Here is a 72,089-nt window from a genome sequence, read left to right on the forward strand (position 1 = left end):
ACGAATGTCACCAGGCATTAAACCTCATGCTCCCCCTCCGATGATCACTGAACTCGGTGATTGCACCCCCTTTTAATGGGCCTCCAAAACGATTCGCTACTTGGTCTTCAACATCACAGCCACATTAGTCTCTTGGACTCAGGAGAATTGGCCTGACTGCAGGAATTCAGTTAGGGAGGACCTCAGGAAATGGAGATCATTTCCTATATCATGGCTAGGCCGCCTCAATGCGGTTAAGATGTCCATCCTTCCTAAACTATTATACGTTTTTCAAGCCCTTCTAAACCCTATCCCCCAGCAAGACATCCTAAGTCTCCAAAGGGAAGTTACTCCTTTTATCCGGGCCAAGGGGAAGCTAAGATTATCTACTAAACTCCTAATGTTGCAGAGGTAACGGGTTGGGGGGGCTGGGCATGTCCAAAGATCCGGCAATGGCTGCATAAACCCGCGCACACAGAGGGAACTACACGTAAGCTCACCCCATTTGAGTCCCTAGTTCACTGCTTTGATGGCTCCAGGGGCCTGTTCTCTCGGACCTACAAGGTCCTCCAACATTCAAAAGTGCTACCCTTCCACACATGCCAATAGAGATGGCATGCAGATATCGCAGAAGAAACACCCCCTGAACACTAGGAACAACTATAGAAAGACATCCCCTGCACTTTCAAAAGTATTGCGCAACAGGAGACAGCCTACAAGGTTATGACCAGATGGACTATACTCTCGTCAGACTCCAGAAGATGTTTCCCACTTCCACGGCTATATGTTGGCGCTGTAAGGCAGACATAGTTTCGAACATTCATATCTGGTGGTCATGCCAACTCCTGACAATTTTCTGGAAAGAAGTGCTGAGCCACATCAGGGAGGTACTGGGATTTCCCATTCCAAATACTCCAGAGACAACAGTTCTTGGACTTCGACCCCGGTCTCTTGAAGCACTTAAACACTACGAATGCCGCTTGACTCTTCATATGCTAGGCGCAGCAAAACAGGTCATTGCATTGCACTGGAAAAAGGCCGACTCCCTCGTCCATGGTGTGGTTCACCCGTCCCTGGCATGTAATGGCAATGGAGCTTTTCTCTAGCCGTCTAGAACACAGTAACACGCGTGTCTGGCAACCGCTCTAAACTGGAGTCAAACCCCCCCCCCCCCACCGCTTGAGGGCTCTTCAGCTATTTGAGGATGTTATACTCCCTCGAGGGGAGACTTATTAGGCCGGAGTCCCTCCTGCCCTCTCTTTCAGAGGCTATCGGCAGGATGGGCATGACGGGAACACACACCAGATGCATCATGGAGAAGTGTGGCTCAATGATTAGAGCGGCAGACCCTGATGCAGAGGTCTAGCCCGGGACCAGGGTTCAATTCCCCGCCTCGGCGGGTCTTGGGCTCAAAAATTCCACGGACCTGATCATTCTCGCCTCGGTGCCTATTCCAATCATGGAGTCCCACTCTGCAACTCTGGGCAATAGCTTGCTTAATCTCCACAACGGCCCCCACAACGCTAAGGATGCCTGGCCTCCACCTTGGGGGTGCCCAGGAGTAGACGCCTCACAGGGAAAGCCAGGATGGGTTCCACAGCGGTATTTGTACAAGCGCCTTGAGACCCTTGCGGGTGAGTAGTGAGCTATACAAGTATCAATTTACATATCAATTTACATCATGTGCGAGGCCCCCTCCGCCCCACTCCCCCATCATACGTGATACCTCTCACCCCCCTTCTTTCATATCTCCTGCTTTCTTCCTTTTCAGATTTCTCTTCCATTTCTATAAATTGACAGAATATTATTCTTGATTGGAGATGGTTGATTTGTAATCTACACCAACTGTTCACTGTAAAATCCAATTTTCTCTCTACCCCACATATTTTATTAAATATAAGACATACAAATTTGCTGGTTATTCCATAGCATCCCTGGAGCTCTGCAAGGGAACGGCACAGTTGCAACCCTCCTCATAGTGTCTTATTGCTTTACTGTCAAATGTTGTTGATGTAATGTGATGGTTTGATTATGATATAATACAAACACTTTTGAAACAAAGGAGAAGTGGATGCAGTGGTGGTTGGCCCAATGTAGCTTGGAGATGTGGTTGACGGAGATGTTGTTGCCTGTGGAGAAGATGGGGTTGAGCGTGTTTTCTGCTGAGGGAGTTGGAGAGGTGACCAGTTGCTAGAGTCCAGTGGTAGAGAAGTTCTCCAGTAGGAAGAGGTGTTGTGGTTGACGAGGTTGTCCAGGTGGAAATTGAGGTCACTGAGGAGGATGTAGTCCATTGAGGCAAGAGTGTGGTGAGCGATGAAGTCAGCTAAAGCACATAAAAGAGAAATACAGTACAGAAATACAAAAAATCCAGAAAACAGAAAGAAATACAGAGAACAGAAAGACAGACGGACAATACTCACCACTGGACCACCAGGGATGAGGTGCAGGCGGGAGCCTGGGGGTGGAAGAGGGCCTCGAACTCAGTAACCTAGGCACAGGAGGGTAGACTACTATTAGATGAAGCTGCGTGGTGGGGGAGCAACGCACGCTGACCAGGTCAGTGAGGTTTATGATCCCTTCTTAGAGCACGTGTCTCTGGCGGCAGCAAGCTTTTTAAATTCTTTTGTTACCCACCCCTTCTGCATAGAATTATACCGGGACCTTTAACAAACAGACACTTGGGATAAGCAGACAAACAACAATGTGGACAAAAGCCTTGAACCATATACTTTCATTCAAGACAGATGGACTGTCCATAATATCGCACGCTGTTACTCTTTCATAGGTAGGAAGAAGACTGGAGTAACCGGTAGAAATCCCTAGGAGCTTAGTGCCTGTGAAAGACTTGAGTTAGCTTCATGTAACCCCAGGCGAGAATGAACATATATGAAATGACTACAACACCTTCTGGTTCAGTCCAGAATTATTCCAAATGCCTGATCATATGCCAGCAGGAGATAATTCAGCCATAAGTTTTCAATCCAACCTAAGAATGGAAACATATATTATTTTTGAAGAAAATATCACAAACTATCATTTAATTTAGAAAATCTGCTGCTTAGATTGTATGCCATGAGTATCCTTCAAAAACGTAATAAGTAAACTTATACTGTTTTTGACATAATGAAGGTACCAAATAAAAGCAGAACAGGGAGACATTTTGCAATCCACATATAAAATCAGGTGAGGATGTGGGGACTCACACAGTTAATAGGACGGACACCACCAGTGCTAAAGGAATATCATTAACTCCTAGCTTAACAGAATTTTTTTTTGCAGTAAAATTAGTATTTCAACCTTGATTACTACTTAATTCTGACTGTATAACACATGTTTCCAACGCAAGTCCAGGAGGGCCAGTTCTATTTGTAATATTCAGAAAAGATAAACGTCTCACTACCCATCTCAGCCACCACCAGCTCCTCAATGTCACCCAGTTGGGCTTCAGATCCTACTATAGCACAAAACTGCCCTTAAGGTCACCACAGATTACATTCAGATGATCCTGGACAGAGGAGACATGGCTGCCCTTATGCTCTTGTACCTCTCTGTGACATTCAACAATGTCTCGCCCCATCCTCATCCATCGCTTGTATAAGACTGAAATCCGTCAGACCAACACTCCGCTGGATCTGCTCCTTCCTGATTGGTCAAACACAGGAAATCAGCCTTGCCCCTTACACCCCGGACGCCCGCAACCTAATCTGTGGAGTACCGCAGGGATCATTACTTTGCTTGATCTTTTTCGACGTATACATGGTCCCTCTGATAAACATAATCCACACCCATGATTTCGACGTCCTCTCCTAGACGACAGCTCATACTCTCCTTATCAAACAAGAACACTAACACCCAGGTCTATTGGGGAAGCTTCTGACTGTCCTTGAACTTCTGTCTGTACTTCTCTGGGGTCAGGCCAACCTTCCTGGTTAGGGCTTTCTTCATGGGGATACCTCATTCTGTCATCTCCCTCAAGAGCCAGTAGAGTGTCCCTTACATCACTAGGGATATGCCTCCACAAACTAGCTCCTCATTCTTCTCAGGGACCTTGTGTATCAGTAAAGCGCTTTCATAGGCCTCAAACCATATGTATATATTGTTTCCCACCACAAAGTCAGACATGAAACCCTTTGGTATGTGGATCCGCCTGTCAGAGGGCACTGAAGAATTGCTGTCACTACCAGACTCTACTTTCATAGCCTTTATGTCCAGTTCTTTCAGAATCTTCTCACGAGCCACATGCTGCAGAGCAATTCTCTCATTCATTGCCATTTTATGTTACTCTGTTCAAATGCCCCACCTTTTCTCTTCCAAGGCCATCTCCTTCTCCAATTTGCGTTTAGACAGCTAAAATTTCAATTTCCTCTCCTCCTTCCTACCCTGTAGCTCTTCTGGGGACAGGCCTGTGGATGGCACACTGCTCCCTGCCCTGGGGGAAACACTACTCTAGGCACAACATTGGCCTGTGTTCCCCAGGCAGTCCCATATTCTCCAGTGAATCCTGAATCAGCACCCCATCATCATTGTTCTTTTTGCATTTGTCAGCCCGAGTGGGACGGGTATACCCAGACGTGGGTCCCGTGCTCTCTATGCCACTGGAGTCAAGCTATCCAGGCTGATGAGGAGTGAAACCCCGAAACCGGTCCTAGGATGTTTGTTTCCAGTCCAGGGAGGACCTGGCCTGGCAGTTCAGGCTGGACTGTTCCCATTGGGTGCAGGGTCAGACTGATTTGCATATGGCTGGGTTCAAACTGGAATGGCATGGGGAGCAAAAAAACAATGGATTTAGCCCCGGATCTCTGTGCTGGGGTTAATGTATGACATTGTTCTGCATTATGTCTATCAATTGTTCTTTTTGCCCTGTTAGAAGGTGGTTCTGACACTATGGGCCGCCCGGATGTTTCGCTTTTTGAGCACCTAATTGTTGAGCTTTTATTGTGGGGGAGCCTCATAAGTTGGGACACACCCACAGTGAACTCATAATGAAAGAGACTGCATGGGGATTTTACTGGTGTCTCCCTGGCTTGACCAGGCCACCGTGCAGCAGCTGGAGTAAGGGACACCGGGCTGGTTACATGCAGACACATGTGTACATGCGTGTGCACACGTGTAGGAGCTGCGCAGGGAAGATTCCTAGCATGCGCAGCCAAGGAGCAGGTGCAGATAGACTGGTGTGGCTGGACTTATGTAGAATGAGGTGATGACATGGAATAGGCTTTATACACTGGGAAGAAACATGCCAGGGAAAGTCAGTGTGTTTTACTGTGTTTTTCACTTCATTATTCCCGTATGGGTATGTGGAGCCCTAAAGTCCACTGTAACGGGTGTGAGAAGAAGTATTTTGCAGAGTCCAAAGTCATATCTGTACTGCTATTGGGTCATCCAGAACTTTCATATTTCTGTGAGTCAGCCATAACCAGGCCCTAGCTGGGGGCTGACCTCAGTAACCTGGATTGATGTCCTTTCTTCCCAGAGCAAAAACCTCCTCTCCACGAAGAGAAGATGAGTGGGGCTACAGGCTCATCCCTCAGCAGCTATCACTGGGTGCCAGGCACCAGGCTGCACCAGGGAGGGAAGGCAGCGAGGGGGGAAGGGGCTTTCAGAGAACATGTGGTGGGAGACCCTGGACGACGCTATCTTGAACCACTGATCACCAATGTACATAGAGACATAAGTAAACAAGGCTTGAAAAAGCACCAGGCCTGCATGCCACAGACTTGTGTGTTCAGATGTGTATACTTTTATATTGTAAACAATAAATGCAAATGTCTTGTTCACAAATAAGAAATACATTGTGTATAGTTGTGATCAGTGAAAGAAATTAGACTGACGGTTCACTAATCTGAAAACAATTGAATGCAATGAACTAGGGTTGACTGCCTAGTTGAGCATTGGGCCTAACTCCTCCAAGTGTGCCTCTTTCCCTATTTACTAGATTAAGCAAGGAGGGTACCTATGGCATAGCATATGACGCAAGACCTGCTGGGTCTCAACAGCACTTAATCTTCATTATTCAGCATACTTGAATGAGCAAGCTACATTGTCAATTAGAAAAAAGGCTTTCCTCAGGTTATTTATTCCTTGTGTGTGCAGGATATATTCTGTTTGATAAGGGTCTATTCATCGTGGAATTTGCTGGTGGCATGTGCAGATCTTAACATCCAGGTGAAGCAATGAGACTGGTCTGAATGAGCTATAGGAGACTAGTATTTCCCTAACCAGGCATCTGACCATGATGTAGGAAGTTCGGTTTCTGTTGCAGTAACCCCCCCACATTTTGCCAAACTACTGATGCACTTTTACTTGATGTGCCCTGTGTCCTTGCCAATCAGGTTCCCAGGGCCTGTGTTCTTTCCCAAAAACTGAACCTTGTTCCCCCAATTGGCACTCTCTGGCCACAGGTCAGCCCCTGGTAAATGGTACCACAGGTACCCAGGGCACATTGACCAGCGAAGGCCTCTAAGGGCTGCAGCACTTATTGTGCCACCCTTAAAGGTCCTGTACCTTTACATTTACACACTGCCTTTGCAGGCACTGTGTTTTGGTGCAGAACAAAGTGAAGAGTCGACATGGCACACATCCCTGTGTACCATGCCCGTGGGAAGGTGGAATCTGACTGCATGGTTGCCCCCACTTTTTTTCCTGGTGTTCTGATGGTGTTTCACTTAGTTTAGCTGGGAACCTGCTATTCAGGTCCCCAGCCTATCTGCTTTCTCTTATACATTGATTCCATGTACTTTAGGTACACTACAGATTGGATCCTGAAGTACCCTTGTGAGTCCCTAGTATACGGTATACTATGTACCCAGGGCATAGGTGCCCTAGAGGCCTACCAGGGGCTGGAAAATGTATTGTGCCACCCCTGAAAAGCCCTTCAAAATGACACCACAGGTCTGCTACTGCAGCCTGGATAAAGTGGTGCATACACCCCTTACTGAGGTGTAGGTTCACTATACCTCACCTATTACTGCACATAGTAACCTATCAGTCACCCCTATGGCAGGCCCTATGAATCCTGAAGGCAGGCTGCTTGGTTATATGTGAGAGGGTGCCCAGGCATGAGCTGAGCCCCTCTGCAGCCTTCGGAATCTCTTCCCCGGGGTAGTCAGTGGTGCAGCCTGACCATATACTCTTAGTTGCATTATATCTTAAACGGTTAATGCTAACTCTGAACTGGCTGCATGGAAACATGTCGTGTTTGGTGTCAAACACCTTGGAATCATACCCCACATCAATTCCTGATGTGAGAATATGATCCCACCCTTCTAGAGTGAGAGACATTGCAGTACTGGTATACCCGGTAGAAACTTAACAGAGCCCTGGCATCACAAAATGGATGCTGCAGCCACAGACACGGGTCTGGCCTCCTACTGCTGACCGAAACTCCGGCAGGGGAGGCCTGGAAAATAGGTTTCCTGTCACAGGGAGGTGTAACCACCTCCCAGATAGTCTGATGGGTATTGGGGCTGGGTGGGAGCACTCTCAGAGTGCTTTGAAGTCCTGCATTGGGGGCACATTTGGTGTCCCTGTGCATAGTCCAGCTCAAACCAGTTCAGGGTCTTCCAGCCTCTGCTCTGGCGCGGAACTGGACAAAGGAAATGGGTGTAGCCATCTCTGTTTCCAAACCCTCCCATAGGTGGGTGCCCTGAGTTAGTCCAACCCCTTCTTAGGTATAAGTAAGGAACCCCTGGAAACAGGACTTTAGATATCCCTGGAAAAAACTCTGAAGCTGAATCCTGGAACTTCGACGCTCTACTAAAGACTACGGGACTGAAGAAATCTCCCTTGGGATCAAGGAGTGACTCCCCTGCTTGGCAGGCACCAACAAACCATTTTGCAGGTCTGCATTTCTGAAGCTCCCGCCGGACTCCGAAGTATTTGCAGCCCAGGAAGAGGATTTCCAGACATCTCAGACGCCGACCCGAGTCCCCAGCAAAGCTGAGACCCGCAGCCCTCGTGAGTAGCGTGGAACTGGAATTCCTAACCACCGTGCACTTTTGCAAGTGCATTGACTTCTCGACGTCTCTTGAAGTCGAAGATTGTCGGCCTAGTCACCTCGAGTGACCCGTGGGCCGCCATTTTGTGTTTCCTCTCATGGCTCCTTCGCGATCCCTGGTCTGTCAACTGGTGGGTCCCTGAGAAGGCAACTTTGATTTTCCTTGGGCTTCCCTGGTCGCTCCAGACGTGCCCTGACTCCCAACCAAGTGGTGAGTCCATCAGACCTTGCTGATCTGCACCGAAGCATCTTTCTCCTTTCTGCGTGGGTTGCTGTTGCCAAGGCTTGTTGTGTCCAATCTGGGCACTGACACTGCAGCACTCGACATCCTTCATGGGACAGCTCAAATCCAGCTCCTGTACATCCTCGACGCCTCCTGGTCCTAGTGGCTGAAGAGTCAAGCTTCACCTTCTTCACCTGAAACACCCAACATCGGTGGGCATTCGCCTACGTCCTCCTGGTCACTGGCAAGTGACCCAGACTCTGTCCCCTTTGCTTTCAGGTTCTTCTCAACTTCAATCCAGGCTTGGATCTCTTCGGACACTTCTCATCTTCCCGGCAGAAGCACTTCTTTGCCAGCTCCCATTGAAAACGACAACGCGACCCGACACCATTTGACACCTATGCACCCGGATTCCCTGGGTGAGATAACACGAGTACTTCAGTGCTCCCGTGGGTGTTGACCAAAGAATTCCTAAGTCCCAAAGGGTTTGGTCCTGACTCATTTCTAAGCGTCCCTAATCTTCAAAAATCTAACCGTGACTTTCCCCATAGAAGCTAACTAGAGCTCGCGGCTTTGTTCTCACACTGCACACGGCCCCCGTGGGTCCCCTGTGTGGGTGGTTCCTTGGGGTCCCAGCAATTCTACAGGCTCTAGGCCTTGTGTCTAGTTAAGTCGCAGTCCTTATACCACTATTTTAGTATATGGTTTGGCTTGCCCCTAGGGCCTGACGTGTATTTGTGCTGTTTTACTGTCATATTTGAAGTGTAACTTATGTGTTTTGACCTCTAGTCTCAAAGAGACTAGGAGGGTGTTTTTAGAAATAAATACATATATTTTATATATACATACCTAGTGTGGTTGTCTTTCATTTAGCTATTGAAGAGATTATAGACTGGTAAAACAAGCTGCTTTACATTCCTTCAAGACTTAGCCTGAAGGCTGCTCTCCATAGTGCAAAAAAGGGGGAGAATGGACCACTTGTCCTGTGTAGCCAGGGTCTTAAATCGCGTGGAGACCGTCTTAAAAAACCCTCATATATGTACACAGGCAAAAGGGCAGTATATCTTGGTTCTCCGCCAAGGTGTACTGTAACAGCATGATCATTGGGTCTTTTCTTAGTCAATATGCTGACCTCCGCCAGGAGGAAGACCAACTGGTTTGTCAGTAGTGGTCAGAAATGAAAAGAGGGTGTGTTTTGGACTCTGATAAAGTGAAATAAGGTGAAATAAAATTCCTTGTGTCACTACTCATATGGGTTTTATTAAAAAGGAGTAACGTGGGAAATTAAAAACGCAGTTGTGCGTGTGTAGACCAAGTTACTGGTCTGACGCTCTAGTGTTGGTCAACATGTTTCAGCCTCTTGGTTCCTCTAGAGGCTTTCGTCAGGACCGTGGTTTCGAAGAGTGCTTTATGACTCTTAGTAGTTAGGTGGGTACTCACCACCTTGATAGTTTTGAGGTCAAATCCGAAGTATCTGTGCCTAGAAGAAAAGAGTGTACATTATCACAACCTCTCGCTGTGCTCATTGGAAGAAAAGGTTGCTGATGCTGGTACAGTGATAAGGTATTTCACGGTTCAATTTTAGAGGCAAAATACCTAAAAACGTTGTCTGCACGTTATGGGTGTAGGGTACATTGAGCAATATTCAGGTGTGTGAGTTAGAGAGGATAAAGTTAGGTGTTAGTTAAAAACTATGATGCTAAGCAGTCAGTGACTCAATTTTTCAGTCTGCGTTTGGAAAAAAATGTTATCTTTCAATTGAGAAATGAGGAGCGCCATAAAATAGTACACAGATAGGCTGTTGTTCAAGAATTAAGTTGGTACGATTGGGGTCTTAATTGTCGGTGGTGGTGTCTCAAACGCGCATTAAAGAATTGCCGTGGTCATTCAGTAAGTTTGGTAGTTTCTTCGGATATGTTAAAGGTTATACAAGGAAGCGTATAACCTTTAACATTTCCAAAGCAACCACCGACAATTAAGACCCGCATAACATGCAGACAACGTTTCTAGGTATTTTGCAGCTAAAATTGAACTGCGAAATACCTGCATTGTCTCAAAACTGACATAGAGAGTTTAAATACCATCCCGTGGCACTCTCTAGCATGATCATCTTGACCTTTTTGGCCACCATTCTCATATATACCCGCTACTATGAATGGCCCATGCTTACACAAGTTGCACCTCAAAAATTACCGAAGCTTTGAATGAACACGCGCGTAATGCACACACCCGTTTCATAGATTTAGCATGAGGAACACTTAACTTAAGAAACACCATGAAACTTATTTACCAGTACTATTTAGGGTGAGGGTTAAGTCATTTTTGATTTGCTCCATACACCTTAGTATTACCAACTATGGCCAAAAAAAACCTTTTAACTCAAATATGATGGTCGTACTTTTCACCCCTAGACGATTGTTAATTTACTCTGATCTGCTCCACAGACCATAGCAATACCAACCATGGCCAACACAACTCTCAATCTGAAACATTTTGTTGACAGATATGGCCGTACCTTTCAGCCATAGACGACATAGCCCGTATCTTCAATTATGAAGGTCTCCCATAACTAATGTATAAGTAAACTCATAAGCACAAGTGATGTAAACCATTTGATTCGTATACACTGCTTTACCACAGTATGCCAACCAACCGATGCCAACCAAGCGAACCGGGAGTAGTCCTCCAACTATGTTTACCGACACTGGAGTTGAAGAGCATCTCTGAATGAACCCACGTCACCCGGGTTACCGTTCACAGAGCTAGAGCAAGCAGCGTACTTGTTCAAACCGGTAAGCCCCCACGAGGGACTCGCATTGACGCCAGACACCAAGAAGTAAGCGATGACTAATCTGATATTTATTTTTACAGCAACTGAGTTTGATAGAGCTCTCCGGTACTCCGAAGCAGTTCACATTCAGAACAAGAGAGGTAAAGAAGATCTTTCGTTATGTTTCTTACCGTTTACCCTAAAAGTCCATTTGCATATTCTACCGAAGAACAGCCGCTCGATTGTTAGAATAGCGAGTTTTCGGTACAGCGGGGATCCGCACATGTTTGATAGGATACAAGTCGGTTCCTTGTATAACCTTTAACATTTCCGAAGCAACTACCAAACTTACTGAATGACCATGGCAATTCTTTAATGCGCGTTTGAGACACCACCACCGACAATTAAGACCCCAAACGTACCAACTTAATTCTTGAACTACAGCCTATCTGTGTACTATTTTGTGGATCTCCTCATTTCTCAATTGAAAGTTAACATTATTTTCCTAATGCAGACTGAAAAATTGAGTCACTGACTGCTTAGCATCATAGTTTTTAACTAACACCTAACTCTATCCTCTCTAACTCACACACCTGAATATTGCTCAATGTACCCTACACCCACAACGTGCAGACAACGTTTTTAGGTATTTTGCCACTAAAAGTGAACCGCGAAATACCTTATCACTGTACCAGCAACCTTTTCTCCCAATGAGCACAGCGAGAGGTTGTGATAATGTACACTCTTTTCTTCTAGGTACAGATACTTCGGATTTGACCTCAAAACTATCAAGGTGGTGAGTACCCACCAAACTACTAAGAGTCATAAAGCACTCTTCGAAACCCCGGTCCTGACGAAAGCCTCTAGAGGATCCAAGAGGCTGAAACATGTTGACCAACACTAGTGCGTCAGACCAGTAACTTGGTCTACACATGCACAACTGCGTTTTTAATTTTCCACCTTACTCCTTTTTAATAAAACCCATATGAGTAGTGACACGAGGAATTTTATTTCACCTTATTTCACTTTATCAGAGTCCAAAACACACCCTCTTTTCATTTCTGACCACTACTGACAAACCAGTTGGTCTTCCTCCTGGCGTAGGTCAGCATATTGACTAAGAAAAGACCCAATGATCATGCTGTTACAGTACACCTTGGCGGAGAACCAAGATATACCGCCCTTTTGCCTGTGTACGCATATGAGGGTTTTTTAAGACGGTCACGCGATTTAAGACCCTGGCTACACAGGACAAGTGGCCCATTCTCCCCCTTTTTTGATTTTTTGTTCTAACCATTGGAAGCCGAATGGATCACAGCTTCTCCTTCCCTTCCCATTGATATTTGAATGCTCTCCATAGCTACCACTAGGATAGCTTTCAATAAAGGTTGTCTTTAACCTATCATCAATAAGGGGTTGTTGGGACTATAGTTAGTGGACAGCATATATCAGGCCAACTTCTCACAATGCCTACAACCCACTGCCCTGGCATAGATCAGCCACCCGTCTAGCTGGGTGCACTATACTAGTGGTGAGGGTACAGGTGAATGAGAACTGCACCCCTACAGTGTCTAAGTCAATTCTTAGACGTTGTAAGTGCAGTACTGCCATTAAGAGTGTGTGGTGCTGGGAGTTTGTCATTACGGACTCCACAGTACCATAATGGCTTTACTGAAAACTGAGAAGTTTGGTCTCAAACTTCTCAGCATATTAAATCCACACTGATGGCAGTGTGGGATTTAATGAAAAATGCACTCAGAGGGCATCTTACAATGCCCCCTGAAAAACGACCAGCCTCTGGTGGGTTTCGTGACTGGTACACACCAGCCTGCCACCACAAGACATGTTGCTGGTCCCTTGTGGTGGGAGTCTCCGCTCCCTGAGTCCAGAAACAAAGCCTTTCCTGGGCAGAGGTTTTCACACCTCCCCTAGGCATGGAAGAGCCATCTGTGGCAGGGGAGCTTCAAAGGCCTTGCACCTTCGTAATGCGACCCCCAGCCTCCACTGCTATCCTATCCTTTTTGGCGTGAAGCCAGGCTGGAAAAATTAGCACAGCTCAGAAGGTATTCCCACCTCTGCCAACCCCACCCCTGGGGGGAGGAGAGGTGAAGCCCACTCTTCAGTACCTTCCATCTTGCAGATGGCAGGCACTCTCCAATCGGGACTAGGGATTGTGCCCACACCCCCACGTGGGGTGAGCACACAAAGGGTGCTAGCAGCCTCAAGAACCCAGAGGACCTGCCCTGGCTATAAAAGAAAAGACTCTCTCCTGTGAACACCGAATTTGTTCACCAACAGACTCCAGGCCTGGCAAAGTCCACAAGTCTGCACCACTCTGCACCCGACACCCACAGCCCGAGTTCAAGTGGCCTAACACCAACAGGAGGTCCCCCCGGCAATCCCGACCCAAGATCCCGTGCCCCCTGATCTGCCACAAGCCTCCAGCCAGCTCCTGCAGCCTCAAACCGGAAGGTTCCCCAAACCGCGACCATGAGCCGGTAAGAAGATTCGATCCTAAAAGGCAACCCTGCGCCCGACGCCCCACGGCCTTGGGTGGCCCAACCGACATTGCCTAACCAACCCCCAGCATCCCAACTTACCTCTCAAAATGGTGGTCGCACCCAGAAGACCTTCGTCCTTGATCCTGCAGTGTGTTTGCAAACCGGAGACTCCCCACTGAGAGCTATAGAGGGTCCGATGCCGAAACAGCATTCTGCACCTGGCCGCCAAAGTGCCGCTGAGGGTGCACCTTTTAGGCTGGCTTGAACCTCCATTTGCCCTGAGCTTAAGTCCTGGAGCTCTGCTCGCACAACCTAGTGGCCAGCTAGTCAGCAGTCACAACCGGAGGCCCCCTATCTCCCATTGAATAACATTGGGCCTCAGCACTCTGAACCCGGCCGCCCTAGTGCAGCTGAAGGTGTAACAAGAGTGCATCCTTGACCCCAGGGGCACCTGAGTCTACCCCCAAAATACCAACTCCCACAACCGAATACGTACCTTTGAACAGATAACCCTGTTTTTGTCCATAGGATAACATGGACTGTTTTTCTGTGAAAAGTTTCCAAGAGTGGAGTTGGAAAATCTACGAAGCCCTTTAAAACTGAAACTAAATAACGAAAACGCTTTTACTTACCTGTTTATAGGAAATAATCTTGCTTAAGAAAAGTAATCTGTAAAGTAATCTACTTGACTTTTACTAAAAAGCCAATACAAAGTATATGTACAGTATATCAAAAGCATTGCATTACTAGTAGCTCTACTGTAATCAAATCAAAGTGCATATACAATTGCAATTCAAACTGTTTACTAACCGCATTACTACTGTAAAGTATTTATTGCTTACCTGTGCCAGGCTTCCTTGGTTCTAGAAAATAAAATAACTAAAAGAATATATTTTTATACAAAACCAATTGGTCTGAAGTTGAGTCTGAGTGTGTGAAATCATTTGCTGATTGAGTGTGTACAAAAAATGCTTAACACTACCCTCTGATACAACCTTACTGCTCGACCACACTACCACAAATAAAGAGGTGCTATTTAGTTTTACCTCTTCCTACCTTTGGGGCTCCACTGGACTCTGTGCACATTATACCTCACTTTGGAATAGTAAATACAGAGCCAGCTTCCTACACATGATAATGTGTCTTATATGGTGCCAGACCTGAGAAGTTATACAGGTTTCCAAGAACTGATGCGAATATCTCACACAGCTTTTTTTAAAAAAAAAAATCTATTGATTACTCCATAGCATCTGATTGAGTCGATGGCAGTGTTAGTACCCCTGAAGATTCAAAGTAATATTTGTGGCAGGGATGTCTCAGGCATCTGGGCATCCGAGTTGGGCATTACCCTGTGTTGCTCAGGAGTCCTGCATATCATAAAACACCACAAGAATTGTGCAGTCCTGGGCTGTGAGCCTCACTCACCTAGAGCTGCCTTCTCCTATGCTCCTGGTCTCCTTGTTGCTTCTCCTTGTCTTTGGCAGCTGCCTTTTAAAGCTACTCTGCAGCTAATACAGTTCAGGTTTTAGTTTCCTTTTCTTTTTCTCTTCCACCATGGCTGTCTCTCCCTTTGTTTCCTGATTTTCCAACTCCATTATTATTGGCGCCTGACATATCATGTTTAATGTTATTTCCATTTCCTCTTCTCCGCTATAAAAGGACTTCAATCTTGTTAGAGGATATGTCACAACAAAGCTGTGTTCATTCAGTTGTTTCCTCACTACTTATCCTGCCTCTTTGCTGCAGAAGAATTCCATTCTTGGGCTCCTGCTTACTGGTTGTCTTATGTCCTTTGAAGTCTCCTCCTAGCAAGGAGGTTGTCTATGCCTTTGGCTTTTTTCTCCTGATTGTGGGTAAGCATCATGAATAGAACAGCAATTAGAAATCATCTGCTGACCCGCCTCCATCTTCTCATGAAGCCTTTGGTGGGCTGACAGAAATATCCGACACGTCTCCATCAGAGTGTTTCTCTCTGCCCTTCTCATCATTCAGCATATGAACTCAGGAACTTGAATACCTAGCCATAATTTGGGAGTATGCCCACTGGCCTTGCCTTTCCTTCGTCCACATATTAGTTCTATTTAAACCAAACGAGGACAAACTCTGCTTTATCTAAGTTTTGGGATCCAACGTGTGCCTGGAAGTCCTTTCATACCTTCTGTGACAAAGTATGTTTGTTTTTCACCTCCAGAGACATCAGTTTATCTGTTAGTTTAGGCCTGTACCTCCTCAGGCACACTGCAACCAGTCACCCTTGTACTACGATTTCAGGGCAACCCATAGGTTATCGTTACTTATGCCTTCCTCTTTCTTTTCCCAATTGTATTCTGTTACTTTGTTGCAAGATCTGCAGTAGCCAGCCTATCTGCTAGTAATTACCCTTTTACCTCCACAGATTCTACTGGGACTCAGGGCTTCAAAGAATATTCAACATCAGAGTAATGTTGCTGTGATCAGTGTAAGCAGTGTGGCATCAAGAAATCTGTATTGTCTGTATCACTGAGATGTTTGTCAAAGTCTTGGCGCAATCTGGCCCATTCGCAGTCACGAAATACCCAGAACTTCAGGATTTCACCTTTCTACTCAATAGGAGCTCACCTGATACAAGCCAAAGGTTCAGAACCTGGAGGGCATCTCTTGAGGATGATAAACTAAATCCAGCAAGGCCAGCAGGGATCAGGCAGGCCCAGTGCACCAGGTCAGCTATGCAGCTGCAGGGAGGCTTCAGAAGCTTGCTGTGACCCTGTAGCTCAGACAGGTCAGCCAATGAACCCTTGGAGTCACTCAGGTTAGCCTGGGATGAAGGAAGCAGGTCTAGTCTTCTTTGCCACAGAGCAATGCAGTCCTCAACCAGCAGGACTATCCTTCTTCTGTAATGTCCCCATTTTCTGAAGTGTACTGAAGAGTTGTCCAATATTTATACCAGGCACCCGCCTTTGTGTGTGGGAAGAACACCCTGTCCTACCCACACACCTGGTTCTAGAAAGTACTCCCCCCCCCCTTTTGAGGCTTCAAGAAGTCTGGGGTGACAAAAGGCTGGGTCCATTGAGTGGCTGGAGGCAAGCCATTTCAACTGTAAGCGAGGCTGGGTTCAGCTTCTCCTGCCCATACCTACTACCCTAAGACCCATATTTATCAGGATATTGTGTCGCCTTTATTCCACTGTTCCACACAAGGGGTCATAAGGGTAATGCGCAACTTACTTGAGATTTATCACGTCAGGTAAGGCCACCTTGGGTGGCCCTGCATGGCTTGATAAATCTAGAGTAAGTCAAGGTAGCGCAGATTGCTGCCTTGCGCTACTCTGCCCCAGGGAGGCATTCCAAGGGTGGAACATGGGTGTACCCACATATGCACCCATGCATTTTGACGCTTTGCCATTAGTGGTAGACCTGGGAATGCGCTAAAACTATACTTATCCTCAGGTGAGGAGTACCGAGGTGAAATATCTTTATTTCTTCTTCTTGTTTTCTATTTCTACCTTTGATGCAGAAGGAAAATGCCTACAATCCTGCCTACAACGCAGTCACCATTACAACATGATGCAAGGGTGCCTACGTTGGGGCTTGGATGCCAAAAAGTGCGCCAGGTCAAGGAAAGGAAAGGAATTCGTCATATAATGGTAAATAGGATGCATTCTACCCTTTCCCTTTCGCGCAACGCTGCAAGGTAGCTTGCTGCATTGCACTACATGAAATAATGATAAATCTGCCCACAAGTGTCACTGCCTGGGAGAAACACATACGCCCCAACAGCAGAGCCACAGCAGACATTGCCAAAAAGTACTAATGGTTAGGACAACCTTATAAAATTGGCATTTTCAGAATGGTGAATTGGAATTACTCTTTAACATGAAAGAGGATTTTAAATTACAATTCATTAGTCTAAAAAGTTTATCCCTATCTGCTTCTAATGCAAAGTTAGCACTTATTTAAAGTAATAAAGTAACCAAACGTTAGTCAATGGGAGAGACAGGCCTTACAGCAGTGAAAAAGGACTTCAAGATTTTTTTTACTACCAGGACATGTAAAACTTAAACCTACATGTTCTAATTTTTATATACCATGCATCCTGCCCTATGTGCTTTGAGGGCCTCCTCTAGAGGTGACTCATATGTATTAGGAGGAAGGTTTAGAACTTGCAATAGGTTTATTTTGCCAGGTTTAAATGGCAGTTAAAAACTGCACTGCAGACCGCAATGGCAGGTATGAGGTATGTGTTAAAGTGCTACTTTAGTGGGTGGCAAAATATGTGCTGCAAGTCCACTAATAGCTCTGGTAGTAACTGGTGTGTGTTTGTGTGTGTGTGTGCACTCAATTTTTTGTGTGGCTGCTCATGTGTGCGCGGGTTGTAAGTCGTGTGTTAGTTTGCAAGGAGAAAGCCAATGTGGAGAAAGCCACCGGAAGCGAGCGGCCGTCTGCTCAATTAGAGATTTAAAATGGCATTTTGTGAATTTAAAGTTTCGATAGTCTGGAGAGATGGTGTGCTTTTTACCTCGCAATGTGCTCACTGCACTTGGCGCTTTATTGCAGAGTAGGTCCGATCATAGCAGCTGTTGGATTCCTCTTTCCGTTGCAGTCGCCTCTTTGATGTCAATGCACCACTTGTCAACCAGGAGGGCGCAGCGAGCGCTGTAGGAACTTTTATCAAGTTTTCTATGGCATTGGACAAGACAGAGCAACGGTAGAACCATTACTGGAGTCATGTACCGCTTAAAAGCCGCCGGAGTCAATGCACGGAATGGATGTTAAACCCGCCGTGCACAGACCTGGCACAGTCGTGCATGTATGATAGTAAAAGAGTGATCATGCTTGTCTTCATCATACTATTTGCCCTGCCTCACTCAGAGCACTCACTCCCTTCGCTGCCGACTACCCTTGTCCACTGGAGCCAATGGAGCTGCCCTGTGGATCACATAACAGTGCACAAATAAAGTGTTGTTTGTGACTTAAGAAGTCTTTTTTCACAAACATTTTGTGGACTCTCTCAAACCCTGGTGGGTACAAGCTCACAGGAGGGAAGCAATACCTATACGGTGTAAAGGACCTTAGCAACGCAATAAACATATGAGTACGCCAATAAAGTAGGTGTGTGTTCTACTAACGCATTGTTACAATAATTTGTGCAGAATTTCACCACTCCCAGAAACAGGGGGATTTAATGAGCCATCTGTAAAAGGAGAGGATACCTCATAGCAGACGAAAGTGGCAAAACCCCCTTTTTCTAAATGTGTTCTTATGGAGCAAAGGAGAATTTGCAGTCGAGCTACACCCCCAGATTGTGCACCTTCTGGAGGGAACTAGAAGATGGCTCAGGCTTACTGGGCAGCCAGAAAGGAAAGCCTTTTGGTCAGCAAGGCCTCTGAGTAGGATTTCTGTCTTGGAAGCATTAAGGCAGAAAAGATGTAGGTGGATTCAGTTCTGGACATGTCTGAGCAGTGGCACTCGGCGGTGGTCCTCAGATCCCTTCTGTGGGTTGAAGTGAAGCTGGTAAGCGCCTGCACACAGGAGACAGTCGATGCTGTGGCCTGTAATAATGTGAGCATGTTGGGTCACCTCTTGCATCTGTTGCAAAGGGGAAGGAAAGTGGACCAAACTCTGAGAAACTTTACAGATGGTGCTGGTGGTTTGGGGTAGGAAAATGCCAGAATGAACTTGGTATATTTAGTTCCCAAGAAGTAGTTAAAAGTCAGCCCTGTTAACTAGGAAAAGTTTTGTGAATTAGACTAGTTTTTATATAGTAATCCTATTATAATCTCAATTACATGTGGTCCTGGTTGGCAACTGAATGTACATGTGTCACGTCAATGTATTTTCTGAGTGAATCCAGCACTAAGGTGAACACAGCATTTTCACATGCAGCATGTAAACAGATGTTGCAAGACACAAACATTTAATTTTTCTGGAAAGTTTCTCTTAGGCAGACTTTATGAAAAATGACGTCACAAGTTATATATTCCCTCATTATTTTTTTCGCTTTAATGGAGCACCATCACGCTGCTGTTCTACTTCAGTGTTTGGAGATACTATTGTGAGAAGACGATGGTGGTAGGACACGCATCAAAAAGAAGAGTGGAGGGGAAAAAGTCCATGGAAGCCTGCAGGGTATAAACATGAAGAGTGGAAGTAGTAAGATTGGGGGAACTCGGGCGGATGCTGAAGTGAGAAACCAGGGCCTGACAGTGAATTTAGAATTTAGAAGTAAAGTATCAGGGGAGATGAACTAGGCCTGGTAGAGGTTCAAAAGAGGCAGTTTATGATCTCTACCCGTTCCCCATGCAATGTGTGCAGACCGGTCCTTTACATGCCTGCTAGTTAATCATAACATTTTTATACAGAACTCAGAGTTGGGGAGAGAGACTGAGGAAAGGGACATAGGGGCTCCAGATAATCACAGCCTCATTTCTGTTGGTTTCTAGGGCAGGTGTGAAGACCATAAAAAGTGCTTAATTTGCGTCAGCAGCTGCAGGTGGTGGGCACTGGCACTCATTTTTGGAGACCAGGACTTATGTTTCATCATTAGACTTTGACCAAGAGCAAGGCAGAAAAGGTAAACAGGAGGAGCAAAAAAATAGGAAAATGGCGACAATGGGATAAAGAAGGGATACAAAAGAACCTGCAAGAGTGACAAAACGATATAGGAAGTGTGGCGTAGTGGAAGAAAAACGCATGAGGTGGAATCAAGATTATGCAGTCTTGGTATTTTGCGGTCCCAGCATTTAGCATTGGGCCCCTAAAAAACAACTTTGGGCCCCTCAACTTGTTTTCTTCCAATTAAGAATAATTCTCTTGATGCTAGGCGACCGGACTGGCACTTTCCTAGCATAGTGCATCTTGGACTATGCATCTAGGGCCCGTTGCTCTCTGCTTGCCTGTTGTCCATTTATACGTCTGACGAATGTATATGCAGCAGGGTCTGTTTCATGCCCATTGGGTACCCAATGGGGATTGAGGGGCACAAATATTTCCCCATTCCAGGATTTCTGACACAAAAAGATGAAAGATGCTAAGGGATATAGGTAGAGGCTACAAATGCACAAGTATTGGGCAACAAACGTAGATAGTTACGTAAGCATGTGTGGTACATAGACAATCATGCAAAACCCCACCTAGTCTTTCGTAATCCTTGCTGATTGGTCGCAGGGAATCACCTCTGTCTTAGCTTCTTGTAATCCAAATGTCAAAGGCTGATGTGCTATAGGGTCAGATTTGGACAGAAAATAGGCCAGGGCACCAAAAGAAACGTCTTCCCATTAGCGCATCACATAGGTAAAAAATTGGGCCACATTTGCAAATCCGGGTAGTTTTAAACTTGTACAGACATGCTATATAGATGTTTTGTAAAGTATGGGAGACAGCATGCATGTCAGGGAAATCAACAGCACAATCAGACAATAAAACGGCCCCAAAAACACACACTGACCTGTCAGACCAGCCCAGTCAGGTTGCCCTATAGGACAGTCCGACCCTGTGTCCTGATCTAGGAAGCAGTGGAGCTACAGATAGGAGCAAAAGAACACAGACATAGAGTGAGTCCGGTGGCAATTCAAGGAAGAGGGCAAGAAAGGATATTAACCTGTCAGGACAACGGGTTCAACAACCAAGGTTCAAACTTCACATTGTCAAGCAGGAGTGTAGCCTAACAAACCACAGACTTATGGAGAAGCACTATTTGAATGTAGGCTCAATAAAGTAATCTACTAATTAATGGTTAATTTAGAGGGAGTGGTCACGTTAGTAATATGTTGGATCTTAGATTTCAATGTCTTAAGTAACTGAAGACTCTGATGTTCACAGTTTTTCCATTATTTAATCATTATAATTTAAACAACGTGAATCAGGTATCTTTATTATAAGCCTATACTGCGACCTCGTGCTCACTCTGTGTATTGCTAGCAGCAAATAGGTACATTTCGGCAGAAAAAAATATCTGTGGCTCTACCATGACATATTAGTGTTACATTTTTAAGTGCCATTATTTATCATGATATATTTGTCTGTCACCTAAGTTACAATGTAAGGCAAAGACGAGGAAGAGAGTAACGAGAGTAAAGAGCAATTATCTTAAAGAAAACTCCATGGAACTTGTGAATTAGTGCTTTTAAAACGAGTATATGAGTTTTTCTAAAAGCAGCAGCATATTGGTCCAATGCAGCTTCACGTTCTTTTAGTCGATACCCCTAGGCTATTAACATTCGTCTTATAGCTTCGCTACAGAACCACTAATTCACAACGATTTAAACTTCAAAGCTCGAGCACCCAGTGCCCGCGCCCATTCACGCTTTCGACTTGTCAGCCTCGGAGATCTCACTGGACCCTTCGCACACACATTGGGAAACAGTATTGCAGGTTCCTATGTTACATAATTTCTCATTCAGAACTAAATAAAGTAAATAGAATTGGATGTAAGCGTGTTATTTCAAAAGCATAATCAGTCATAGTGCATGGATGCACACTTCAAACGCTTTCAAAATAATGAACTAATGGAAACAAGCATTTGCAATGCAATAGGTCTCGCATTTGCGAGAGTTTAAACTTTGGGCATTGTAAATGGCAAGGCCTTTTATTTATGTGTTTTGATAACTCATAAATAAAAGGCAATGCCATTTACAATGCTAATAGCTCAAACTCTTGTAAATGCGAGACCCACTGCCTTTCAAAGAAGCGGCCACCATTGACCCAGGCTGCTTGAAAATTGAAAGCTCGCATGGTGCGTTGAATGTTGCAAGGAAACATGTTGTGCCTGCAGTAGGAGAAACTCATTAAAGAAATTAGTGCTTACAGACTAAATAAGACATACCATGTAGAAAGAGAAGTAAAAGGGCCAGTCATCATGGGAAGTTACAAATGAAGGGAAGGCGATACTAAGGCGGGACTAACAAGCCTATTAGTGAATCAGAAGCCAGCTTTTATGAAGGGCAATGACACAAGCCAGTGACAAATATAGCCTGAGAGTGGGCTGGGCTTTAAGTCCATCCAAACTCGAATACAGCATGCCTCGCTGCCCTGGCTCGACTTAAAAATGAAAAATAAATGCCTCACTTGTTTTAAATTCTTTAAAGGGAACTCTAATTTGTTTTGATGTCAGATGGGGCTGCAAGGAAAAAAGCAAATCTGCCTTGTGTGATAAACAACACACAGCTTGCTGTTGTTTTTTCATCCAGCAATCCTGCTGCCTTCGGCTGTTTGGCTTTTTCACCGTGCCTGGAAGCTCTGAAGCGGCTGACACTGTGCAGGGTCAGACGGGGACAGAAAATAGACCCAGCCACCAAAATAAAAGTGACTTTCATTATTGATTCAGATTAGTAAAAACTTGGGCCACACTTAAAATTCGGGGCAGTTTTTCACTTGATAAGACACGTTGTATAGCTGTTTTGCAGGTAGGGTGGACTGCATGCATTTGCGCTTGCTGCTGTCAGAGTTTGTGGTAATATTATCAGGAAAATCAACAGTAAAAACCATCTAGGCCGTAAAACAGACCCACAAACAGCAAAACCAACAGCCGACACACTGATCTATCGGACCAGCTCTTCTGGCACTGCCAGGCTGCCTGATAGGCCAATTTGACCCAGACATCAGTGTCATGTTGGGTCTTTACAAAACACAAAAAATGTGTGTGCACACTCTCTACATAACTTCAAAATGCCAGGCCTCTGTGACACCTGGAACTCGGACACCTCGAGGCTGCTCCTCTGCAGCATCAGAACATCCTGCTCTGGGATCTTTGTGCCTATAGTGTGGTAAGTGCCTGCCAAAAGTGACAGCAAAGTGTCACACACACTCCCTCTCCGATCAAAGCTTTTCCACCCTCTTTCTTTTCGTTTCTCTTACATTTTTTGCACATTCCATCTCATCACTCCCTCTCCTAAAGCCCCCATTTCCTCTTGTGCCTATCACTGTCTTTCTTTCTGTGCTCTAGGATAAACTGGGAGGATGGCTCAGTGAGCTGAACGTTTGTTGCTGACAAAATGTCCCTGGTACTAGGAGCTTCAATCCCGCCAAGGCAGCATTTCAACCTCCAGGAAAAATAGTAAATTGAGTACCATGATTTGGGTAAACAAAGATAATGTTATCTGCAGCATTTAGAAACTGCAGCTTTAAGGTGTGTAATGCTATTTAGAACACAACACAACCGATTACTTTCGCTGGGTCATTGTTCAGATTTTCTTTTTTAAATTGGGCCTTTGTGGGCACCCACTGGACCTGGGGATGCAACACCCGAAGTTGGGTGGGATGAAGATGGGGAGAAGATCAGGTTTTGAGTAGACATCACTCGGGCCTTCACAAGGCTCCAGGAAAGGTGGGGAAGAAGTAAGAAAATGAGAAAAAGAGAGGAGAAAGAATGGAAAAATGAAAAACAAAACAGGGAGAAAAAGATGGGGAAGGTGATAAAACAGCACAGGAATGCAAGTGTAGGAGAGAGGGTGAGATAAAGAGATGGCAAAGGAACAAAGAGCGATTACAAAGAAAAGAGAGAGGCAGGTGTGGGGAAGTGAACAAATGAGAATACAGCAGCAAACTGAAAGAAAGACACCAAAGAAAGGGAGCAAAGAAAGGCAGAGAGTGGGAGATGGGGATGGAAGTCCCAAGGTTGGGAGGGGTGAAGGTGCGGAGAAGACCATATGTGCAGGCATCACTTGAGGAAAGAAAGAAAGTACCATAGTCCAAAAAGTTCATAAGGTGAGCTCCCTCTGAAGATCTACAGTATCCTGCCGATGACAGGTCCGGACCACCCACATCCCAGGCTTTAATCATTCTGAGGTCTACAAAGTGTGCATCAGTTCCTTCAGTGCAAATAACACGTAATTGAAATGCCACAAGACAACTTATTTCATGATGCTCCCTATGTATATACTGACGTTATTCTCGATGACAAAACTAATAAAATAGATTATAGTAATAACGCAATACAAAAGCAAGGAGGGTCTGCAAGTGTCTGCATATAAGTTAAAGGAAAAAGAGGACGAGTCAGCCAAGGCGAGCTTTTATCTAAATACACTTCACCCAAGAAGGAAGAACTCCGATGCCACCCTCCGAAGGCTAAACAACCGCCCTGGCTCCTACTTGGATACACACTGTCTGCCCTTGGCAGCGGGCCAGGCATGTAGGTGTCAAATCTATTCCATGCTCCACAAGATGTCTGCAATCCTTTACTTGCTCTGAACTTTACATGTTCTGTTGCACGTAATTATCTTAATTTTATTTTTGTGATTTTCTGGTGCACAAGATTGTGTAAATGTAAGGTATATTCTATAAAGTTGGAGCTCTGAGATGTGGTCTGCTGACCATGCCTTCATCCGTAGAACCGGGAGACTCAGGTCCCAAACGTGACCAAAGTGAGGCCAACGCTCTAACGCAATGTGCCTCGAAGACCCTATCTGCAGTGTGTAGAAAACAACGAGCCCAAATAGCAAGCACCTAATAAAAATAAATAACCAGAGTGCGGGGTCCCAGAAGCGGGCGCCGCGCTCAACTTCAAACTTTTGAAAATAAAATTTAAACTGAGGGCGGTGTTCCTAAAGCGGGCGCCACACTCAGCTTGCACATACAACAACAATCTGTTCCTTTCCCAGCCACCACCAGGAGAAGGTGGGAGCCACAGCCACCAGTCAAGCCAGGATGGGCTTGTGCAGGCCAGAAGGGAGTGGAAAAAACGCTACTTTGTGGGCTAATGCTCCGTTGTAATAGCACTGCCAAAAGTTTTAAGATGGTTGCTTATGCAGTTATTCCCACATCACTAAGTATTAGCACAAATCGCGGAATCCCCCGAGGGGTGCATTTGGATAGAACCCCCACGTACCTTTCAGATCCGATGGCATGGTCGCCCGCGCTGCTGCATGCACTGAAGTTCCTGCGGTTGTCTCAGCAAGATCTCGGCTTGGGCTCTCTGCCTCCCCCACGCCCACCCCCCTTTCTCCATCGCACACGGAGCGGAGTCTCAACCATGGGAGGGGGGCAGACACAGGCACACACAACTTAAACAAGATTGGAGCACTACCCCGCCCAGGGAAAATAATGTTTTTCAAAGAAACACAAGAAAACAAAAGTAGCGCTTCACTGGCAAACTCTGTAAAGTGGCACTAATGTTTTGGTGTGAATCAAACCAATCTGGCCACTTTGCGACCACTATGTCTTGTTTTATTTAGTTATTTATCATATTTTGAACCTTTTCCCGAGGCTGCACTTTGGAATAGAAAAATATCAGAAAAGACGGCATTTTCAGCAAATGTGTTTTTCTTTTTTGGATCCATTTCACAGGGGAACAAATACACGAAAGGAGAAAAGAAAGGGTGAGAACCCCGTTTGTTGCAGTCACGGTTTTCACTAAGTGAGAAGGAGCTAGACAGAGAGGGAAGAAGAGGAACAAGAAAGTGAACGAGTGGTGTGTGCTTGCTGGGCAGCAGCAGGGAAGCCACGAAAGTGAAAGCATTTGTAACCTGACCCAAAACAGATGGCAGGCTGCATACGCTGCTGAAGCTGCTCACTTTGGAGCTGGAGAACAGGGTTCGAGCCTCCGTGTGGGCTGCATTATTTAAAAAAATAAACAGCGATCTCAGAGTGGGGGTGGAGAGAGACAAATTTAAAAAATAATACACATGGAGGGGGAGACAGGTACAATGAAAAAAAAAAACAGGTTGAGATGGAGAACTGTAGCATCTGAAACCAAGCATACTAAACAGTGCGAGGAGGTGGCTCAACAAATAAAGCTGCCGACTGTGGAGCAGGAAAACAGGGTTCGAGCCTCAGTGTGGGCTGCATCATTTAAGTGTGACTTAATTATGAATACATTAATCGTAAATAAATAAATAGGGTCCGGTAAGTGCAGGAAGCTGCTAGATGTGGAAATGGGAGCAGCAAAGAATAAAAGTAGTCCCTAATTAAAAAGATAACAGCCAGCAGTGTAAGTTAACTGTAGTTGGTCCATGCTGCTTCCTCCAGAAAGGGAAGAAAAAGGAAGTGATGTATCGGACCACAAGCCAACTAGTGAGCAAGATAAGAACAGCAATGCCAGATTCCCCCAATGACAAACCACAAAACAAAGACAAATGCAATGGGTGGAGTTTCAGTGGTAATACTGTTTACTTGATGCCTCGTAGAGGCAGCGCATGCGCTGCTCTATGCGAGACCTAAAAAGGGGACAAAAAAGGCCCAGGCAACAAAATAAAAGTGACCCCCCAGCAGTAAAATGGACAGCTAAATAAAGTGGCTCACGTTTTCAAATTATGCAACTTTTTAACTGTATGGGTATTTTCAGGGTCATCTTCAGCACTGGTGGCGCACTGTGCGACAATGTTTCTTGGCACCTCACCATGACCACCGCCGCCACGGATTCCATCACTACCACCATTTGACAGTGCCCTTCAAGGCTCCATAACCACTGTCTCTTAGATTCATTTAGTTTTATAGGGCCACTCAGACCAGTTTAAGATGTCAGAACACTTTACATCACACACACATCGCACAGAGACAATCAATCATCGGTGTGAAAATCACTATATAGGAAAGGTCACATAACTCAGAGGCCTACAAGGAGTTGGAGTCACATGTCATCCATACTGGTAGGCAGTATAGTTTAAAAATGATTGGACTGGAAAAGCACAAATTCAGAATTTTAAATGTAACACAATTGTTAGGGGTTTTCTTTAATAATTAGAATTGATTTCTACCCAAAGGAACCACCTTTGGAATATTAGGCAACAAAAGACCGGGCAAAAAATATATAGCTTTAATATTTTCCTTACAGTTTGAATGCAGCTCTTTGATGGCAGCTAATATCTCACTGCTCTATATTAGGATTTTAACGTATAAACTGCAAGTAACAAAAGTGTCTCTGACAAAAAGCGTTAACGTATTGACCTATTTATATTATATGCACTTTGTGATGTGAATGGGACATGTTCTTTGCAGCAGGCATATTAACACTCTGCACTGTGATGAGTCAAAACTTTCACTAGACAAAGTCTTCTCCTGGAAGAACATGAATTTGTCATTTTTATTGACGCCTGAAAGTTGCTGGGACAATGTACGCAACTTCAGGTGCTTTTAAAATGATGAACATGGTGCTGTGGCACTGATCGCACCGCCCTAGAGCTGGCCCTGGGTATCTTGCAATGTAAAAGAGAGTGCATGCATTTTTGTTTTCTGCAGACAATACTTGTGGTAATATCAGGGAAATCAACTGACAAAACTGGCCCATCTGGCCATAAAGAATGCCTATTAACTGATAAAAAAAGCGACCCACAGACTGATCTGTCAGACCAGCTTATCGGGCACCACTGCCTGATTGCCCTGCAGGCAGTCTGACCGTGATAAGGAGACACGTATTAGTGATAGGCCCTAAACATAATGTAGGGTAAATTTCACTTTAAAATAGTAAATCTAGCTGACTAGCGTCCAATTTTCTCTAGTGCGAGTGCGAGTCAATGGCATAACATAGGCCCCCCACAGACCCTGCAGTGGGGGGGCAAGATCCAGGGGGCCTTCTCAGCACAGTTCCTTGTCCTAAGAGCTCCTGATTGAGTCCAAAGGGGGACCCCTCCATGTACTTTTCAGGGGGGGGGGCGCTCAAGTTTTGTTCCGCCACTGGTGCGAGTTTATTATATTTCTAATTTCAGAGAATGTCAGAGGGTTTCTGCTAGAAATCTACTACATTCATAAACTTGCATATGTTACCTGTAGTCTCATACCATTTACCCATCTAACTTTAGTATATTTTGTGAACTGAATTACAAGATCTTTTTAACTTTGAGGTAAATTCAATTTTTCTTCACAGGGCTAATCAGTTTTCCTGCAGAGAAACAAGTCCTCAATATAGCCTTTAGATATGTTTCCTTCATTTTCTCACTCTGGGGCATATTTACAAGAGAAGTGGTAGAATGAGACAATAGCCTTCCTGGCTTAATGCCTCACTCCACCACTTCAGACACACAGGGCTGCACCATATTTACAAGAATGTGGTGCAGCCTTGTGCTTCCTCCTGAGCTGGTGCCACACTTAGCAGCCTAGTGCCAACACAGGCACCCTTGCACCATAGTGCAAGAGTGTCTGCGTGCAGGGGATGATTGTTTATGTGCAGGATGGTCCCCAATCTTTAAATGCTGTTTTGTAAGCTTAATGCAGAACACATAGAAGTTGCAAAAAGGCATTTTAAAAAAATTATTGTTTATGTGCAGGAAGGGGGACCTTCCTGTACATAAACAATCATTGGCCTTTTGCAAAAACGAGGAGAAATGAAACATTTCTCCTTGTTGCGCCAGGGTAAGACCCAGCTTTCCCTGGTCTTAATTCTGGTGCTGCTTCCTATTTACGACTCCTTTGTAAATAGGGGGCAGTGTCAGAATCAGTGGGTGTTGCAGTGGAACGCCTACAGCAACACCCATTGCCCTCCTTTTTCATGCTAAGCATAGCGTGAAAAGTGGCCTTATTTACAAGGCAGCGTTAAGTGGCTTAATGTTGCCTTGTAAATAAGGCAAAGCCCCTATTGCCACAGGAACGTCGTAAAAAGTGATGTTCCCGTGGCGATAAGGATGTGTAAATATGCCCCTCTGAATGCACACATACTCCCTTGTTGCACGAAGTTGGCTGCCTCCATGATCTCACATACCACAAGTATCCAGCCCTGGGTCCTGCTTGCTCTGTGGGAGAACAGACTGAAAGAGTAATGCATGTCCAGATTCTAGGTGTTGACGTTTTGTTCGAAATGAAGGTACCTCTCATCAAGTTTTTGTAATTGCAATCCCCACCATCCGCAATTTTTGATGGAATGGGTGTCACCCTCTCAGCAACTACAGATTTCTCTGATAGAGAGACACATGGCGGGTGAGGAGAGTTTTTTAGCACAGGATCTTCAATGCAGAATAAAAGTACCTAATGATCTTACTTTGTACCATGAGTAATATCATTAATGATGTCACTTGTGACATCATCAATGATAGTATGTTTGTTGCCACATACAGCACAAGGGTTGGTGAAAGTTGTAGATTGCACTGCAAACCAAAGTTGGTGAATTTCAGTGGTTTTTCACGTTTAGACAAAATGTTTTTTATTGTGTTTATTTTTCATAGATTGTCATTGAGTCTTTTATGATGCAATGAATTTCAACCCCTGCTTTGTATTGTAATCATTCATGCACCATGGGGTTAGATAAAGGTCTAGGGCATCCAGACATGGCTGGCCAACCACTGCAGTACATAGTCTTGAGACTTGTGCTGTGTGGGATTAGTCGCAGGCTTGGGCAAAATCATCTGGCTACTTGCCTGTGCGCAGATAAACTAGGGGTGGGCGGAATTTGCCAAAGTGACTTTCGCAAATTATCGCGAAAATTTTACAAATCTCCGCAAACACGCGGAAATATCGTGAAGATGCGGAAGTTTTTTTCCCGCCCATTCGCGGTATTTTCTGCATGGTCGCGGCTCGCCAACTTACCCATGCGGTTGCTTGCGGGTGCAGCCATCTTGTTTTCACTCTTCTCGCGGTGCATGATCGCGAGAAGAAAGACGTGATCACGCGACCAATGACATTACTGCGGGCGCGAACTGTCGCGAGACAGCGCAAATGGCTACCAACAATCCAACACCTTGTGGAGAACGCGACCGGATCGGGAAAACTTGTCGGGGAACGCGGGGATTCAGGTAAGGCGATCGCACGCGCGCGAGAATGTATTATTTTACAGCGCGAGCAAGAACCAAATTATCGCTAAGCTGCGGAATGCGGAAATTTTGACATTTTCGCGCTCTCCGCGGAACGCGAAAATGTCATATTATCGAAATTTCCGCGAGCGGAACGGAAATTTAGCCCAGGCCTAAGGTAAACCCTGCTGTGGAGGTTGGCCATAAAGCTTGGTCTCTTGCCAGGCCCTGTGTCCATCTCACATTGGGACACCAACCCCCAATAAGCACAGTCTTGAGTCATGCACAATAGGGATTGGATGTCGGTTCTGACCTGTAACTAGGCCATGTGTCCATTCTACTGCAGGCGGCCAATCATGGCCATGTGCAGCAGGGGTTGGCTAAGCCTGCGCTCATGCGACTGAGGATGGCCAAACCCTTGCTCTACATGACACTCAGCATTGTAGTATGTCTGTGCTCTTTTCTAATGGTACCTGATGTTTTGTTTAGGTTGATTTTAAATTTAATTACCTTTTATAAAAAAAAATATATTTTTGAATTCACCCTAACATGGATTTTTTTTAAGTAAGTATTTTTTGTCAACTGTCCTTCTTCAAACAATAGTTTTTTTTTTAAGTAAGCCAGTTGGAAACCTTTTGTTATTGTAGACTTTCAAGAAGTAGCTGTGGTGTTTCTCTAAGTGCCAGCTCATTAATATAGGAATAACTCTTCGTTTTTGCCTGCAATTTGTAGCAAACGAGGTCTGCAGTGCATCTGATTCCTCCTCATTTGCTTGAAGATTTCAGCCAGAACCCATTCCTCTTCCTGCTCCTGAGTCGTGTGCTCCATCTCTGCACAAGAATACTCATTTGCATGTAAAGTTATCCGCTTGTGAATACCTCTGCATAAACATTGCGAGTAACAACAAACCATTATGTACACTACATGTGATCTACCCCCTCCACGTGACAACCTCTTGTTCATCGAACAAATCATGGAAATCAATACTACCAATGTAGGACAACACTGCTCCCAGATCTTCCTCGGAGACTTCAACCTTCATTGGAACGATTCTAATGACCCCTCAGTTAACAGCCTAAAATCCTTAACCTGAACCAAATCTGTGACAGCCCTAAGCACAACCTGGGTGCGACCCTGGACCTTATCATTGCTAAAGCAAATTCCATTCAACTTGAGTCTATCGTCCCATGCAGCTGGACAGCTCACCACTGCATCTCCTTTCTCATCACGGAATCAGTGAGGACACATAAACCACAACTTAAGAAACTCAGACAATGAAAAAGGATCTCTCACGACATAGACCTTAATGACTTGACATCCCGTCCGGGTCACAGCACGGAAACAGTCCTTACTTACATAGTTGATGCCGCACTTAAAATACTAGATCAGAACAAATCTTGCTTCCTAATTCTCCTAGACCTATCCTCAGCCTTCGACACAGTCAAACATGGCAGCCTTCTTGAATTACTTGAACATAGAATGGGATTATCAGGGGTTGTCCTAAATTGGTTTGCCCCATTTCTACACAATAGAACTCAAAGAAATAAGGTTAACCAATCATTGTCCACTGCTACTCCTGTCACATTAGGGGTCCCCCAGGGGTTCACCTTATGACCCACTCTCTTTAACCTGTTCATGGAGCCTCTAACCGAAATTTGTAAATGTTCCAATGTACAATACCACATGTATGCAGACGACACCCAACTATAGCTTAAAATCTCCTCCCCTGAGGATATCCATCTACTCAACACAACTCTCCCAAAAACCCCAAACTGGCTAACCGGACACCACCTTAAACTCAACTCGCTCAAAAACTAATTCCTCTTAATTGCCCCACCAAAAAGATCCCTCGACATCATAGATTGGATGAAACATCTTACAGTTTTCAACTGCATTCCACACATTATAGATTCCACAAGATCACTAGGAATTACACTTGACAAGAATCTCAACATGCAAGAGCACATCAGCTCATCCACCAGAGGAGCAAACCCTCAAATGAGTATTCTGAGAAAAATAAAACCCTTCCTCCCCTGCGATGACCTTAAATCAGCGGTGCAAGCACTAGTTATCCCCAGATTAGAATATGGGAGTGCTACCCTATGTGGTCTGCCAAGATCCAGGTTGGCTCCACTAAGGGCATCCCTTAACTCTGCTGTAAGGCTTATCACTGGATCGAAAAGGTACAGCCACATCACTCCAGATCTGAAGGCCCTAAACTGGCTCCCTTATGAGGCAAGGATTCAGATGAATATTGCTTGCATGACCCACAAAGCCCTACACTTCAATACACCGAAGTACCTATCTGACAAACTGGAACTGTCCGGCGGTGGCAGATCATCTAGAAGCACCAGCACTTTACTGTTGAAACCTCAAAAATTTCGAAAAAAGAAAACGTACAACCGAGCCTTCTCCGGATTGGCCCCTAGAATCTCGCACACCCTGCCCCCTGAAATCAAACTGATCCCTTCAATCACTTCATTAAAAAAAGAAGGCAAACTGCTTTTAATGAACAAATCTCTACCCTGAACCCACAAACTCATACTCTGGATACTGATCTGACCAGCTGTTCTCTAACCAGGGCTTTCACGCTGTCTAAGTACTGGTTAATAACTCACTGTCCCACTCCTGATTGAAACGGACATCTTCATCGTTTGTTTCTTGGTTATCTAATTTTTACTTATTTAACTAATCTGTAAAGTGCTCTGATACCCTCTAGGGTCAGGTTCACGCCATATAAAACTTTATAAATAAATAAAGCATTCAGGTGCTTGATCATGCCAGTGGTTCCAAAAAGAACTCTCTGTAGCATCTGTTAACATGTTGAACAAATTAACTTAATTTTGTCACCTTCTTTTCTCTGCTTGGGTATGTGAAGAATTTTCAAGAGAGTGACTCTTTGGTTGGGTTTTCCAGTACTCCAGAAGTTGAAGGAATTTAAGGAAACAATATATTTTCCTTCTGCCTCAGTCAATGGTGGATGTTCTGTGCTGAAGCACTTGCTTCTTTTTAATCTGGGTGCTGACCCCTTTGGACACCTTCCTTCTTGTGGAAATGGAAACGGATGTGCTCAAAATGTTCTCTCGGCTCAAAGTGGTACTCACAATGGTGTCATAGAAAAGGTGGTTTCCTTTTTAGGTTGAGCATTCAAGACCTCTTGTATATGCTTTATTATATACTTATATGTGTATGTAATTTGTGGGCCCTGGAGATCTGCCCTAAGATTTGTCTGCTTCCGCTTAGGGACTTTTTTTTTGTTCAACTGCCTCTATTTAACTGTCTTGATAGAAAACGAACAATAGAGGTTAGTAAAATACCAGAATTGTTTTCTGCTGAGGGACTTTATTATTTTTTATTTTTCTGGCAACTGCCTCTATTTAACTTTCTTGATAGAAAGCGACCCTTGACCCTACCTGGTAGGTCGCTCCCCCTCCGCACAGCACCGTCTGTGTGTCCCTGCCCCAGCTGCCACTGCTGAGGAAGTTCGAGGCCCTCCTCCACCCGCAGGCTACCACCTGTGCCTCATCCCTGGCGGCCAGTGGTAGGCCGTAGGTAGGTTTTTTCATCTTCTGCCATTTACTGTATTCGCTGTATTGCCTGTACTGCCTTTACTGTCATTGTTGTGACTGCTGTTCTCTGTCCTCCCCGCTCTTTTTACTTGCTCTGTGCCCATTTTTTCCCCTCTGTTCCCCTAGCTGTCCCTGTGTCTCTCTGTCCAGTTTTTTCCCTCTGTTCCCCTCGCTGCCCCCGTGTCTCTCTGCCCGTTTTTGCCTTTTGTTCCTTAGCAACCCCTGTAACCCTGTGCCCGTTTTTGATTTCTGTTTCCTCTGTAACCCTCTGCCCGTTTTGCCTTCTGTTCCATTCGTTGCCCTCGTATTTCTGTGAACTTTTGCCTTCTGTTCCATTCATTGTCCCTGTATTTCTGTGACATTTTTGCCTTCTGTTCCACTCATTGCCCCTCTAATTTTGTGCCCGTTTTGCCTTCTGTTCCATTCGCTGCCCCCGTATTTCTGTGACCTTTTGCCTTCTGTTCCATTCATTGTCCCTGTATTTCTGTGACCTTTTTGCCGTCTGTTCCACTCATTGCCCCTCTAATTGTGTGCCCATTTTGCCTTCTGTTCCATTCGTTGCCCCTGTATTTCTGTGACCTTTTTGCCTTCTGTTCCACTCGTTGCCCCTCTAATGTTGTGCCCTTTTGCCTTCTGTGCCCTTCGTCGTCCCGTACCGCTCCCGCCGCTGCGTCCCCTGCGACCCCGCCCCCCGACTGCCCATTCGCTGCCCCTGCCTCCCACCTCCCAGCTGCTCCTCCCTCCCACCTCCCCATATATGCCGGCAGCTGCGCGGTGAGGAGAGCGACCCTTGACCCTACCTGGTAGGTTGCTCCCCCTCCGCACAGCACTGCCTGTGTGTCCCTGCCCCAGCTGCCGCTGCTGATGAATTTCGAGGCCCTCCTCCACCCACAGGCTACCACCTGCACCTCATCCCTGGTGGCCAGTGGTAGGCCGTAGGTAGATTTGTTCATCTTCCACCATTTACTGTATTTACTGTATTGCCTGTACTGCCTTTACTGTCATTGTTGTGTCATTGACTGCTGTTCTCTATCCTCCCCCGCTGCCTGTACTTGCTCTGTGCCCATTTTTTTACCCTCTGTTCCCCTCGCTGTCCCTGTGTCTCTATGCCCAGTTTTTTCCCTCTGTTCCCCTCACTTCCCCCGTGTCTCTCTGCCCGTTTTTGCCTTTTGTTCCTTAGCTGCCCCTGTAACCCTGTGCCCGTTTTTGCTTTCTGTTCCCTCGTTGCCCCTGTAACCCTGTGCCCATTTTGCCTTCTGTTCCATTCGTTGCCCCTGTATTTCTGTGACCTTTTTGCCTTCTGTTCCACTCATTGCCCCTCTAATTTTGTGCCCGTTTTGCCTTCTGTTCCACTCGTTGCCCCCGTATTTCTGTGACCTTTTGCCTTCTGTTCCATTTGTTGCCCCTATATTTCTGTGACCTTTTTGCCTTCTGTTCCACTCGTTGCCCCTCTAATTTTGTGCCCTTTTGCCTTCTGTGCCCTTCGTTGTCCTGCACTGCTCCCGCCGCTGAGTCCCCTTCGGCCACGCCCCCTGACTGCCCATTCTTTGCCCCCGCCTCCCGCTTCCCAGCTGCTCCTCCCTCTCACCTCCCCATATATGCCAGCACCTGCGCGGTGAGGAGAGCGACCCTTGACCCTACCTGGTAGGTCGCTCCCCCTCCGCACAGCACCGCCTGTGTGTCCCTGCCCCAACTGCCGCTGCTGAGGAATTTCGAGGCCCTCCTCCACCCGCAGGCTACCACCTGTGCCTCATCCCTGGTGGCCAGTGATAGGCCGTAGGTAGGTTTGTTCATCTTCCGCCATTTACTGTATTGCCTGTACTGCCTTTACTGTCATTGTTGTGTCTGTGACTGCTGTTCTCTGTACTCCCCCGCTGCCTGTACTTGCTCTGTGCCCTTTTTTTCCCCCTCTGTTCCCCTCGCTGCCCCCGTGTCTCTCTGCTCGTTTTTGCCTTTTGTTCCTTAGCTACCCCTGTGCCCGTTTTTGTTCTCTGTTCCCTCGTTGCCCCTGTAACCCTGTGCCCGTTTTGCCTTCTGTTCCATTCGTTGCCCCCGTATTTCTGTGACCTTTTGCCTTCTGTTCCATTCGTTGCCCCTGTATTTCTGTGACCTTTTTGCCTTCTGTTCCACTCGTTGCCCCTCTAATTTTGTGCCTGTTTTGCCTTCTGTTCCATTCGTTGCCCCCGTATTTCTGTGACCTTTTGCCTTCATTTCCATTTGTTGCCCCAGTATTTCTGTGACCTTTTTGCATTCTGTTCCACTTGTTGCCCCTCTAATTTTGTGCCCTTTTGCCTTCTGCGCCCTTCGTCATCCTGCACCGCTCCCGCCGCTGCGTCCCCTGCGGCCCCGCCCCCCTGACTGCCCATTCGCTGCCCCCGCCTCCCACCTCCCAGATGCTCCTCCCTCCCACCTCCCCATATATGCTGGCCGCTGCGCTGCAGAGTGCAACGGATGCGCCGCTGGCGCATCGAAGGCGTGCCTAAGGCAAGCCCGTCTGCGCCCGTCCGTGCCTGGACGCACCCAGTGCCAGAACCCCTGGTCCCCGCACCTGCCACAAGGAACGCCACCACTACGATGCCAGCACTCTGCACGCTCTCAACTCCGGACGGACCCACACCTGCTTCAAGGCCACCCCGAAACGCACACATGGTCACTTCACCTGCCGGAACGGCAGCTACACCAGCCTCAGAGCTGAAGAACCACCCACCAAGAAAGACCTCAACCACCTCCGATGCATACTACTGAACACCCGCTCCGCACGCAAACACGCTGTCGAGCTCTGGGACCTGCTTGACACAACATCCCCGGACGTCGCCTTCCTGACAGAGACGTGGATGAATGACTCCTCCGGACCGACATCGCCATAGCCATCCCAGATGGCTACAAGATCACCTGCAGAGACCGCACCAACGGAGTCGGAGGAGGAATCGCCATCGTCCACAAGAACAGCATCAGGGTCTCGACTAGCACCGACGACACTCTCAGCACCGCCGAACACATGCATTTCCAGGTCCACACAGACCCCAACTCCACCCTCAGAGGCACCCTCATCTACCGACCCCCCGGACCCTGCCCCCAGTTCAGCAACTCCATCGCCGACTTCGTCAGCACGCACGCCCTGACCTCCACCGACTACATCCTCCTCGGAGACCTGAACTTTCACCTTGAGAACAACAATGACAGCAACACCACAACCCTGATCAATTACCTCGCCAACCTCGGACTGAGGCAACTCGTCACTACGCCCACCCACTATTCCGGCCACACGCTCGACCCTGTCTTCTCCTCAAGCCCGCATGTCTCCTTCAACCACACCACCGAACTCCTCTGAACTGACCACCGATGCATCCACTTCACCTTACAGAAACCCACCACACACCACCACACCCAACAGATCCCCTGCCGCTGCTGGAGCAAAATTACCGAAGATTAACTACATGCAAACCTCGCTCTCAGCCCACCCACCGTACCCTCCAACGCTGATGACGCTGCCCACAGCCTGAGATGCTGGATCGAGGACTGCACCAACACCCTCGCCCTGCTGAAGAAACCCCCCCACAGAGACACCAGCAAGAGGACCAGCTAACTCCTAACCTCCAAGTGATCTTGCTGGAAACTAGAGAAGAAATGGCACAGTAAACAGACTCCGGACAGCCACGCAGCACACAAAGACGCCATCCGCAACCACCACCACCTCATCAGGGCTGCCAAGAGGACCTCCTTCAAAGACCGCCTCGACAACAACGCACACGATAGCAAGGAGCTTTTCAACATCGTGAAGAAACTCTCCAACCCCAGCTCCAACACCAACGACTTCCCGCCGTCGCAAGCCCTGTGCGACTCCCTCGCCACTTTCTTCCACCGCAAGATAGCAGACATCCACGGCAGCTTCAACACCCATACAACCCCAACAGACAGCAACATAACAGACTCTCCACACATCATCGACCACGACCCCCTGCTAGCCTGGGCCAGCGCGAGCATCGATGACACCATCAAGACCATGAGCACAATCCATTCCGGCTCTCCGTCAGACCCATTCCCCCACCACGTCTTCAACAAAGCAAGCAGTTCCTTCGGACCCCACCTGCATAGCGTCATCAACCTCTCCCTCGAGACGCAACCTTCCCAGAGAGCTGGAAACACGCAGAGATCAACGCCCTAATAAAAAAAAACAAGGCAGACCCAAGAGACCTCAAGAACTTCCGGCCCATCTCTCTGCTCCCGTTCCCGCCAAGGTCATCGAGAAGATCGTCAACAGACAGCTAACCCGATACCTCGAAGAAAACAGAATCCTGGACCCTTCCCAGTCAGGGTTCTGCAGCAACCACAGCACCAAGACCGCCCACACCGCAACCACCGACGACATCAGGACCCCGCTGGACAACGGTGGGACCGCAACGGTGGGACCGCAGCACTCATCCTCCTAGACCTCTCCGCTGCCTTCAACATCGTCTGCCACCGCACACTAGGTGCACGCCTCCACAAAGCAGGGATCCGAGACAAGGCTCTGGAATGGACCTCCTCCTTTCTCACCGGCAGAACCCAGAGCGTCTGCCTCCCCCCATTCTGATCCGAAGCCTCAGAGATCATCTGCGGCGTACCCCAGGGATCCTCCCTCAGCCCGACACTGTTCAACATCTACATGACCCCGCTCACACACGTCGCTCAACAGCACGACCTCAACATAATCTCCTACGCCGACGACACTCAACTGATCCTCTCCCTCACCAAGGACCCCATCATCGCCAAAGCCAACCTCCACGAAGGAGTGAAGGCCGTCGCCGACTGGATGAAGATCAGCCGCCTGAAGCTGAACTTGGACAAGATGGAGGTCCTCATCCTCGGCTCCAACCCTTCAGGCGGGGACGACTCATAGTGGCCGACGGCACTGGGGGCAGCCCTGACACCCACAGACCACGCACGCAACCTGGGAATCATCCCCGACTCAACGCTCTCAATGACCAAGCAAGTCAACGCCGTCTCCTTCTCCTGCTTCAACATGCTCCGCAAGATCTACTGATGGATCCTCACAGATACAAGAAAGACAGTCACCCAGGCCCTCGTCAGCAGCAGACTCGACTACGGAAACGCCTCTACGCAGGAGCCCCGACCAAGCTCATCAAACGACTACAACGCATCCAAAACGCCTCGGCACGACTGATCCTCGACGTACCACGCCACGACCACATTACCCCCCACCTGAGAAACCTGCACTGGCTCCCCGTCAACAAGAGGATATCCTTCAAGCTCCTCATCCACACATTCAAGGCACTCCACAAGACCGGCCCAGCCTACCTCAACAGACGACTCTCCTTCTACATCCCCAACCACCAACTTCGCTCCGCTGACCTCTCACTAGCCACCGTCCCGTGCATCTGTAGAACTACCACCGGCAGGAGATCCTTCTCCCACCTCGCCGCCAAGACATGGAACACCCTCCCACTGAGCCTACGACAGACCCAAGCCCTTCTGACATTCAGGAGGACACTCAAGACCTGGCTGTTCGATCAGTAGCGCCCCCCCAGCGCCAACAGACCCTTGCGGGTATGTAATGCGCTTTACAAATGACTGATTGATTGATTGACCAGCAGACATCAGTAAAATACCAGAATCACTTTAGCATTCTCTAGATTCCAGTTGATAGAAATTGTCTTCCATGAGCACCTGCAGACAATGTTTTTTTAAATCTTGTATTTTCAGTGATATGACCACATAAGGCCCTGATTTTATATTAAAAACAGTGCTTTGGACTATACAATTTCCTGCTGAAAGGCAATATTTCTCTCCACAGGTACCCATACCTGGTGTGTCACGCAGTTTGGTGCTTTCTTTCCCTCCATGTTAAAGAACAGTAGATGTTTCAGCACCGAGGCTAATGTGCTGCATAGCTAAATACATATAATCTCAATCTTGAGACAAGTATCAAAGTCTGCTTCTCCATTTTGGGATCTCCCTACTGTCCTCAGATCACTGACGACTCCTGCTTTTGAACCTTTAGAGGAGGTAGATCTGAAGATTCTCTCATATAAAGTGTTTTTTCTGGTTGCCATAACTTCGACACATAGTATTGGTGAGCTTCCAGCCTCACTTTGTTGACCACCTTTTCCTAAGGTTTTTTGATAATGCGGTCATTTTGAGGCCAGATCCTTCTTTTTTACCTAAATTCAATTCTTCTTTTCACAAGTCACAGGAGATGATCATCTTTCCTTTTTCTTTCTCCTTCCTCTCTGAAAGAACTTTCTCTTCACCTGCTGGATGTTAAAAGGGCTCTTTCCATTTATCTTAACAGGTCATATCCTATAAGAAATCAGACCATCTCTTTGAAACGTTTGGACAAGCAGGAAGAGGGAAGAAGGCAACGAAAATGACTTTGAGTAAATGGTTGAAGGATGCTACAGTACAATCTGGTCAAGTTTCTCTGAGAGTGTCTCAGTTCAGGGTAGATCTGCCAGAGACATCAACATTTCTTGGGCTGAGTTCCAGTCGCTCTACATACAGGAGATTTGTAGGGTTTCTATTTGGACCCCAAACTCTACTTTTGTCAGATATTATAGACTGAATAATGTGGTGGACTATGATGCACATTTTGATGTGGTTTGTTTTCAAATCAGTGTGCAGTAAATAATTGGGGGTGCATACTATGGGCTCAATTACGGGTCTGGCAGTCCACGGACCCTCAGACTTGTGGAGGTGTTGCGGAATGCGTGCATGCACCCCAGTTACTGCATGGCATGGATTTTTCTGTCCATGCTGTGCAGGAACTGTTTTTGGCGTGCCCTTTTTTTGAGGCACTGCCATGGGAATGCCAAAAAAAGCCCGCCAGACAGGGGGAAACTCCTAATCTGGCACGTGGCCCGACCATGTCTTTGGTGGTGTAGCGGCAGGGCGGACCTGGCGCCCACCGCCAAAGTCATAATCAGGCCCCAAGTGTAATGGTGTTTTTATGAATCGAAGGCCATGTAATTTGGTATACCTGAAGTTGCAATGACTTGGACGAGGGACTTAGAGGTAATGTCCTGATTACTTACCTTACTCTTCATTACTCCTACACTATTCTTCCTCACCACAGTTATTACACAGATCACTCACCCTCCCTCTTTGCCTTTGATAATGCTCTGAAATAACTGGAGGATTTTGGGTAAGATACCCTTATATAGCACCCAGGAGGGTTGGTAGGAATTACTTAGAGATCTCCTGTGCTGTTTTATATGTCTCTGAGGTGAAACCGCCTCTAGTTGTAATGACAGAGATGAGTAGGACTAGGAGTAATGAAGATTACCGGTAAGAATTCAGGACATTTTCATACATTATGAGCTGTTGCTGCAGCCAATGGGACGGACATATCTGCACCCAGCATCCCATGTTTATGAAAGAATCCTTGGGCAAGCTCTTGGTTGATTGTAGTTCTAAAGATGCCACTCCCCAACAAGATGTATAGGCCTCTGAACTACAAGTAGAAGTGGGCAGAACTCATGGAGCTTCACGCAGTTCCACAGAGTTACATGAAAACTGCGCAAGATTCTGTGAGTTCTGTTACTGGGCGGATTCAGCTTGTCACGCTGATTTGTAGTTCTGGGGGCTTGTTCCGCACTGCAAAATCAGCTTGCACGGCACCACATAGCACGCCAGAGAGTGCTGCTCCTTTACTGTCGCTCAAGTAGATTTTCTACTCGAGCGGCAACTTTCCACCATGAACAGTTGTGACCGCCGATGTTGAAAAAATCTAACTGGGTGTCATCCTAGCACCTGAAAATCACAAAAGGGGATGCTAATTGTTTATTGGCATTCACCAAGTTGTTGTACATATGGCAGTTGGTGCAGTTTTTCTGGAACTCTCCATTACAAGCGTAATGCGAGTGGGCAAAACTCTGCAAACTCCACCGGTGGAGCTGAATTTATTGCCCACCCATAAATAACTACGGCCCCCATCATCTAGCGATGCCCTGAGTAACAGTGACAGGCACACAATTCTGGTGCTCTTTGTCAGCATGAAGTAGTGTGTTTCGAGGCCCGATTTGCTGGCATATATCAGCCCAGTAACAGCAACCTTCCCCTGCTCCAGCTGACAAAGCAGAGGCCTTGCGACTGGTCCAAATGAGGTTTCATAATGTAAAAGAGTAGGTTTCCCACTGATTAGTTTAGCTTACATTTATTTCTCATTTAAGATGTATGCGTTATACTATAAGCAGCTATCTGATGGTGAAAGACTATCAGAATACTTACAGAATATGTTCTTTTTTTTAATCACATATTTGACCCCGACCCCACACTCACTGACCCCAACCGATTTGTACTCAGGATCAGAGTTCCCACACTTTTTAGGCGCTTCAACTACTGGTTTTAATTATTCCCTTTGTTTATTTAGGAATTGTATTTGTCGGTTTCTGTCTGTCAAAATTTGACAACAATCACATTGAACCAATAGTTTCTTTCCCAGAGGTGTGCTCGGCTGCAGGAGGCCATTGTGCCAAATCGAAATATTTAATCGGAGAAGGAGGCAGGCAGAGCGCAGTTGTCGATCTAAGTCTTCCTAACAGAGCTTCTTGGTCACTCAACGTTTCTGATACTTTATAAAACACTAAAATCAATGACTTTATGAACAGATTGCTTGCCTTGCCCACGTCACGTGAGCACATTTCTCATTACATCCATCAGCACGGTGGCACTGCTGTGAACTCTCTGTAATGTACTGCTTGTTTTAACTGGGAGAGGTAGGTAAATATCACTATAATAGCACAATGGAAAGTTAATAATAGGCTGAACCACGCTGGCTCAGAGGCCTATGGCACAGAAGTACCCACTCAACAAATTCAGATGGCAGAACATATATTACTAGAAATGTTACCCGGAGTTCAAGGCACATTTCTAATCAAGCAGAACACTAATATTTATAGGTCTGACTAAACAGGTGTCACCCTACCCTGTGCAATCAATAGAAAAAGAGATTTAAGAAGCACAACTGGGAGAAGGACTTTAGCTGCACCCACGTGGTTGTTGCCTTGAGTACAGCGTGTGATTGGACAGAAGCTTTTTACTTCAGCTGAAAAGAGAGTGTTTGTATTTCATTTTTTGCCTTTTGCCAAAGTGTCTCAATACAGCAATACTCGGTTAGTTACAGTGGCAAACCCATGTCAAGTTTATTATGAAAATAATGACAAGAACAGTAGGCTTGACAAATATTGTGAAGCACATGTGTTAATACCACTATGCCTTTGAGGGTGAATTGTTATGACAGTATGTTAAAGTCTGTAAACAGGCATTGTGTTACATGAAATTTCACTGATTACTGGTGTAGGCAAAGCTTTTGGCATTGTTTACCACTGATAAGCCCAGGGGGTAGAACATGTGTATTTATAATATCCTAGTTAAACCCTTTTTTGGAGGGTTGTATATTGTTTTGCAAACATGTTTGTTATTTTATTAATGTGCAACTAGTTAAAGCCCTATGTTTAGTACATTAGGTGTTAGTTAGCTATGGTAACATTCCAACAATCAGATTCGTTCATTGGGAAACATTAGCTTGATTGAGTCGTTGGGGCTAATTGTATCACTAACACAGGTCTGATCTGTTTGTTATTTAACATTATGACTAGGGGTGTGTGAAATTACTCCTGTAGAACATTTGTCATGCTCAGTGGTGCGTGAAATATGTCATGCAAATGGCATTAGTGACATTTTGCATAAAAATAAATAAACAAGACACATACTTCTTGGGCATGACCCAGTATTCACCATTCCGAGCTGCTCTAGATGCCCTGATGACAGCTCATTTGAAGCTTGAAGTGCAGCCAGGCTTCAGGAGGTTGGATATATTTCCTCCAACATTCCCCTCTGTCACCCAGGTTGCATGTACTAGTAGAGAGATGGAAAGAGTAATCTGCTTTTCATCTGGTAGGTCTTCCCAGACAATGTAAAGGTCTCAGGCACCCCATAGAAGCAATCAAAAGCCAGTCTCTGCTTTTGGCAGAGTGGAAAGCTCTGATTGAGCCCCAGGTCAGAGGGCCAACAGACCCGTGCCTCCAGATCTCTTCTGCGCCTGATCCCATCCACTATGGGCTTCAGAACATCCAAGTTGAGAAGAGAAGGGGTCACAAGGGAAATGCCAGGCTTTTCACAGCAGAGATGTTGTGCTACTCAAAGCTCCTCTGTGCATAAACCCCAAAGGTCACAAGCAGTTGTAGCTTTGAGTGGTGGAAGAGATCTACTTGATGGCGGAGCTATCTGCCTCCAGTACCATGGTAGTGGCTCACCTGCCAGATGCTGTGGGGTGGGGCTCTCAGGCTGACCAAGGTAACTTCCATTTTTTGAATCAAGGTCACCTCCCAGAAGGGAAGACTTTCAGGGTGCTGAAACATCTTGCGGTGGAGATGGGTGGTGCCTCCTTCTTCCCGCCTCTCCTGTGCCCCAGGTAGGTGAACACTCTGAAGATGCCTTGGACCCTTGGTGATGAATTACTTGGCTCACACATTGATGAAGAATGCAGCTAGATGCAAGAATTGATGAGAACTGTAGGACACATTTCTCCTTGACTCTTTGAATGAAGCTGGTGGCTCCCTGGGCTCCGCCTGAGGCTGCCTCTGTAGGAGGGTTGTTTGATCTTCAATAACCCTGAGGCCCTCCCAAGATGTGGATGAAGCTGTCACAGTGGTCTCTGCTCCTTTCATCTCCCCAAGGTAGGACTCAAGACCCCTAGGCCCAGTAAGGAAGAGTGCTGCCCGCCTACCTGCCTCACCTTTGGCGGAGATGCCCTGATTTCACAGACACCTGTCCTAGAAAAGGATGTGCTGCCATGGAACCTGTAGGAAAAGACCTCTTTTTGTATGGTCACCCCAAGTTTTTCGACTAATGCAGCTGGTTTTTCAACTCTGAGATTGTACTGCGGCCTGCTAACCAGACCTCAGTGCCAGTGCCAGTGCCCTGACCCTAAAGTGTATGTCGAATTGGCTGTACCCAATTGGAAATGGCTAACTTACAATAAAGTCCCTAGTTAATGATACCCTGGTACACAGGGCATGTATGTTAAAGGGGCACCCCAGGGCTTGTAGCACTGGTTGTGCCACCCTGGAGGTCACCCAAAATGAGTCCCCCAGTCTCCCACTGCAGACTTCGATAGCAGTCCCACACTTCTAGCCCAACTTTGTCATTAAAATCAATGGCAAAGCCACCACTTCCCCAGTACATGTGTGTAAGTCGCCCCTTTGGCAGACCTATTGAATCCTAAAGGCAGGGTGTGACATGTGAAACAGACAGGACATGTACTGTACATGTCCTGACAGTAAATCCTACAAAACTACTGTTATTACTGTAGAAGGACTTGGTTGCCCAATTGGCGAGTACAGGGTTACGCTGACCCTTCAGTCGTGCTAATTCCTGAATGGGGCGCCTAAAGTTGGCACCCCAAGTTCTCAAACAACTCATTACATTAAGCCTGACTTGTGTCTACATTTGAAATTAATGTAACTTGTTGCAGTGTGCAGCTTTAGCAAAGCTGCCACTTTGTTGCCTTTAAAACTCCTGAGCCTTCCCGGGCACACATTGGGCTTTTCCCATGAGACAGCCTTCTGCCCTCCTGGAAAGAAATGCTAATGACTATCAGGAAGGAGAAGAATTTAGGGATTGAAAGCCTGGAATCAGTCACCTCCCTCCTGCAGGACCCCACTGGGTGTTAACCCCAAAAAGGCAGGCTTCAAAAGTGAAGCAGCCTTTGAAGGGCAGATGTGTGACATTATGAGGGAGGGCTACCCCATTGTTGACGTAGACGGGCTGACACAGGAAGCAGAGAGGGGAAACCAGTTTTTGAAGCTTTTCTGTCAAGTTTTGGTGACAAACACATTACAACCTCCTTGTATCACCCAAGAAGCAATGATTTGGTCGAGTGCTGCAACAGAATAATTAAAGAGAACATACAATTGTCCGTTATGAGTGGTTTGAACTAAATGCAAGAAGCAAGGAATTTGATATGGGCTCTTCATACTACATCCAGTGCAGAAACCTAGGTTTCTCCCATTGTGTTGCTCAAAGAAGCTTACTTGGGTCACAATTGCATAGATAGTGCATGGAAAAAAAGATGGGCTCCACTGATGTATTTCATGGGTGAAGGAGAGGCGAAAAGATCGCTTCAAACAAGTATACCACTTCAGAAAGCAAGGCACTTGATGTTTTTGAAGGAGATTATGCACAGGTGAAAATTCCATTTAAGGGAGTGAAGAGGATTACATGTTTTTCGCCACTGAAGAGGGTGGTTCGGGTCAATAAGTATTCAGCAATATTGGAGGATAGAAAGTGTTGGAACAAGGACAAGTTATTTGTGGTTCGCAGAGAGTGTGAGCCTGAAGCCTTAAAGCAGAAGCAAGAGATGAGCCTGGATGTTGTCTTAAGAAGGTCAAGCAGGAGTCCCAACCTACCTTCTAAGCCAGTGTTTCCCAAACTGGGGTCCGAGGACCCTCAGGGGTCCGTGGCACATTCCCAGGGGGTCCGCAGGCAGCAGTTTTAAAAGCACTGCAAAGTTCCTTGTAAAATTAGCAGTTTTCGAGCAACTATAAAAGTGTCAAGAAAATGCCAGTGATTAATGTACCTGCTGGAGAGAGATGAGAGTTTTGACTTATCTAATGTGACACAGAGGGTTAATATGCCTACTGCAAAGAACGTGTACAATGCATTTTAAAAAACAGTATTTTATGTGCATAGGTCAGTGGGCTACTGATTTTGTCACAGAGATTCTTTTGTCACAGTGCAATTCATAAGGGACAATTGTAATCTAGCACAGTGTCCTATAAACTGTCAAAGAGCTGCTTACAAACTGCATGGTAAAAGTTAGCAGCATATGTTCATTCCCAGTCTATCATTATCCTGATGCTGCTATGTTCCCACTTCCTGCACATGAACAATTTTGTAATGCCTTTTTGTCACTTCTATGTGTGCTGCCTAATGCAGCACACATGGAAGTTAAAAAACGAAATTTTTATTAAAGATTGTTTGTGCAGGAAGGGTCACCATCCTGCACATAAATAATCAAAGGTGTTTTGCTTTTTCTGTTGGAAAAAGCAAAAACGAGGAGAAGTAAGGCATTTCTCCTCATTTCTCCAAGTTAAGACCAGGTTTTTCATGGTCTTAATTCTGGTGCTGTCTCCTATTTAAGTTGACCTTGTAAATAGAGGGCAGCGTCAAAATCAATGGGTGTTGGAGTGAAACGCCCACTGCAACTCCCACTGCCCACCTTTTTCACGGTAAGCATTGCGTGAAAGGGGTCCTTATTTACAAGGCAGCGTTAAGCCACAATAAGTGGCTTAACACTGCCTTGTAAATAAGGCAAAGCCCCTATTGCCACAGGAACATCGCAAAGTGTTACATTCCCATGCCGATAGGGACTTGTAAATATGCCCCTAAAATCCTTAGTAATTTGAGTATTTGTTTTGTGTGCACACGTTTTTTTTTTTTTTTCGAATTACTGTTTTAATGTTTGAAATTTAAATCCTACAAATTGCTTGGGGGTCCCCGGCTTCCAGTGGTGCCTCAATGGGGGTCCTCAGGAGTCAAAAGTTTGGGAACCACTGTTCTAAGCTCCAGGATTAATCTTTATGCTAAGGAAAGACTCATTGCATGAATTAGTGTGCACATGTCTTGAAGCCATGATAAGTAGTTAATTACCTTGTTTTCTTATCCCTTTGTAATATTTATTTTTATAAAAGAAATATATGAAGTAGTGGTCTCAAATTGTAGTACCTTAGTTCAAGTATATAAGTAATTTGTTTGTGTCCTTTATCAGCATGCTTTGTATTGTGTAGTTATAATGTGCATAATTATTATTATTATTGTGTGAGGGGAAGATGTGTTGGGATCTGTATCTTGTTGGGTTGGTGGAAAGTAGAACGTGCAATGATTATTGTGAATGAAACAGGAATGTTAACACTTGAATAGGAAAAGGCAGTTTATGTGAGCCTTCATCCCTGTCAGTCCATACTACAAGATGCTCCTGAATAAATACTTCACTTAAAGTATTACCTGCATCAAGCATCTTTTCAAAATCGGTTTCCCCAGAGGTGGGTAGCCCTGAGCTAGCAACACCCAGGGTTGGACTAGGGAGTTCTGAACAACAAGAAAGGAGTTTCGCCATCTTGGCAATGGGCAGAATGGTTCATCATGAGATAGCCATATGCCACACTCCACAGGAAGTGGTCACCAGGTGGGAGAGAACCACTTCCTACCATTAGGGCCCTTTACGAGCAAAATAGGGGGTACCCCTGGCTCCCAGACATCAATATCGACTGACTTAGAAGAAGGACCAAAGGAGGGCTGCTCTGCTGCACAGAGGGACCAGCAAAGAGAGGATGCACTAATGAGGACTTTACCTGCTGCACCTCATGGCTAGTGGAAAGAGGGACTGTGCCTGTTGTGTTCTGCTCAAGGAGAAGCTGTCTCCAGAGCATAGTCAAGCCAAAAGACTCCAGCTGACTGGGCACCTGTTCACAGCTCAGGGACACAACCGCTGAAGAAGCCTGTTGGGGCAAGTGGGTAGCCCAAAGTCTTCAAACCACTACCACTACCACTGCCACCATGCAGCACCAAGGACAAAGACCCAACACACAGATTTGCACCTGAGTTTGCGAAACCTAGGAGTGCTGTTGGAGAGTTGTTCGCTCCCTCCGAAGGAAAGTTATCACCCTAGGAAGGATTGACCTGTGTCTGTGAAAACGGCAACTGGTTGTCCAGTGATGACTGGACTCCAGCCAGACAGAAGAGGACTACATGGGACGTCCACCCTGTAATCAGGTCCACCTCACCATCTTCCTAGACACAGGAATCCCTGCAGGAAGACCCCCATAGACCTGCGTCTCATCCTCAGCATCCTTGGAGCATATTTTGCATCCTTCATCCCTTGCATCAGGACCACTCCATAGAAATCCATTGCAATGCGAATACAGTGCCTGGAACTCCTGAAGGATTGATTCTTCTGAGAAGGTATCTGTTCTTAAGGATCTTGCCAGTCCCCCTGACTAGCTTCTTGGCGGAGTTGGTTGCCCAAGTACTTCTAACCGACTACATTGAAACTTACCTACGTTTTCTTTGAAAAAGTTTCTAAGTGTCCAATTCGTTGACTTTGCCAAGGTATGTTCGAGATTGAGTGAAATTGCTTTGATTTAATATTGCTTGTAAAATCGAAATCTCCTAAACCCTCCGGTGGATCTTTTTCAATCCTGTGTCTTGGAGCAAGATGTACAAAGCTTTTTTTGAGGTAGAAATGGGCTGTTTGCAACCACAAAAAAGTTTTTACCATGTACAAAAGGCAAATTACAATTTGAGCCCCTTCTAAAAAACAAATCTGAATGGTCTCCATTAAGGTTTTGCGACCAAATTCCAATCGCAAAATAGTAATACTTTACCACTAGTTTAAAACTGGTGGTAACCAATTCGTAAAGGGGAAGGGGTCACTTTGGGACCCTTTTTCCTTTGAGAATGTAAAAAAATATTTTTTAAAAGAAGGCAGTGGTCCCATAGACCGCTGTCTATTCTTAAAAAATGAAACGGCAACTGTATCTTTTTTCTTTTTAAACGTGTCCTGTTTTTGGGCAGAATTTTAAAAATAAATGATTGCTTTATTAGAAAGCAATCATCACAGACATGGTGGTGTGTCGACCTCAGCATGCCACCATCCCTGTGATAGCCGTGATTTCGAATGGGCTGCACACTGCGACCTACCTCATTAATATTCATGAGGTAGGTCAATTTGTGACATATAAGGAATCCTGACATTAAACTCAATGGGTTTCATACATTAGGAATACCTATTTCCTAACTGTGATTCAGAGAGAATCACAATTTGGAAATCAGTATTCTGAATGCTTGTATATCTGTTCCTAAATTCTTTTAAAAATATGGTCTATTTATATATATTAGTGTTGGATTCCTTTTGTGCCGTGTCCATTTCTTCTTCAAGTGTTTTGGTGCAGTTTAAATGCTTTACACTTTTTCCTGTGTGTAAGCCTTCCTGCGAGGGTTGACCTGAGGGTTTTACAGAAGAAAACTACTGGCCCTAACGGGGTTGGTAAGTGTATTACATGGTGTGGTTGCACAAACACACCATATAATGCTCCTCATTGCCTCACAGTGCCTGTGTGAAAGAGGGACTTCCTGCTGTGGGATGCTTCCCACCACCCGAATCAAGGGGTCAGCCCAGCTCTCTAAGATTTGGGTTATGACTACGTCTCTGATCTGACTTGGCAAAACTACTGAATTTAAGCAGACAGTGCCTTCTGACTTTTTGAGTTTCAAGCAGGAGATATCAGAAAAGTTACCAGAGGGATTACAGGCTTGTGGTGGCCAAGCATTCATAGTGAAGCCACTTTTTGGACCTTCAATGCCAGCTCTTCCTATCCTTGTGAAACAGAATCCACCAAGCACTGGATTATCCACCCACTAATTGGGGGTGTGAGCTAGGTTTAGAACATCATGGGAAAGATTATTTTTTCCCTACTGATGATGTATTGTTGCATAAGTAATCCTCCTCAGTATGAGACAAGCTGCAAATTCAGACATTTGCTGTAGCTGTGGCTGAGGAGTCAATGTGCAAATCTACCATCTGTCATAGTCAGAATTCCCTCAAACCATTTTGATACTACTGTGTCATGGACCTTCGGTTGGCCTGGAATAGTCAGACTTAAGGGGACCATCTTCATTGCCTCTAGTGCTACCATGATCATAGGGCACTGGCTAGAAATGACAGTCTTGGGGTGGTCTTCTCCAAATGTTCTGCCTACTCACCTCTTGTTGCTGAAATTAGGTTTTTTTCGCTTTAGGGCTCTGTGTACTTTTCCACTGCTAACCAGTGCTAAATTGCTTGTGCTCTCCCCTTAAAATATGGTAAAATGATACAACATGTGCCCAAGGCATGTACATAAAATGCTACTAGTGGGCCTGCAGCACCAATTGCGCCACTAACTTAAGTAGCCCCTCTGGGGGATTATCGATATGGGTAGCCACACATTTGGGAACCCAGGCTGTACAAATACCAACAAAATCGCTGGATTTCCAATGTGTTTTATTACAACCACTAAATAACCCCCCAGTAGCACTAATTAATGTTTATTCGAGGCCAATCAGAAACGGTAAAGAATCAACCACACTGAGTGAGCTGACATCATTTATCTCAGGGCTAGATCCTTGTATCTCTATAGTCCTTGGTGGGGACCTCAACTGCCAGTTTGAACCATTGGGTGGGGTGGATCAGGGTGAGCAGGATGAGGTAGATGCGCTATGGCACATTCCAGACCCTGATATTTCCCCAGTCAGAGCTTGGACACCTTTGGTATTCCAAGTAAAATCCTTCTGCCTTACAACGTCTCTGCGGGCGTGTAATGGGAGAATGGAGTCTGACCGCCCAGCAATAGGAACGTTTAACCGGACAGACAGGGTCTCCATCATTGACTATATAATGATAGAAGCTAAAAACTGGAGTAAGTTAAAGAACTTCAAAGTTGAAAAAAGGCAGGATAGTGACCACAATGCTCTGATTTTAACTTTGAAGCCAGGGTCCTTCGGGCTAAAAAACCCTGAGACTACATTAAATGTGGCAATTCCTCCCCTTGTATTATCTAACAGTCGCAGAAGGGTGAAATGGCCTCGTCTGGCAACGTCACCTTCACAACTCGCGAAAATTTATCAAACTGCGATACCCTTGATAACCCGGATGGCTGCTGAAATAGGGCCTATGCAGGTAGTGGAAACACACAAACAGTTAGTGATGGAATTGGGGGATGTTTTCTATCCATTAGCTAGAGCAAAGAGGTATGTGCCCAAAGCTTTTCCTTGGTTTAATACTAGGTGTAGGGAATAAAAAAAGAACCTTCTTGCAGCAATTAAATCAAAAAATAAACCCAACATTCGAGATGCTAGACAAGTGTATAAGAAGGAACTGTCTAGGAGTAGGTTGGAATGGGAAGAAGAGAGGTGGGAAGCGCTGAGGGATGCCTTGGTGACAAAGGACGCTAAACTCTTTTGGGAGCTAGTGAATTCTTCTGCAGGACACAGTGGGGAATCTTTTCTGCCAAATATTGCTCCCTCAGTATGGGAAATGCACTTTGCCACATTGTATTCTTCCCCCTCGGTCACCTTGGAGCCACTGAATAGGGCTTTGATAATGCAATCAAATGACCAACTCTGTGTTCCATCGGATTTAGATCCTACACACGAGCATTGTCTACAGGAGCTGCCAGATCATGGAAACCACTCTGGCCACCTAAGAATTAGGAAACAGATGACTTCTGAAAGTATTGAGGATATCTCAATCAAAGAAGTAGAATCTGCTATTGCCAGGCAGCCCGCTAATAAAGCCCCAGGGCTTGATAAAGTGCCAGGCGATCTCTGTCGTTCACAACCTAAAATCTGGGGACCTTATCTAGTTGTATTATTCAATGCAGTTTTGGCAGGAGCTAATTTACCAGATACCTGGGCAGGGGCTGAAATAGTTCCTATTTATAAAAAAGGTTGCCCCTTAGTTCCCTCGAATTACAGGCCTATAAGTCTCTTGGATACTACGCAGAAACTTATGGGCCGGATCATACTAGACAGAATACTTGGGTGGACAGAGGAGAACAAGATATTAAGTACCTACCAGGCAGGGTTTAGAGCAGGGATCTCGACCTTGGACCAGCTCTTTAGATTAGAGGTCTTGTTTTGGAAGACCGTAATTCTGGGAGGGGGTAGCCTCTACCTGGTCTTCGTAGACTTACGGGCTGCTTTTGACCTCGTGCCTAGAGAAAGTCTATGGAAGGTCCTGAAAGATCTAAACCTCCCGCCTTACCTACTAGAAGTTTTGAAGCATTTCCACAAAGAGAACTATGCCCAGGTACGCTGTGGAAAAAATGGAGAGCTTTCAGAACGTTTTCCAGTTACTAGAGGAGTACGCCAGGGCTGCGCCCTGGCCCCCACTCTCTTTAGCCTCTACATTAATGGTCTGGTGGGTGAGTTAGATAAGGTTATGAATAGCGATGTTCCTCGGTTGGCATCTGGACGGGTGCCTGCACTGATGTTCGCAGACGACACTCTACTGTTGTCTCGAACCTCTACAGGCATCCAGAGGGTATTGGATGGCTTTGTAATATTCTGCGCTTCGCGGGGGCTTGAGATCAATCTAGAAAAGACAAAGTTCATGATCTTCGGCCCCCCGAAGCGCACTCGCCCCTGCCCAGTCCTAAATGGCATCCCATTAGAAAGGGTTGGTACCTTTGTCTACCTGGGTGTTACCCTGACTGAAGATTTTGGCTGGGGCCCACAGGTGGTTAAAATTGCCCTGAGGCTCACACAGATAGCGGGGGGTATAAATAAATTTCAAAGGAAAACACTATTTAAACCAGTCTTCCCTGGTCTTGAAATATATAAAGCCCAAGCTAGACCTGCTGCAATGTACGGTGCAGAACTCTGGGGCTATACCCGTGTATTGGCCCTTTCCAAGGTCGAACATACATTTATTAGAAATTTGATTGGGCTCCCCCAGAGCACCCCGCTGATACCCCTGAGACTAGATTTAGATCTAGAGCCTATCTCTGAACTCTTGGCGAGCAGACCCCTCCTGTATTGGAGAAGGTTGTGGACAGCACCAGAGCTCGGCAATTACAGAGCTGAGTTTCTAGCAATTTGGGATCAGCTGAAGAGTAGAAACATACCTTGGCTATCCCACATAAAGGCCACATTATATCAGATTGGTCTCCCTCAATTATGGGAGACTCCAGAGGAAGGCTGTATGGCGGTAAAAAGAACGGAGTTGTTAGCTCTAGTTAGACAGCACAATCTGGACCAACTATACCGCCTGTCATCTATGGGTAGGCTGACCACGGAATTCCTGCAAGTAAAATTGACCCCCAGCAGGGAGGAGTTCCTAGACTTGATTCAGCCGCCCAGAGCAAAGAAATTATATATCCAACTAAGGTATGGTTGTCTCCCGATTGGGGATCTGACCTGCAAGTGGACGGGAAGAGGTGCGGGGGTTTGCCCCGTCTGTAATAAAACCAAAGAAGACCTTGCTCATGTTTTATTTTTCTGCACCGCTTATAATGAAATACGCAGAGCCTGGCTTGTGCCATTGTGCAGAAATTTGGGATTAAAGCATTGTGCACAAGCCTGCAGGATTTTACGCTATGATACTTCCCCCCCAATTGTGTTCTCTGTTTCCCGTTTTTTATATGGTATGTGGAGAAGAAGGTCTGCCTTGATAAACTAATCAACTATTTACTTTTAATACAAATGGAATCTAATTGTTTATTGCTGCTACTTTGATAACTGTTGTTTAATAACTTTTTATCTAAAATATGGAATTATTTATGTATTTTATGTATATGTATATATTTTATCTGTGCTTTTATGGTCACTGACCGAAATAAAGCTATCAAAGTGAAGTGAAGCTTTTTAAAACAAGCCTCAGCTCTACCATTTCAGCCTGTGTGCACTTTTAAACTGCCAATATAAACTGGTAAAATAAACCTTTGCCAGGCATAAACCTCCCTTTTTAGGTCGAGCATTCAATACCTATTGTAATTTCTTATGTTGGGTTAAAGCCATCCCCAGGGTTTGATTTGTTTGTGTGAGTGTCCTTCAAAAATCCTTGCTTGCAAGTGGTCAGTCCTGGCTCTTTGTACCTCCTTTCTCACTTCCGTTCCCCGTGCAGCAGGGACTAAGTACCGTCTCATCACACTCTAGTTCTACATCTGTTCTCTGATGGACTACTTTTTTTCCTTGGTTTCCTGCTCTGTTTCTGTTTGCCTGTATGTAGTGTCAGCACCATAGTGATTACATTTAAATATCCTTTAACTCCCTCCTACCTTCTCCTAATTACACAGTTGTATTGGGGTATATCCTTTATCATGCCTACTTCTTCGTTGCTCATATTTTGTATACTTTTAGCAATTTTCGATGTCCACTGTAATTTGGGATATTTTTTAGTGGGATTGGACTTGTTCACAGTTCCTCCTGGCCCTCAAGTGCCTAACAATGCCCCTCCAATATTCCACAATGGAGCTAGCGCTATATAAAGGTGCAAAAAAAAATTGCGGGAAAGCTTTAGTAGTAAAGTGTTTAATGTCATCTGCTCTATATAAAAAATTATCCGTCTGGGTGTTCTTTGTTTAGGCGAATGGATTGGCCATGCCCCTTCTCCGCGGAGGATTTCACTTTGGTCGCGCTGTCCTTTCTACATGGAGTTCTGCCCTGATTTACCTATTCCAATACAATGTGCTGCATTGTACAAGATGGCGGCTGTGAGGCCTGCTGCACTCCGACTCTCAGGGTGAGGCGGAGAATTCTCCACGCACGCCCCTCAGCTGTAATTCATTTGTTGGCAAGAATGCAGTGGGCGGTGGCTCCAGGCAGACGGCCGGTGAGTTTAGCAGTGCTAGTCGGCTGGTTGCTCGAGGTCGTTATAACAAGTTGCGATTTCACTTTTGTATTGAGTTAAAGTTGAAAAATAAAGAGAAATATGTTTAAAGTTTGTGTATTGATAAAACGTCAAACTAAGCGGCCAAATTAAACAGGACTATTTTGAGCCAATGCCACAGAAATGTCCTAATTTTCACGAGCATGCACTGGAGCAATTCTTTATTTCATGAAAAAAGGTGGACAAAACATAAAATTGTCAAAGAAATACAGAAGAAATTGGGTTGTTCTCTGTCTGACTTCGAGTCCTGCACAGGACTTTCAGCTGACAAATGTTCTCATTTCATACATGATGACAAAGGCCAGTTCCGTTTTTAACCAGTACATTATAAAATTAGGAAGGCGTAGCAGCAAAACCACAAATCCCAGAATGCAATATCTTGGCAATTCGCTTGTTTTTACCTGGCGCATCGACAGTTTTGAAGGAGATTTCCATACTTCTATTTGCAGAGTTACCGGTCAGCACAAACCTCCGGTATGAGATCGGCTTCCACACAGCCGCACCTGACAGGCCCCAAGACATGTGATCTCAGACAGGACCAAGCTGGGGACAAAGTGCATCCAGGGATGGTTCTCACAAAACAAGCATTCCCCAGGTGTGTGTGTGTGTGTTTGTGTTGAAGACACAGGCAACTCAGAATGACCCTGCTGCGTGCCAGATACTGACTGGCCATCGGAGCCCGCCAACCGGGCCTCATTTGGGAGCAGACACACCTTTGCATACCGCAAACCTCTGTTACGTCAGGATGTGGGGCTGGACGCAGGTGGTATGCAGGCCTCATGAGGAGGCTTTGCTATGGGTGACCACCTGTTCATAAAATACAAGGACTGTCTGTCTGTGATTTCAGCCTGATGGCCGTTAGTGGTCTGATAACAGACAGCATTTGTCCGTAATTTCGACTCGGTTACTTTTTACAGCTGTCTGGTTCATTCTGCAGCTGATAACTACGTGATGCTGGTATCAGAACTGGCTTTCAGTTCAGTGTCAAAGGTTGTTGAGCACTAAGTGGAACAGAGAAATATTCCTCAACAGAACACAGTAACATTGTAAGGCATCTGGAAAGCTCTAGCTTGTCGCTTGTGCCCCTTTTTTCTGGCTTTTATTATGGTTTTTGATTTTTTAAACTATTTTCCTGTCATATATTATGGTAGTACGATTTGTACTTACATGGGTTTTCATTTAAATTGATCACCTTGATGTTTCAATTATTATTGTTTGAGGTGGATAGATGTTGGAGGGATGGATGGATGGATGAACAGACGGACAGATAGATGAGTAGGTGGATGAACTTATGAATGGATGGGGAGTTTGGACATGGATGGAGAATGTGTAAATGGGTGAATGGCTGAACACATGGTTGTATTGGTCGGGGGAGAGGCTTTATCAATGGAAGGATCTTGAATGGAGGGGTGATAGTTGAATGGATGAGTAGATAGATAATTGGATGGAAATGGGTGCCTGCATGGATACTTGGATGGATGGATAGTTCTTCTTGTGGTTTTAGTCATTATTACAACAAAGTTAATAAAATCAGCATTTAAGCTACTGTACATATATTACAAAATAATCTCATACCAATCGTATTCAAAAATCTGTGCAAGGTAATACTAAAGTGCATAACTTTTAACCAGTTCGTTCAGCACAATGCTTATGTGCTTAACTTCTAACCAATTCATTTAGCATCAGGCTAAAAATCTTGGTTGAGCATTACAATCATTGCAATTGAGACAACCAGACAAAGTGATCATTGAAACCACTAGTTCAAAGACTTTATTGTGTAGTGAATTAAAACCATAACAATATAAAACGTTTTAGGAGACATTGTGTTGCCCTCAAGCGGGATCAACATATAATATTACCATTGAATACCATTGAAACCACTAAACCTATGTGGTAGTGCAAGATTAATTGTGCAAGATAATGCTAAAGTGATTACCCTCCAGAACCCGCAGAACAAGGCCAAAAAACGTAACATTTGATACCCCTCGGCTAGGCATGTGCAAATAACTTTCAGCTATACATGCAAGAAGCCTTGAGTGTTTAACATGGAATTGTCATCTTTTAGCTTCATTAACTGTCACTATTTATCGATAGGGCACAGTTACATGTGTGCATAACAGCAGGTAAAAGGAAACCACTTAAAAATACTAGATATTTAAAATAAAGATGTAAACATTCTTTCCGCCTCGGTCAGAAACGTAACAAACCAGCAAATGAAAAGGATTGACATGCCTGAGTAAGTATTCTATATTGTTTGACTATTAAAAACCGTTGCAATACACTCACAATAAATGTATTAGAAAAAAACATATATAAAGAATTACATTTAAAAGAACTTCATAAAACAGACACGTGGTCCTGTTGGCATTTAAAAGACAGAACCCTGAGGGCGTGGCTTAGTGAGCCAAGATGGTGGCTGCAGCTTGAGAGTGCTCCTGGACCCCTCCGTCATCCGCTCATAATCCTCTCATCCTCCGGGCCATCCAGCCTTGAAAATCGTCGCTGCTCCTGGGCTGCACCTCTGGCTGTGTCCCTGGTTGCGAGGAGCACTGCGTATCACCGCTACGCCGCTTTCGGCCTGCCAGCCGGGACTCGCACCTAAAATGGCGGCCTCTCCTCCCTGAGCCGCAACGCCTGCTGCCTCTGGACTGTTCCACCTGGTCTCCCGCCCGAGTGACAGGAGGGGCCTTCCTGGAGCCGGAGTATATGGTGGCGAACCGCTGACTCTGGGGTGCCGCCTGTGTCCTCCTCCCTCCCTCGGCTGTGACCACACGTGGGTGGCCGTGGGTGCCAGGTTCTGCCCGCCGGTGCTTGAGAGAGTGCACCCGACGCGAGACTGCCTATATGCCCGTGCTTGCGGAGACATCTACAGCCGCGGCCTGGCCCCCCAGCGGTGCTGCCGCGGCATCAGCCACCATTCCGGGTGGCGGGCGCTGGGGGACAACGGCGCCCTGACCCTGCCTGCTGTGATGCAGTCTATGTGACTCAGGGCCTGGCGATGCGAACCTACAAACTGGTGAGTCCCGGTAGCAGAGGGGGCCCGGGTACAGCTGAGTGGGGGCCCCCCGCGTATGCGGGCGACTTGCTGGAGTGTAGGACCAGTCCCCAGGTGGTGCTGCCTGTTGTCTGGCCAGGCCGAGTCCCCTTACCTCCTGTGCCCCGCAGCCTTTTGAACCGGCTTCCCTGGGTCCTGGTGATGTTTGGTGGTGGCACCCTGAGGCCGTCTATAGACTTCTAACTGGGGGAAGCCTGGAGGGTGGTGCCGGCTGCGTCCACCGAGCTGCAAGAGGCCCCTGGTGGAGGCCCTCTCCCGCCCCCATGCCCCCCAGCCTGCTGTTGCCTGGCCCAAGGTGGTCACGGGGCCTATTGGTGTGGTGATCTCCCTGGACTGGCCCTGGAGACTCAACTGCAACCGCACTACCTCCAGAGGTGGCGATGCTGGCAACAGGTGTACTCTCCTGCATTCACAGAGCGGCGTGAAGATTTACATGACGACCTCCCTCACTGCCCCACTGACCTGCGCTTGCAATACCTGCTGGGGTCTGAGGGCATGTCTTAATGTGGCCTGGCCACAGATCCCTGATCGGCCTCCCACTGCACTGTCTCTAATTGGGGTTGGGGCCCGAAGAGGTGGAATCGGCCGCAAACACCGAGCGGCGTGAGGCTCAGAAGGACGTTTCCTTCACCGGCCCTTCCACTGCTGACCTGCTCGAGTGATGCCCAGTGTAGTCTGTGGGCCCTGATTGCAGGGGCCTTGCCGCGGCCTTGGGCCGGAGCTCTGTTCCATTGTCATCGGGGTGCAGTCTTGCCCTGGGGGTTGAAGTTGGCTGCATATATCGAGTGGCGGTGGGTCTTGGGTGGGCCTCCTCCTTCACCCTGGCTGCCCCCCCTTTGATCTAGGGCCTTCCGGGGTGGATCGCCGACCCCCTGCTGTGAAATCCTTCTGAGGAGACCCTCGGGGTCCCCTGCCCTGTTGAGTGGCACCATGGGCAGAGACAAACCGGCCAAGACCCCGACCAAAATGGACCGTTTCCCCCCTACAGCAGATATGGGGGCAACCGGGGGAACTATGGAGCATGGAGCCCCCACTGACCACGGACCTGTCTGCCATCCTTCAGACTATCCATGCCTCACAATCCTCTGTGGAGGGCAAGATCGCGGAAATCACCCTCATCCGGCAAGACCTCCGAAACGCCACGGCTTGGATCAAAGAGACCGAATCCCAAATTTCAACTGTGGAAGACGACGTCCATAAACTTAAGGGGCAAGTCGCTCGTCTCCAATCACACACCCAGGAATTGCACCGACGGGCGGAGGACACAGAAAACAGATTCCGACACAACATCCTCCGTCTGGTGGGCTTTCCAGAGGGGGTGGAACAGGGCCGTACTGCGGACTTCTTGGAGACGTGGCTGCGATCATGGATTCCTGAAGGATCCCGCTCCCCATGGTTCGCAATCGAGCTGGCCCACCGCTCCCTTGCTCCTAAATCACCGACAGGAGCTGCTCTCCGACCGGTTAATATGCGGATTCTTAACTTTAAAGACCGCAACTCTATTCTGGCCAAAGCCCGCAAACAGCAGCGACTCCGATATAAGAATCATACGATCATGGTATTCCCGGACTACACTCGTGAGGTCTAGGGTCAGCGCCGCTCGTTCGGTGAAGTCAAACAAAAGCTACAAGCCCTTAACATCCAATACTGGCTCCTCTTCCCGGCCCGCCTGCGAGTGGTGTTCTCCAACAAGACCCTATTCTTTGACACTCCTGCAGAGGCTTGGGCGACGGAGGAGAGTCCTCTAGGGACCACCGACCGGAATCCATCGCCTGGTGATGCGGACGGTGGGTCAACCCGCCTCAAGCCTTCCGCCCCCCGGCCTCAGCGCAACCACTCCCATAGGCATCGTGGCCAGAGGCGAGCCTGCTTGGACTCCCTGTTGGGCCCATCCCGGCAGCCGACATTGCTTTCTGGAGAATCCCTGGCTGGGAGGCTGTCCGGCTCCTCCGGCCGCTTGGATCCTGGGGGTGTCTCGCCCCGGCCTTCTCTGCTGGACCTACCAGACACAGATCTTTCACGTAGCCCGAAGCTTCTGAAGGACCCTGCTTGAACTTGTCTCTGCCTGCCGGGCCTGGCTCTGCAGCCGAAGCCGGCGCATTGGCTCATCATTGCTTTCACTCCCGAAGGACTTGATTACATTCATCCTGTCATGAAAAGGGGTCCTCCACCCTTCCCCATTCCCAAGCGTTTTAGTTTGGTCTTTTGTTAAAAGAATTTCACTGCTAGGGCAACAGATGCTTCCGTTCCTGAAGTGTAGGGCGGGGAGCAGGGCTTGGGTAAGGGTGGGGGGACCGTTGTCCCAAGTTCTACTCTTAGTTTGTTTTTGTTGTTTCTATGTTTTGTTGCACCAGCACTCACATGACGCCCTGTTCCATTCCCGGTAGGATACAATGATTCCTCTCTGGGCATCCAACCAGGCCTCCGAGTGACCCAGCTCATGGCTGGGCTTCCCCATGGGATTTTACCCCACCACTGTGACTGTCTACAGCTATGCCTGACACACCTCCGCTAGGGGCCTCCCTGCGCGTCATGTCCTGGAATGTCAATGGCCTTCTGGATCGTTTCAAGTGCATGGCTGTATTACGATACGCAAAACGCCTGGGGGTAGCAGTCCTACTGCTACAAGAGATGCATTTGCTGGATAATCACTGCCCCTCTTTAGCACGATACGGATACAATAGGGTTTGGCCCTCGGACTTCACCCGGGGATCCCGTGGGGTGGCGATCCTGGTGAAACGTCCCCTTCCTCTCATGACTGCGCGTGTCATCCACGATGCCCAGGGCACCTTTGTGGCCCTGAGTGGCACGCTGAACGGTGGCCCCCTTAATCTTGTATCACTCTACTCTTCTCCTTCGATGTTAAAAACGACCCTAGCCAAACCTGCTGACCTCCTAGCCTCCCTGCCCTTGGGTTCCACTTTCCTTGGGGGCGACTTTAATGCGGTTTCCTCCCGTGACTTAGACACAACAGCCCCCCCCCCTCTCCCATGGTAAACTTGTGCAGGCAAGGCAGTTGACAAATTAGTCTGAATCACTGGGTTTCTGCGACGCGTGGTATATATGGGTCCCACACTCCAGGCAGTTCACGCATACCTCAGCAGCTCACCACACGCAGGCGCATATCGACATGTTTTTGCTCCCTCGCCTGATAGTCTCATGATCTAAGACGTTTCCATCCTCCCCTGAGGCATTTCTGACCACTCCCCTGTGATACTTACTACTGGCACCCCTCCCGCCTCAATGCGTCAGACGTGGAGGCTTAACACTTGGTTCCTTCAGAACAGGGAATTCCGGAAGGTGGTAGGACGGGAACTCAAGCATTACTTTCTGACCAACGAGGGACCAGTACCCTTACCGGGCACCCTATGGGAGGCTGGCAAGGCCACGATTCGGGGGGTCCCCAAGGCCCAGCTCAAACTCCAGAGGCAGGCACAATTGGAGCAAATTACTTCACGTAAGGCGCAGGCGCTACGCCTTGAACGAGCCTCCGCTCAAACCCCAGATGCCTCCGAGGTGAGACTTCTTGCTCATATTCGTACATAGATTAGGAAACTTTCACTAGATGAGGCCTAGCTCCTCTGGCACTCATCTGTTGCCAGGGTGTACGGCTGAGGCGACAAAAACTGCTCAATCCTCCACAGACTAGCCACCTATCCCAGGGCAAACTGCATAATCCCTGAAATCATTGCCCAGGATGGTCTGGTGTACCGCTCCCCAGCGGAGATGGCCCGCGCCTTTGCCTCATACTATCGCCAACTATATGCAGCTAAAACTCCAACTCTCTCTCTCTCGGACCTGTTGGGAGTCGGGAACGGCTGCTTCCCTCACCTGGACCCCAAAGTTCAGAAAAATCTGGACCGCCCCATCACCCAAGAAGAAATTGGGGAGGCGATCACCCTTATCTCCTCCGGCAAGACGCCAGGCCCAGACGGCCTCCCTCAAGAATACTATGCTTTATATCATGAAATCCTCATTCCTCACCTTGCGAGCCTGTTCCGGGAGGCGGCTGAAAAGGGCTCCTTCCCTCCAGAGACAGACATGGCCACCATAGTGGTCCTTCCCAAGTCCCAGCGGCCGTCTCCATGATGTACCGACTACCGTCCCATCTCCCTCATCAACAAGGATCTGAAACTGTTTGCCACGGTCCTCGTCCAGCGGCTCAAACCCCAATTATCCGCATTGGCTCACCCTGACCAATGTGGGTTCATGCCCTCGCATGGTACCCGACATTGTCTCCGGAGGCTGTAATTGGAACTGGCCCACCGCCACTTGCTCACCCCCTATATAGCGATCCTCCTTGTAGACTTTGAGAAAGCCTTTGATTCGGTAGACTGGGGATTTTTGGAGGATGTCCTCGACAAGATGGGCTTTGGTCTCCCCTTTTGAGGTCTGGTCAGTGTTCTTTACACCTGTCTGAGAGCTCATGTCCTAGTGAAGTTCTGTCGGAGCCCTTCTCGGTCTGCAGGGGAACGAGGCAGGGATGTCCTCTTTCCCACCTGCTGTTTGCTCTGGTGATGGAGCCCTTGGCGACCTAGATATGATTGTGCGAGCTTGAGCAGGGTTGGAATTGGCCCAACACCGAGACTGAGAAGATCGCCCTTTATGCGGATGATGTCCTCATTTATTTAGCGGATCCCGCCCGGTGAGGCCCCCATTGTCTCCACATCTTAGAATCCTTTGAACAGGCCTCGGGCCTCTGGCTGAACCCCGATAAGTCAGTCCTGGTCCCTCTCCACTTGTCCCGAGAATGCTTTGACTGGCAGTCCAACATAACTCTCCATCGCCAATCATTCAAGAACCTGGGTATATGGGTGACTCTACTCCCCGAGCTCAGCTTGGCCCTCAATGTTAATCCCCTAGTGCAGAGGGCTAAGGCAGACCTCCAGAAATGGCAAACACTGCCCCTGAACCCCATGGGGAGGGTCGCCCTCTTTAAAATGATCATTCTCCCCAGGTTCCTCTACGTTCTTCAAAAAACACCCCCTCTGCTTCCCCAGGACCTGGTATCGCGAACTGGATAGCATTGCCAAAAAGTTCCTCTGGGGGAAAGACAGGGCCCGCCTGGCTCTGAGCGTCTGTAGGATTCCTTCATTTGACGGGGGCCTGGGGATGACCCACCTATATCTGTATTATCTCGCAACACGCCTGCTATCCATACGCGACTGGTTCAAAGGGGGTTGGTCTGATCCGGCATATAGGCTTAAGTTAAGTGAGTTGGGTCTGACCAAAGTCCAGTATATGCTGTACGGGGATCCTATCCCGTACCAATTGCCAGAGGGGATGCTCTCCACGCTGCTGGCCTGGCGGGCCGCACTGCGACACACCAAGTGACCCAGTGCACACCCCTGTGGCAGGGGACCTGGCTCCAGGAGGTTAATGGGCTGCAAAGTTTCCGATCCTAGGACCTTATAGGAATTTCACAACTGGGAGATGTGTGGGTGGGTGATCATATGCGTTCCTTCAAACCAGACACTCCCTGCATCAGTCACAGTTCTACAGATACCTAAAGTTACGACACGCTCTTCACGCACACCACACAACAGGCACACGCTTCCTGACCATAGCCTGCCTTAGGCACAGATTATGCTGGGGGACCTGGGGAAGAGTGGCATCTCCTGCATCTACCGTACATTGATCAATAACACCCCTACTTCCCTAGATCGATTACTTGTTCAATGGGAGGAGTGGGTAGGCACTCTGGAGGAGGAAGACTGGCGAGACGCCCTTATGGCCCCCAGGACGGTCACCGCCTCTGCCAGGCTGTGTATGGTACAGATCTACTATTTACATGCAGCCTACCTCACCCATGTGCGCCTTCATCGAGCAGTATTTAGCCCGACCTCCACTTGCACTAGGTGCTGCCACGAACCAGCTGATTTTCTCCATATGGTATGGGCCTGTCCTTGCTTGGTGCAGTTCTGGGGGGACATTGAGGAGGAACTCACCAAAATACTGGTCCAGTATATGCTGTACGGGGATCCTATCCCGTACCAATTGCCAGAGGGGATGCTCTCCACGCTGCTGGCCTGGCGGGCCGCACTGCGACACACCAAGTGACCCAGTGCACACCCCTGTGGCAGGGGACCTGGCTCCAGGAGGTTAATGGGCTGCAAAGTTTCCGATCCTAGGACCTTATAGGAATTTCACAACTGGGAGATGTGTGGGTGGGTGATCATATGCGTTCCTTCAAACCAGACACTCCCTGCATCAGTCACAGTTCTACAGATACCTAAAGTTACGACACGCTCTTCACGCACACCACACAACAGGCACACGCTTCCTGACCATAGCCTGCCTTAGGCACAGATTATGCTGGGTGACCTGGGGAAGAGTGGCATCTCCTGCATCTACCGTACATTGATCAATAACACCCCTACTTCCCTAGATCGATTACTTGTTCAATGGGAGGAGTGGGTAGGCACTCTGGAGGAGGAAGACTGGCGAGACGCCCTTATGGCCCCCAGGACGGTCACCGCCTCTGCCAGGCTGTGTATGGTACAGATCTACTATTTACATGCAGCCTACCTCACCCATGTGCGCCTTCATCGAGCAGTATTTAGCCCGACCTCCACTTGCACTAGGTGCTGCCACGAACCAGCTGATTTTCTCCATATGGTATGGGCCTGTCCTTGCTTGGTGCAGTTCTGGGGGGACATTGAGGAGGAACTCACCAAAATACTGGGGTGAAAAGTCCCACACGATCCAAAATACAAGATCCTGGGCATCATTGGCGGGCTGGACGGTTCTAGAAACGAGAAATAGTTTTTTACTACAGCAATAGTGGTGGCTAAAAGGGACATAGCGGCCTCCTGGAAGTGCCCTGACCCCCCAAGTGTCAGATGCTGGCAGACCAGGGTCGATTGGTGTGCCACGCAAGAAAAAACCATTTATGAAGCACGTGGGTGTCCTAAGAAATATCGGAGGGTCTGGGGGAAATGGTTGGGGGGAATGGTTTAATCTCAAGGGGAATGTCCAAATATATGTTGCTTTGTATTCATTTGCATTTGTAGACTGGGTGGCGCAGATCATTGATTGTACTCCTGGGTTCTCATAGTGTTGTGATGAATGGCTGGTGTCTTTTGTCAAATCAATAAAACTTTGTTTATAAAAAAAAGACAGAACCTTGGAAAGAGAATCACTTCCTCTCCTCTGGATTAAGGTGAAACTGCCCCAAGCCTGTTAATACCATTAGTCTCAACCTGCAGGAGGGGGGGTGCAAAAATTAAGATACGCCAGTAGAGTGTGAACAGTTTTCTTCATGAACTCTTCCTGCCCCAAAGCATTACAGGTTCATGTGAGTAGATTTTTGTAAACAGTGAACCTGTGAAAGTGTGTGTGCAGCAGATAAAATACAGTATGCCTGGGATAAGATAAGAACTGTATCGAGTGTGGCTATTAAAAGGTGCAGATACAAAGGTCCAGACATCTGGTGATCTTAGCCAATTGGTGGACCAGTGGAACAAATAAAGTGCAATGTGCTTAAACTAGAATAATAACTGTGTCAGAGCACAGGTTAGTTAAAAAGCTTAAGCTGTTAACACTAAAAAAGGTCATTGTGCAAGGTATAGGCTTGTAAGGGCTGTAGCGGTCGGGAGAACCTATGTGCACCTGGCGAGACTTTAGGGGGAAAGACTTTAAAAGTGATCCAAGACATGTACATTAAGGGGAGGGGGAGTATGAAAACACTGTCCAAAATGACAGGCCAATAGGCTACTGAAGGCATGTGAGCATGTGGGGAGTGCGGGCCGGATACACAGACGCAGAGGCTGTATGTAGTGAGCAATTTTCTATGGGCTTTATTGACAATCGTCAAACAGTCTTTGTCATTTAGAAAGCATGAGGGCTTCTTGGTTCTTTCTCTTGTTGGTCTTCTTTCGGTTGGACCTCTCGTTTCGTCCCGGGGTTTTTTTGGCATGGACCAGGTGGTGGGCTTGTGGAGGCTCGCACAAGAGAAAAGAAACAAACAGGAGCCGTCAGCCTTCGTTTCTACAGCATTCAGGACTTTGTGTGAACCTTCACCACACCCGGTATATCATACGGTGCAACACGAGAAACATTAGGCACGGGGAGTGAGGCGTCGCATAAATGGCGCGAATGGTCGTGAGGGCAAAATAAATGGTATTTCTCGAGGGAGGAAGGGAAAGTTGGTTGTGGGTGCCAAAAGGGAGTGATGAGGAATGGCAAACAGTAGCGCAGTGCTCGGGACTTCTGTGCTGTACACCCCCAACGCTTTCTATGCCACCCTTACCATGCGTTCACCTCCCACCTCCCTCATTTCCAGCTACCCGTATTTTCCTTCTGGGGGACTCACCGGCTCTGTCGCAACTCTCCAGAGTTGCGGCCGCTCTCCAGCATCTTCCAGTGGGCTCCACCACTTCTTGCTCCACTACTCGTTTTCTCCTGGGTCGTCTATTTCCTCGGCTGGGCTCGCTCTCGGCTCCGGTTCTTTCTGTGGACGATCCGCTTCCTCTGCTGGGCTTGCACTTCTCGTAGTTTCCTCTCCTGGGTCGCGGAGCTCGAACTCCTTTTTCTCCCAAAATTTACCACCGTCTGTCCTTTCTTGGTCTCTATTTACCGGCCTTAGGTTTTTAGTTCCGGGGTCACTTCCGTCCCCTTCCTCCGATTCGGGCCTCACGATTGGCTCCTGTAGAGACACACGACAAGGGGGTGGGGTTAGTGTCGCCGGCATCGTGTGGTAGTCTTGGTGATTTGGCGGGGATTTCAGAATGCTTGGTGCAGAGCGGTCAGGATCCCGAGGTATTGTTCTAGAGAGGTCTTTACTCCTCTCACATCCCCTTCCCCTAGCTGTCCTTCTTGTAGTGGTTGTCTCCATAGGGTATCTTGACAGAAAGTCCACGTTAGTTTGTTCTGTCCCTTTTCTATGTTTTGCTGTGAATCTATATGGTTGTAGGGACAAAAATAACCTAAATACCCTTTCATTATGACCTTTGTTTCGTGCCTACCATTCAAGTGGAGCATGGTCGGTATAAAGAGTGAACTCTCTTCCTGCTAAATAATAGCGCAGTGACTCAATGGCCCACTTTATACCGAGGGCCTCTTCACTGCGTAGTTCTTTTCACTGATAAACAGTTTTCTACAGATGTAGAGTATGGGCTTCTCCTCCCCCTTACAGGTGCCCTGTGAAAGGACTGCCCCTAAACCCTGATCTGATCTGATGCATCAGTTTGCAAGATGAAGGGAAGTGTGTAATCAGGACTGGTGAGTACAGTGTCAGTTGTCAACGTGGTTTTAAGGGTCTCAAAAGCTCGGATCCATCTTGGGTTGGGTTGTTTAAACAGAGCTTCAGTTTTTATATTTTTCTGAAACAAATCCATGAGTGGGGCTGCGGTCTGGGAAGAATTTGGTATGAACCTTCTGTAATATACCAACAGGTCTAGAAAGGCTCAGAGATCTTTTTTTGACTGGGGGAATGGTACCTGGGCTATGGCGTGTATTTTGTTACTTTGGGGTCGAATGACACCCTCTCCCAAAAGGAAACCCAAATACCTGACTGTTTAGGTTGCTAAGTGACTTTTAGCTGGATTTACCTTAAGGTTGTGGCAGCCTAAGGCAAAAATCACATTATAGAGGTGAATGAGATGTTGTTCCCAAGAATCGCTATAGATAATAATATCATCGAAATAGGCTCCTGCGTATTTCTCGTGGGGTTTCAACACCAGATTCATAGCTCATTGGAAAGTCGCCGGGGCCCCATGTAGCCCAAAGGGCAACACTGTGAACTGGTATAGGCCGTCTGGTGTAGAAGACGCCGTTTTCTCCCTGTCTTGCTCTCGTAACGGGATTTGCCAGAACCCTTTACAAAGGTCAAGGGTACTAATGTACTTGGTGTTCCCTATGCACTCAATCATCTCGTCGACCCTAGGAAGGGGATAGGCGTCGAAGTCAGAGATTTTGTTGAACGCGCGGAAATCTATACAAAAGCAGACTGTGCCGTTAGGTTTTGGTACTAACACTATAGGGGAGTTCCAATCGCTCTTGGATGGTTCGATTATGCCCATATCCAGCATCTGCTTCACTTCTTCCTTTATGGTGCTCCTACGGGCCTCAGGTATACGGTAGGGACGAAGCCGTACTTTCCTACCAGGTAAGGTCTTTATGGTATGTTCCGTCACGGTGGTCCTTCCTGGGGTCAAAGAGAAGATCCCCTGTAGGGGACGGAGTTTGTCTAGGAGAGACTTCTTGTGACCTCTAGGCAATTCTGGATCAATACATTGTTCTATCAAGGGGTAGTTTTTCTGATCCTTGGCCTAACAAGACTGGGAGAGGGTCTATCATTCCTTCAATAGATTCACGTGATTAATTTGTGAAGTTGCTCTAGTCTGATCTATTTCTACTCTGTAGGTCACTGGGGTTACTTTTTCCAGTGTAGTGTAGGGACCCTGCCACTGTCCCAACATTTTGTGATCTGAAGATGGCATCATAAGAAGCACAAGATCGCCTACTGCAAATGTTCTCTCTTTTGTTCCCTTGTCATATTGTTTTTTCTGGGCTGTCTGAGCTACCTCAAGATTCTGTCGGACTATGGCATGGACCTGCCCCAGGTGTGTTTTTAGGTTATCTACATATTGTAGGAGGGGTTTGCTTTGGTTAGGTTCTGCTTCCCAAGACTCTTTAGCCATGTCCAGAAATGTACAAGGCTGATGCCCATACAAGAGTTCAAATGGCGAGTAACCTGTACTCTTCTGTACCTTACACCGAATGGCGAATAGAGCCATGGTTAGCATATCCTCCAACCTTCTTGTTTCTAGGGACAGTAGTTTTTTTAGAGTTGTTTTCAATGTGGCATTATAACGTTCAACCAATCCGTCTGTTTGCGGATAGTAAGCTGCTGTGCGGATTTGTTTGATGCCTAATTGGTTACACACCGGTCGCATCAATTTTGAGATGAAGGGGGTTCCTTGATCCGTGAGGATCTGTTATCATGGCCTTAGCTATGTTTGCAGTGTCTGGGCGTCTTAGGGGTATTGCCTCTGGAAAACGGGTGGCATAGTCCACCAGGACGAGGACATAGCGACAGCCGCTTCTAGAAGGCAACAGGGGTCCTATTATATCCATCCCTATCCTTTGAAAGGGTACATTAATAATGGGAAGAGGCTGCAGAGGGACACGGGAGGGCTTAAATCTACTGTTCTTCTGGCATATTGGACAACTCCGACAATAGGCACGGACTTGTTGATGGATACCTGGCCGGTAGAATTTCTCAAGAATAGCTTGTTCAGTTTTTTCATTGCTAAAATGTCCCCCCAATAGATGACTGTGGGCAAGGTATAGCACTTTCTCACGAAAGGGGCCAGGAATACGGAGCTGAGCGGGTTGGGTAGGGCTGCCTTTTCTATATAACAGGCCGTTTTTCTTAAAAAAATAGGGACCTACTTTAAGGGGGTCTTCGTTCTCTAAGGCTTTATCCCAGGCCTCCTGCAGAACAGGGTCTTCTCTCTGTGTAGCGTGAAACTCTCTATCGGTCTCCCAGGGGTGCTCCTCTATTCTGACAGGGTATGCTACATGGGTTTTTCTTTTTTCCTTTCTTCTCTGTGTTTGAGTCTTCCTGGCTTTGGACGGGGGCCATTCGGGATCCTCTTCTTGAGCAAAGGGGGCTTCCCTCCACCAGTCTGCGGAGCCGGGAGCAGTCCCCTTAATTAGGTCGGTCAATTGCGAATGATCATTCCCCAGGATGAGTTGTTCAGGGAGTCGGGGAATGAGCCCAACTTTCAGTGAGGAGCCCGGATCGGTTGGATGTTCTATCTATACATGCGTTGTAGGATATTGTTTCGTATCACCATGAACGCATTGTATAGTAACCGGTCCCATCATTCGTTCTTGATCTAAGTCTTGGGGTCTTAAGACGCTTTAGAGGCATCCTGTGTCTGCTAGAGCAGTGAAGGGTTGTCCATTCACCGACACTTTACACCGGTAATGAGGGAGTGGTCTTTCATGTTGGGAGCACTAGTAATTGCGGGCTATTCCGACCTCCATAGGCTCCTTCTTTTGGGGACAAAAACGCGCTATATGTCCTAAACCTCCACAGTTGTGACATTGGGGACTGGGTATAGGTGCTATAAAGAGGGGTGTTCCGGGCACTATGGTGATTGGATCCGTTTTTTTTGGGAGGGGAGCTCGTGGTGGGCGGTGTGATCCGCTGGCACCGCCTTTCCAGGGTATCTCTTCAAGTCCCTTCTGAACCTCATGTGCCCGGCTAAAGGCAGAAGTGATTACAACAGCAGTCTCTAAAGTAAGATGGGCATGTTGACGTACCCACCTCTGTATGGGCGGGTGTAGAGAGGACAAATATTGCTCTAAGTAGACCTTAGACGTGATTTCCTCTTTGGTTGACGTTGAGGGCTTTAACCATCGATCAGTTAAATCTTTCACGCGGAAGTATAGAACTCTTGGTGTCTACTGGGGTCCCTCTTTTACTTGACGCAACCGTATGCTATAGGTCTCTTCGTCTACCCCTAAACGTTCAAGGATGCACTGTTTTATGTCCGCATAAGGGGTGAGACCTTGCATGTTGGCGGCCTGGTACGCGGCCTGGAGATCGCCTGAGAGTAAGGGACCTAGGTACTGTCCCCATTCCTCAGCGGGCAAAGAGGCTGCCTGGGCCATCCTTTCGAAATTGCTGAAGAAATAGTCCGGATCTTCTCCGCTAACGTATTTCTGTAATACTAGGGACGGAGGGGTTGTGGTCCTTCTCTGTTGGCTGAGGGATTGGGCGAGTTTTCCTAGGGCCGTTTCCTGAGCTTGACTAGCCAGCGTTTGCTGCAGCTTATCGCGGTCTTCTTCCACGACAGTAAGGAAGCGCTCCATAGCCCTTCCCAGGCTTTCTTGGGTGTCAGCCATCTTTTTAATTGCAGCCTCCATGTCTCCGGCAGATCCCACTTCTGACACCACCTGTGAGCGTGTGGGGAGTGCGGGCCGGATACACAGACGCGGAGGCTGTATGTAGTGAGCAATTTTCTATGTGCTTTATTGACAATCGTCAAACAGTCTTTGTCATTTAGAAAACATGAGGGCTTCTTGGTTCTTTCTCTTGTTGGTCTTCTTTCGGTTGGACCTCTCGTTTCGTCCCGGGTTTTTTTTGGCATGGACCAGGTGGTGGGCTTGTGGAGGCTCGTACAAGAGAAAAGAAACAAACAGGAGCCGTCAGCCTTCGTTTCTACAGCATTCAGTATTTAGTGTGAACCTTCACCACACCCGGTATATCATAAGGTGCAACACGAGAAACATTAGGCACGGGGAGAGAGGTGTCGCATAAATGGCGCGAATGGTCGTGAGGGCAAAATAAATGGTATTTCTCGTGGTAAAGAGGGAAGAAGGGCAAGTTGGTTGTGGGTGCCAAAAGGGAGTGATGAGGAACGGCAAACAGTAGTGCAGTGCTTGGGACTTCTGTGCTGTACACCCCCAATGCTTTCTATCCCACCCTTACAATGTGTTCACCGCCCACCTCCCTCATTTCCCGCTACCCGTATTTTCCTTCTGGGGGACTCACCGGCTCCGCCGCAACTCTCCAGAGTTGCGGCTGCTCTCCAGCATCCTCCGGTGGGCTCCACCACTCCTCGTTTTCTCCTGGGTCGTCTTCTTCCTCGGCTGGGCTCGCACTCGGCTCCGGTTCTTTCCGTGGATGATCTGCTTCCTCTGCTGGGCTCGCACTTCTCATGGTTTCCTATCCTGGGTCGCAGGGCTCTAACTCCTTTTTCTCCCAAAAGGTACCACCGTCTGTCCTTTCTTGGTCTCTATTTACCGGCCTCAGGTTTTTAGTTCCGGGGTCACTTCCACCCCCTTCCTCTGATTCCGGCCTCACGATTGGCTCCTGTAGAGACACACGACAAGGGGGCGGTGTTAGTCTCGCCGGCATCGGGTGGTAGTCTTGGTGATTTGGCGGGAATTTCGGAATGCTTGGTGCAGAGGGGTCAGGATCCCGGGG

General features: G+C 47.1%; 1 long non-coding RNA gene and 1 pseudogene across 1 annotated transcript; one reads left to right on the forward strand and one right to left on the reverse strand.

Moving 5' to 3' along the window:
- Positions 1-1,869: 1,869 nt before the first annotated feature.
- LOC146809156 (uncharacterized) lies at positions 1,870-25,366 on the reverse strand. The gene is made up of 4 exons (XR_014966338.1): positions 25,269-25,366; positions 2,884-2,965; positions 2,400-2,467; positions 1,870-2,302 (listed from the first exon to the last, which is right to left on the reverse strand). It is a non-coding gene; the product is annotated as an uncharacterized LOC146809156 (long non-coding RNA).
- An 18,737-nt stretch (positions 25,367-44,103) lies between these two features.
- Positions 44,104-44,259, forward strand: LOC146809157 (5.8S ribosomal RNA; annotated as a pseudogene).
- Positions 44,260-72,089: the final 27,830 nt, after the last annotated feature.

Source organism: Triturus cristatus, chromosome 7 (assembly GCF_964204655.1).
Source record: "Triturus cristatus chromosome 7, aTriCri1.1, whole genome shotgun sequence".
Taxonomy (NCBI): Eukaryota; Metazoa; Chordata; class Amphibia; order Caudata; family Salamandridae; genus Triturus; species Triturus cristatus.